The 59895-nt window shown below is 35.3% G+C and overlaps 5 protein-coding genes and 1 non-coding gene across 6 annotated transcripts; 4 read left to right on the top strand and 2 right to left on the bottom strand.

The window, feature by feature from the left end:
* Window positions 1-5506: 5506 nt before the first annotated feature.
* On the top strand, window positions 5507-5613 carry LOC149493735 (small nucleolar RNA R71). Its single transcript, XR_016322775.1, has one exon. It is a non-coding gene; the product is annotated as a small nucleolar RNA R71 (small nucleolar RNA).
* A 14675-nt stretch (window positions 5614-20288) lies between these two features.
* LOC149493734 (uncharacterized) lies at window positions 20289-20717 on the bottom strand. The gene has a single exon (XM_089726323.1). The coding sequence runs from the start codon at window positions 20715-20717 to the stop codon at window positions 20289-20291; it is 429 nt and encodes a 142-aa protein (XP_089582449.1).
* A 2039-nt stretch (window positions 20718-22756) lies between these two features.
* Window positions 22757-32428, top strand: LOC105632052 (uncharacterized). Its single transcript, XM_012214364.4, has 7 exons — window positions 22757-23248; window positions 23973-24779; window positions 27439-27791; window positions 29398-29609; window positions 30873-31129; window positions 31224-31402; window positions 31768-32428. Exons 1-7 carry the CDS (start codon window positions 23005-23007, stop codon window positions 31852-31854), a joined length of 2139 nt encoding a protein of 712 aa, XP_012069754.1. The 5' UTR covers window positions 22757-23004; the 3' UTR covers window positions 31855-32428.
* Window positions 32429-35473: 3045 nt separating this feature from the next.
* On the bottom strand, window positions 35474-35890 carry LOC149493733 (uncharacterized). Its single transcript, XM_089726322.1, has one exon. It carries the CDS (start codon window positions 35888-35890, stop codon window positions 35474-35476), a length of 417 nt encoding a protein of 138 aa, XP_089582448.1.
* A 4980-nt stretch (window positions 35891-40870) lies between these two features.
* Window positions 40871-44576, top strand: LOC105632993 (caffeic acid 3-O-methyltransferase). Its single transcript, XM_012215526.4, has 4 exons — window positions 40871-41337; window positions 41454-41764; window positions 43073-43137; window positions 44152-44576. Exons 1-4 carry the CDS (start codon window positions 40925-40927, stop codon window positions 44446-44448), a joined length of 1086 nt encoding a protein of 361 aa, XP_012070916.2. The 5' UTR covers window positions 40871-40924; the 3' UTR covers window positions 44449-44576.
* A 2495-nt stretch (window positions 44577-47071) lies between these two features.
* Window positions 47072-48076, top strand: LOC105633162 (uncharacterized). The gene has a single exon (XM_012215769.3). The coding sequence runs from the start codon at window positions 47072-47074 to the stop codon at window positions 48074-48076; it is 1005 nt and encodes a 334-aa protein (XP_012071159.3).
* Window positions 48077-59895: the final 11819 nt, after the last annotated feature.

The raw sequence follows: 59895 nt of genomic DNA, 5'->3' as shown, positions 1-59895 counted from the left end.
TCTAACACAATATCCCTAAGACCCACTTGTGCTAGAGCAGTCTCATCAACAAATCTATTCGGTAAAATAGGCCGAAGAGATAATTTTGTGTACCTTTCTTGTTGATCGGATGAGGCAAACTCGAATGGAAGTGCAGGAGGTGAAGGAGGTTGAGGAACCGTGGAGGATCGCGTAGTTGTACGCTTCCGAGCAGCAACGGAGGATGCGGGTCTGCTACGTTTGTATCTAGGAGGCATTGTTGGAGATGATTATGTGAAAATTTTGGGTGGAGAGTGTTTGATTTGAGAGAAAAGGGAGAAGAAAAGAGAAAGTTTAGGAGAAAAGAGGTGACGGCTAGGGCGTGCGGGATGGAAAAGAGAGAGTTTGGAAGCGTGCTCTTTAAATAGGGGCGCCAATTAATAAGTGGGTCTGATCGTGGCACGGCCGTGCTGATTAGCACGTCCTTGGCGTGCTCTGCACTGACCTGTAAAACAAAGAAAAGGCGTACCTGGCACGGGCGTGCTATGGAGCACGGCTAGGGCGTGCTCCTCTCTGACCCTTTGAGTGATGATTATTGCACAAGTAGCACGGGCGTGCTACTGAGCACGACTAGGGCGTGCTCTTCCCTGCCTCTTAGGTGATCTTTTCCTCTTTTCAGTAGCACGGGCATGCCACTTAGCACGCCTAGGGCGTGCGCTTCTCTGACCTTCAAGGGTATTTGTCCCTTTTCTATGGCACGGGCGTGCTTCGGGGCACGCCAGAGCGTGCTGGCTTCTCTCCTCATGGCACGGGCATGCCACCCAGCACGGCTAGGGCGTGCTCTGTTCTGGATTTCCATTTTTCCTACAAAAACTCTAACTAAAACAAAAGCACACTTATGGAGAAAATCTGGGGATTTGACGAATAAAATAGGAAATAAAAATAAATAAATGCACGAAATTTAAGCAAGAAAAAAATAGATGGGTTGTCTCCCATAAGCACTTTTGTTTAATGTCGTTAAGTTCGACGCACTTATCTTAGTTTAGGCTAAGCAAGACCAATTGTACTCTTGATGGGTTCAAAGTTTTCATTATGACAGCTTCTCAAACGTTGAGCATTTACCTTGAAACTTCGATTCGACTTACCATCCACTATTTCAATCACGCCATGAGGAAAGATTTCCTTGATTGTGAATGGTCCAGACCATCTAGAGCGCAACTTACCAGGGAATAACCGGAGCCTAGAGTTATAGAGCAACACCTGTTGGCCTACTTTTAGATCCCTCATGATAATGCGCTTATCGTGCCATTGTTTAGTGCGATCCTTGTATATTTTAGCATTTTCATAAGCATGGAGGCGCAATTCATCCATCATGTTTAGCTGTAACAAGCGTTTTTGTCCCACCTCTTTGGCATTAAAGTTGAGAAATTGAATGGCCCAAAATGCCTTATGTTCTAACTCTACAGGAAGATGACAAGCCTTACCATACACCATGCGATATGGAGACATACCTATAGGTGTTTTGAATGCCGTTCTGTAGGCCCATAGAGCATCGTCTAGCTTTTTGGACCAATCCTTTCTTGATTGTCCAACAGTGGTTTCGAGGATCTTTTTGATTTCTGTGTTAGTGACCTCTACTTGTCCACTTGTTTGAGGATGATATGGAGTACCTACACGATGAGTGACGCCATATTTTGCAAGAAGGGAATCTAAATACTTATTGCAAAAATGCTTACCTCCGTCCGTGATTATTGCTCTTGGAGTACCATGCCTTGTAAAAATGTTTTTCTTTATGAAGCTCATCACACTTTTGGCATCGTTATTTGGAAGAGCAACAGCCTCTGCCCATTTTGACACATAATCCACCGCTACTAGAATGTATTGATTGGAGTACGATGGCGGAAAAGGTCCCATGAAGTCCAGCCCCCATACGTCGAAGATTTCGACTTCAAGGATGCTATTTAGGGGCATCTCATATCTCTTCGAAATGTTACCTAACCTTTGACAACGATCACATAGACGAACATAGTTATAAGCATCTTTAAAGAGATTAGGCCAATACAAACCGCTTTCTAGTATACGCGCAGCTGTTTTGCTTGCTCCAAAGTGACCTCCACATTCCATTGAATGGCAGAATTTAAGGACACTTTCTATTTCAGTTTCCGGTATACATCTCCTGAAGAGCTGGTCACTGCAATACTTGAACAAAAATGGCTCCTCCCAATAGTAATATTTGATATCATGAAAAAAAATTTTTCTTTGTTGGTAAGAAAAATTGGGAGGAGGAATTTTGCAAACAAGATAATTAACTATGTCAGCGTACCAGGGGGTTTGAGCATTTGCTACTAGAAGAAGTTGCTCATGAGGAAATCTTTCATTGATTTGTAGCTCGATTGTGTCTTCTTTCCCCAATTCAAGCCTGGAAAGATGGTCAGCAATGAGGTTCTCGGTCCCCTTTTTGTCGCGAATTTCTAGGTCAAACTCTTGCAATAGAAGTACCCAACGAATGAGTCTCGGCTTTGCGTCTTTCTTTTCCAGCAAGTATTTGATGGCGGAGTGATCTGTGTAGACTATTGTTTTAGCTCCAATTAGATATGCCCTAAATTTGTCAAAAGCAAAAACAATAGCTAGCAATTCTTTTTCCGTAGTTGCATAGTTTAATTGCGCATCATTCAATGTGCGACTTGCATAATAAATAACATGCAACTTTTTGTCTTTTCTTTGTCCAAGAACAGCTCCTACAGCATGATCACTAGCATCACACATGAGTTCAAAGGGTAAAGTCCAATCTGGTGCAGTGATGATCGGGGCTGAGATTAACTCCTTCTTTAACCTGTTAAAAGCATCTAAACAATCTTTGTCAAAATCAAAAGGAACATCTTTAACTAGTAGATTGCAAAGAGGTTTAGTGATTTTTGAGAAATCCCTTATGAATCTCCTGTAAAATCCTACATGCCCAAGAAAACTTCTTATACCTTTCACTGTGTTAGGAGGAGGTAGTTTTTCAATTACCTCAATTTTTGCCTTGTCTACTTCAATCCCTTTTTGAGAGATTTTATGCCCTAAGACAATACCTTCACTCACCATGAAATGACATTTTTCCCAATTTAACACAAGGTTAGTATCTTCACATCGTTGCATTACTAAAGATAAATTATGAAGGCATGCATCGAAAGAAGAACCAAACACAGAAAAGTCATCCATGAATATCTCAATAAATTTTTCCACCATATCTGAAAAGATGGACATCATGCACCTTTGAAAGGTTGCAGGTGCATTGCATAGTCCAAAAGGCATTCTCCTATAGGCAAAAGTGCCATAAGGACAAGTGAAAGTAGTTTTCTCTTGGTCTTCAGGGGCTATAGGTATTTGGAAGTATCCTGAATAGCCATCTAAGAAACAATAAAACGGATAACCTGCAAGTCTTTCAAGCATTTGATCAATAAAGGGAAGGGGAAAGTGATCTTTGCGTGTTGCTTTGTTTAGTTTTCTGTAATCTATACACACACGCCAACCTGTGACTGTTCTTGTGGGGATTAATTCATTGTTTTCATTAGAAATAACAGTCATACCTCCCTTCTTTGGAACAACTTGGACAGGACTTACCCAATTACTGTCTAAAATTGGATAAATGATGCCGGCATCTAAGAGTTTAATAATTTCAGCCTTGACTACCTCCTTCATGTTCGGGTTTAATCGCCTTTGATGTTCGATTGAAGGTTTGTAGTCTTCTTCCATCAAGATTTTATGCATGCACACACTTGGGCTTATTCCTTGTAAATCCGAAATAGACCATCCTAATGTTTTCTTGTGCCTACGTAGAACCTGCAACAACCTTTCCTCTTGATCAAGTGTTAAGTGAGAAGAAATAATAACAGGAAAAGAGTGGTCTTCACCTAAGAATGCATGTTTTAGATGAGGTGGAAGTTGTTTCAGTTCATGCTTAGGTGATTCCTTTTCTTTTTCATTCAAGATGCTTGATTCATTAATGTTATTTTCAACATGCAAAGTGGTCTTCACACATTCATCAATAACATCAATTCTAAAACAGTCTCCATGATCCATAGGAAGTTTACAAGATTTAAGTACATCAAACACAATCTCTTCCTGTCCAACTCTTAGAGTCAACTTACCTTCATAGACATCTATTAATGCTCTTGCAGTTGCAAGAAAAGGTCGTCCCAGGATTAGAGATCCTTCCCTGTCTTCATCAATGTCAAGGATAACAAAATCAACAGGAAAGATGAATGTACCTACCTTTACAAGCACGTCTTCTACAATCCCTCTAGGATATTTAATTGACCGATCCGCTAATTGCAAAGACATCCTTATTGGTTTGAGCTCTCCCATACCTAGCATCTTAAAAACTTCATAAGACATAAGATTAATACTAGCACCTAAATCTGCCAAAGCCTTTTCAAAGTCAAGATTACCAATGTTACAAGGGATAGAAAAACTTCCTGGATCTTTTAACTTTGGAGGCAGTTTGTTTTGGATAATTGCACTGCACTCCTCGGTTAACATTACCGTTCCTTGATCATCAATTTTTCGTTTCTTGCTCAAGATATCTTTTAGAAATTTAGCATAACTAGGCATTTGAGCAAGAGCTTCAGCAAATGGAATATTGATTTGAAGCTTCTTAAACACATCCAGAAATTTGAGGAAGCTCTTGTCATCTTGTGCTTTCTTTAATCTTTGTGGAAAGGGAACAGGGGGAACATATGGTTTTACCTTTTCTTTCTCCTCTAAGTCAATGATAGGCACCTTTGGTTATTCTTTTACTTCCTTTTCTTTCTTTGGTGGTTCATCTAATTGTTTGCCACTTCTCAAGGTGATAGCCTGCACTTGTTCTTTTGGATTCTTTTCAGTATTGCTAGGTAACGCACCTTGAGGTCGAGATGCCATCATGTTTGCAAATTGCCCTAGCTGAATCTCCAAATTCCTGATTGCAGCCTGCTGGATTTTATGGTTCTCCCTGGTTTCATTCATGAATTCCATGTGTGATTTGGAGAGAGCAGTGAGGAGGTCATCATGAGATTTCTTTTCTGGAGGGTGGAAACCTGGGGGTGCATTCAAGGCATTGTTAGGATTACCATAAGATAGATTAGGATGATTCCTTAACCTATTATCATATGAATTTGAATAAGGGTAATTCTTTCTTCCTTGATTCATCACATAGTTCACTTGCTCCAAAGTTTGTGGATTTAAAGAGTCCATGATGCATTCCCCAATTCCATGTTGTCCATTGCACCTATCACATACTTGTATAACAGAATTTACAAAATTAGTAGTTAACATGTCCAATTTCCTTACCATGTTATCTACCTTGGCATTAAGTGTTGTAATGGCGTCTATTTCATAGACTCCTGCGGTTCTTCTTCTTTCGGTATTATTTTGATAGTGGCTGTTACTTGCCATCTCCTCTATCAACTCATATGCTTCATCAATTCCTTTCTTTTCAAAGGATCCACCTGCAGCTGCATCTAAAGTAATTTTGATGTTAGGAGATAATGCATTATAGAAGGTTTGTACCTGTAACCACTTGAGCAAGCTGTGATGTGGGCACTTTCTTAGCAAGTCCTTGAATCTTTCCCAAGCTTCATACAAGCTCTCTTGATCATGATGAGCAAATGTCATTATCTCATTGCGCAACTTGGTGGTTTTTGAGGATGGAAAGAATTTCGCTAGAAATTTTTGAGCTAATTCATCCCATGTTGTAAAACTTCCAGCGGGACACGATTGTAACCATGATCTAGCCTTATCCCTAAGAGTGAATGGAAAAAGTCTTAATTTGATTGCATCTTCAGAAACACCATTTTGTTTGAAAGTGTCACAAATTTCCAGAAAATTGGTGATGTGAGCATTAGGATCTTCACTAGGTAAACCCCCATATTGGATCGAGGTAGAAAGCATTTGGATAATTACGGGTTTAATCTCAAAATTATTAGCTTCTACCCTAGGTCTAGTAATACTTGAGGTTGTCCCATTCAAATTAGGTGTTGTGTAATCCCTTAAGGTACGGACCGGATGTTGAAGTGGTGGCCCGACTATGTTTTCGTTCTCGTTTTCGTTTTCGTTGGCCATGTCTGCTTGTTTTTCGAGTTTTATTTCTTGTGTTTTTCTTGCAGCGTTGAGCCTTCGAAGAGTTCGTTCAATTTCCGGATCAAAGATTAGAGGTTCAGTCTTCCTTGATCTTCTTTGCATAAAATACCTGGAACAGTACTTAAAAGAAAATTAAATAAAAGAGTGTCTAAATTAATAATAGGGTAATTCGTATTGATATTGATACGCCAATCCCCGGCAACGGCGCCAAAAACTTGACAGCTATTTTCGCAAGTATACGAAATCGCAACAAGTAATATAGAGTAAGAAAGTATCGTATCCACAGGGATTGTTTATCAATTACCAAAATTATGTTAACCTATTATTATTTAGACGATGATAAAAGGAGTTCGCTGTAAAGTAAATAAAATTTAAAGTAAAAAACAAAAGAGATCAAACTCAAAATTCAGGTGAAAAGAAATCAAAGGATTAAAATACTAGGGAATTTTGATTTCATTCAATTCTATCCAGCTTATTCTATTAGTTCATTAATCAAGTTTAATTGTTCAAGTAGGAGAAACAACCCTAAGGTTACTAACAAGCTCTCCCGATTTATTGTTAGCTATTCTAATCCAATTTAATTACCTATCTTAATAGTGAAATTAAACATAAATCAGATCATTAGGTTTTATGGTTGTTTTGTGAATTCACAACTTAATAATTTATTAACTTATGAAGACCCCCCTTGAGTCAAACCATATAGTTTCCACATCAAGTTATTATTCTCAAGTAAATTATTATCTTTTTCATATCAATAACCCTTCTCCCGAATGTGATTATTGAAATGAATCAATCCAGGGGAAATTTTCTGCCTGGAAGCCTTAAGCACAATAATAAGTTATAACAAGAATAAAGAAAAATAAATCTAATATTATAAGCTGGAATCGAATTAAATTACATCAAATCCCTAGTATAAAAGTTTAGCTAGACATAGTAATTAAATTAAACTCAATCATACTTGAATCATTCATCATATTTAAAGACAATAATAAAGAAAGAAACAAGATGAAGAGTTTAGAATAAAAACTGTATCACAACTATGTTGATGGCTTCCTTGAATCTTAGCACAATTATTTGAAGCTTGAAATCTTTGAGAAGAAGAGAATTATGTAAAGAATTGTACAAAAAATGAGATCCTTTGCTATGAGAAGTTCCTTTCTTTATATAGAGGTCCTGAAGGCAAGTCTGACTCCTTTTCGGAAATAGAATCTTTATTTAGTGCAGAATCCTTTATAGGAGATCATGACTGTTTAGGCTCTTGATTTCTTCTTGATTAGGACTCCTTTTTCTCCTAGAATAGGTCCAGGTCTTGTTTAGTGTGTTTAGGAAACTCCCTGAAGTCGGCCCATGTGAGAAAAGGCTTGATTTGCGTATTAAATTCTCGCTGGTTCCGCCTGGGCAGCACGGGCGTGCTTCATGACACGGGCTGGGTGTGCTTTAGACTGGAAGTCTTGGCTAGTGAGGCACGGGGTGTGCTAGATAGCACGGACTAGTGAAGCACTGAGGCACGGGCGTGCTAAAAAGCACAGGCAGGGCGTGCTATGCACTGGAAGTCTGCCTAGAGTTGCCATGGGCGTGCTATGCTTAACATGCCCTGGCCTCATTGTAGCACGGTCGTGCCTTTTGACACACCCTGGCCGTGCTCTCTTCTGTCTCTTCTTTGGTCTCTTTGGTTTCTAGCACGGTTGTGCCTTCTAGCACGGCCTGGGCGTGCTAGAAGCTGAGTGCCTTGTATTCTAAAGTTCTTTTTCGCTCCAAATTCCTACAATTTTCTCTTAGATGAAGCGGATTAAAGATCAAGGAAGGTTTTGAACACAATTATACTAAAAGTGATTTAAAATCAAATTAAAGTAATAAAAACTTACTAAAATTCTAACAAACACTATATTAAAAACACTATAAAATTTACACTTATCAAAATACTTGACAGCTATTTTCGCAAGTATACGAAATCGCAACAAGTAATATAGAGTAAGAAAGTATCGTATCCACAGGGATTGTTTATCAATTACCAAAATTATGTTAACCTATTATTATTTAGACGATGATAAAAGGAGTTCGCTGTAAAGTAAATAAAATTTAAAGTAAAAAACAAAAGAGATCAAACACAAAATTCAGGTGAAAGGAAATCAAAGGATTAAAATACTAGGGAATTTTGATTTCATTCAATTCTATCCAGCTTATTCTATTAGTTCATTAATCAAGTTTAATTGTTCAAGTAGGAGAAACAACCCTAAGGTTACTAACAAGCTCTCCCGATTTATTGTTAGCTATTCTAATCCAATTTAATTACCTATCTTAATAGTGAAATTAAACATAAATCAGATCATTAGGTTTTATGGTTGTTTTGTGAATTCACAACTTAATAATTTATTAACTTATGAAGACCCCCCTTGAGTCAAACCATATAGTTTCCACATCAAGTTATTATTCTCAAGTAAATTATTATCTTTTTCATATCAATAACCCTTCTCCCGAATGTGATTATTGAAATGAATCAATCCAGGGGAAATTTTCTGCCTGGAAGCCTTAAGCACAATAATAAGTTATAACAAGAACAAAGAAAAATAAATCTAATATTATAAGCTGGAATCGAATTAAATTACATCAAATCCCTAGTATAAAAGTTTAGCTAGACATAGTAATTAAATTAAACTCAATCATACTTGAATCATTCATCATATTTAAAGACAATAATAAAGAAAGAAACAAGATGAAGAGTTTAGAATAAAAACTGTATCACAACTATGTTGATGGCTTCCTTGAATCTTAGCACAATTATTTGAAGCTTGAAATCTTTGAGAAGAAGAGAATTATATAAAGAATTGTACAAAAAACGAGATCCTTTGCTATGAGAAGTTCCTTTCTTTATATAGAGGTCCTGAAGGCAAGTCTGACTCCTTTTCGGAAATAGAATCCTTATTTAGTGCAAAATCCTTTATAGAAGATCATGACTGTTTAGGCTCTTGATTTCTTCTTGATTAGGACTCCTTTTTCTCCTAGAATAGGTCCAGGTCTTGTTTAGTGTGTTTAGGAAACTCCCTGAAGTCGGCCCATGTGAAAAAAGGCTTGATTTGCGTATTAAATTCTCGTTGGTTCCGCCTGGGCAGCACGGGCGTGCTTCATGACACGGGCTGGGTGTGCTTTAGACTGGAAGTCTTGGCTAGTGAAGCACTGAGGCACGGGCGTGCTAAAAAACACAGGCAGGGCGTGCTATGCACTGGAAGTCTGCCTAGAGTTGCCATGGGCGTGCTATGCTTGACACGCCCTGGCCTCATTGTAGCACGGTCGTGCCTTTTGACACACCCTGGCCGTGCTCTCTTCTGTCTCTTCTTTGGTCTCTTTGGTTTCTAGCACGGTTGTGCCTTCTAGCACGGCCTGGGCGTGCTAGAAGCTGAGTGCCTTGTATTCTAAAGTTCTTTTCCGCGCCAAATTCCTACAATTTTCTCTTAGATCAAGCGGATTAAAGATCAAGGAAGCTTTTGAACAAAATTATACTAAAAGTGATTTAAAATCAAATTAAAGTAATAAAAACTTACTAAAATTCTAACAAAAACTATATTAAAAACACTATAAAATTTACACTTATCAACATGCACTTAGTTTAGAATTGAAACAATTTTCACCCATATAACATAATTGAAAAAAAAAAAAAAAAAAAAAAAAAAAAAAAAGAGATCAACACCTTGTTCTTACGTATTGTTACATAGTATCTAATGTAGTCCAAATCTCATTTGGAGATATCATAGAAGTAAAAATGACATGTCATTAAATTAAAAAGATGACATCAATACATAAAATCATCATCTTCTCATTTATTCCTTGTTTGATTTCTTTAATATCATCAGGTTTTGGTGCAGAAGGTTATATATATCAAATTTATTTAACTGTAGAAATTCTTAATTCATAATTTTAATTGCTATCTCTAAACCAGGCTGCATTATTACCATTACCTTAAAATTGATTTAATACTTAATTCATGATATGAGAATGCTTTCTTTTTTTTGGTAGAACTAGAGGCATAATCCCCTCGGACTGTGGCACTTTTCGAAAATCAAACTTATATTCTCATTCTTATTGAAATTGAAGTCGTTTATCAACACAACCAGCTCTTTGTTGATATGAAAAACCGCTTTCTTTAAAATTAAAATGTTTGCCCCATAATATTTTTTTGCAAGATTATGGCAAATCATTTCCAAGATACGCACAAAATTAGTTTGCAAGCAACAATTTTCTAGACTTTCCTTTAGAATATTTCTTATGAAAAAAATTACAGGAGTAATAGAAAGAAAAATAACTTAATAAATATACTTGGAAATAGAAAAAACATTTTGTAGTAGTTAGCATTCTGAATGGCTCTTCAAAAAACTAAGTATAAGAACTAACACTTAAAAAATGTAAAAGCTCTCTTTTATTTTTTTATAAGTGGCCACTAATGAAATCCACCAGTGTTCACTTCTTTTATTTTTTTGTTATTTTTTTCAAATAATCTTCATATTTATATCTTTTGATATAAATCTGAGTTATATTAGGATTTTGTTATTATTATCATATTTGAGTTATATTAAATACATTTCTCCATATGTTAGGATTTTGTTCTCATATCTAGTTTTGAGTTATTATTATCACAATTATAGTGATTTTTTCCATGGTATTTTATTATTGGGGCATTTATGCAGAAACAAGTGCATATCTCCTTTCTAATAGAAAGAATAAATTTGAAGGTAATCAGATGGAGAAGTGCATATTTCCTCTCTAATAAAAGGAATAAATTTGAAAGTAATCAGATGAGACTTGTAGAATAACTATGGAGTCGAACAATGGACATGAAAAGCCACCAAGTGGAGTAAGTGACAGCCTATGACATATATATTATGTTGTGTCAACTCAATCCGATACTTCAAATTAATTAAGATTGTGTTTTTATTCTTTGTATAAGTAGTTTATTATTAAACCGGTTGTACAAAAATATAAAAATATATTGATCTTTATCTCATATTTATATACAATTTTCTCTTAATAAAATTTCTAATTTGATTTCTTCTAAAATAAAAGAAACTAACAATTTCTAATTATAATTCTTATTTTATTTTCTTTGGTTAATCACATGCAATGTATACCTTATTAAATTCAAAATCAAATAAAATTCTACTAATTTAAACTATAAAGCTCCAACAATGATAATAACTCCATATTTTTAGTTTAAAATTTATACTAAATACTTTAAACATTCAGTTGTTACTTCAAAAAGATTCAGTATTGTTAAATAATATTAATTTACACTATTTATTTTTTATTTCTTATGAGTATTTCCACATCTTTTTTATTTTATTTTTACTAATATCTCACACACATTTTAAATGAGATTAATCTAATTTTGGAATATATAATTGCCCCTTTCTCATAAGTATCTTCTAGTACTTGTAATACTCATTAGTACTTAATTTTCAATTTATTAAATTTCTTGTCAATAAAAATTACAAAAAATAATTTTTTTTCCATCAACTTGTTTTGAATATTAATTCTCAAATGTGTGGTTTACAATAAGAAAAATTAAAATTACTACCAAATAGAGTTGTTCAAGCTTTTAAAATAAGAAATACAATTAATAATTATACCATATTATAAAAGAAAACGATATATATATATATATATATATATATATATATATATATATATATATATATATATATATATATATATCCAATGGCCAATATTTATTTGGTTTACTGTATTTTTTCCATATTTATAGGATTACATCATTATTATACAACTCAAGCACTTGATTTAGGCATTATATATACTCTCCCTGATATGATTGAATTAAAACAACATACCATTAATTAGGATATAAACCAATTGAGAAAATATGAGACACACAAATATCTCATTGTGTGTGTCATTGCTTTTCTCATCTCTTATGTTAGCTATGCAGATAATCAATCTTTCACTTTACTTTGATGGTTTGTCATTAGTAGAATGTGAAATTCTATAATATTACTATATTATATAATTTGGTCAGAAAACAAACTTCATGAATATGAAGTAGTGTTGACCATGATTTCAGCATCGAAATTCAGAAAATTCTGCCATGGTTCCAACGGCATGAGAATCAGCTCGATCGGACGTCATTTAGGCCTCGAACGAACTCCCGGAATCCCAAAAACCCTAAAAATAAGGTCAAGGGGTAGCAGCAGTAATTTGCCCTGATCAGCACCCACCTGCCCCTGCAGGGCATTGATCAGCCCTAGATTGCTACCAATCCAGCAACAACTGAGCACCTCAATCGTTACCAATTTGGAGCACATCAGTACCAATTTAGAGGACATTGGTACTGCCGTGTTTTTGGCCCAGCAGCCCCTTAGCCTATAAAAGGCACTCTCTCCCTTATTTTCAAGCACCTCTTGTTGCTTGATTGAGCGCTTCCCAAGCATCAATGACTCTACTTTCTCCCTCGTGAAAGATTCTAAGGCAATATAGTTCGACCTTGCTCTTCTTCCTTAGTTGAGTGAAGGCCCGACTTGGTTCTCAAAAGTTCTCAAAAGTCGATCATTTCGACTTTCAATCACACTTTGATCTTCCTTAGACTAAAGCTATTAATTAATGAATTAATTATTAATTAATTTAATAATTAATTAATAATCGTTTAATTAACACTATCATAAGACTATATTAGGGTCATTGTGCCCATCCTTAGCTTAATTTGGAGGAAGACTCGATCTCTTTGGTCTTTTTCACCGTGAAACTCTGAAGCCACCCCCTTGCAACTCCCAACCTCTTGACCCCTTATCCTAGGGTATAAATTACTAAACTCGATATTTGTCAATTAAGCCTGGTTTATCTGGCACCTGATAAACTGTCACGCACGGTCCGTCCGACACATTACATGCTTTAAGTCCGATCCATCTGGTACATTGCATGCTTTAAACTCGGTCCATCTGGCATGTAAAGCCCGATTCAGCTGACGAAAACCAACAAAACCAATTTTCAACCTAGCCCAATCTGCCTGGCAGCCCTTAAGCCCACTCTATAAGTGGCACCCTCAAAATCCTACCATCCTAATCAATGGCAGAACTTCGTGCGCTCTGATCCTCATACAAACGAGGTACGAAGGCATACCTACGGATTTCAGTCTAAGTAGCGAGCCTTCGACCAAACTGACTGGTCAAGATTTAGGGGAATGTATCACACGACCTAGAGTCCTCAATAAACGAGGCTAGAGTTGAGCTCCCTCTGAATCGCACATTTATTTACATTATTCATGCTTTTAATGTTTTGTCTATATTTCTGATATTGCCATGCATTATAAGTATGATCATGCATCGATAGTCTGACATTCATGCAAAACACTAATTTTGATTTCTCAATTAAATACCCAAACCATTGATTCATTCGAAAAGAAGCTGAAAATCTAGTCCCCGACCCAATAATTTGAGGCTAGTGCTTTTATCCTAAAAAAGGTAAATGAAGTCAAACACGGGGTTTTTTACCTTATATTTTCCCCGAAAACAAAAAAATTAAGGTGGCAACTCTAAACACACCACACTCAGTCAAAGCACTCCAAAGAGCCAACCCGACATCACTTAAGCGCTAAACCGAGCCATAATTTGATAAACAATCTAACCTAATTCAAATAAAAAAAAAGAACCGTAAGGAGTCCTACCAGTTTCCATGATGAACTGACCAATGGGCCAGTTTGGTTAGACTTTGTCCTTTGGATCTTTCCCATGGCGCTTGGGAGGGGGCTTACAGCTGGCAACTCCATTAGGGACGTTGACATTTTTTTATAAACTAAAAAATGTAGTAAGGACTACTGATTAGGCTTCAAATCTCCGATTTGGGTTTTATTGAGAAATCACCTTTGCATACATACAGATCGTCGTCGAATCATCGTCGTCATGCATGGTGGTGGCGGCGGCGGTCCAGCAATCGACCAGCGACAATCCGGCGGGCCCCAAGAGGCAGAATCCTTCTCACCTCGTGCGGATCATGGAAACGTCATTTGATTTTCGACCGGTACGCCCTAAGACCTATTTCCCCTTTTTTATTATAAATTCAAAATTTAAAACTATTAATTGATTAAATTGAATTCGAATAAATAATTAATCAAATATAATCCTTGCTAGGAATTAGTTAATTGGTATAATGTAGTTGCAAATTAATTTTGAACATTATCAAATAAACTACATGAATTATAATTATAATTATAATTATAATTAGGTGATTTGATGAGAAAGATAAATTAGAATTAGTTAGTTAGTTAATTAGATGATCATTAGTCTAAAACTAGTTGGTTGTGTATAAGAAAAGTAAGACGAGTTTTAGTCAGTTAATGGTTAGATGCGAAGTTTTGATTAACCAAGATTTGGAAGGCCTAACCACTTTCGATATTGACATAAGAATCGAATTTAAATAGGTAGTAGTTATAATTAGATATTGTTAAAGTAAGTTTTAACAGCTTAACAAATTAATTACCATAAAGCTATTAATTTAGTTAGCTTATGATTTATTAAATAACTTATATGAATATTATTGGAACCGATTTGTAAATTTATGGTTGAAGTTGAAGGAGGATGGGTACTAAATTTGATTGATTACCCAATGGATGGGCTGTGTGAATTGAGTAAATGAGTAGATGAATGAATAATGGTTATGGTGGACGGGGTTAGTTGTCTTGAATTTGTCCGAAGCATGGGCTTTGAAAACGTATTGTTGAATTTTGGTTTAGTCATGTTTTAGGGGAGGTTCTGCCGAAATCTCGATAGAATCTAGGCTACTTATAATTAATAATTAAGTTAATAGGTTTATTTAGATTAATTCTTTAACTTGATATAATCAAAATAAGGTTCTTATTTATTTTTATTATTATTGATTTATTTTCCAAGAATTAATTATTATATTATATTGTTAATTAATATTCCTATATTTTTTGTATTTGAATATGAATGTTTAATTGTGCATTTGCATTGTGATATTTAATTGTTTGATATACTTGTGATTAATTGCATTGTTTGATTATTTTTGTTGTGACACTGCTATGCTTTGTTTGTGTGGAGTTGGGATGAAGTGGGTCAACATGATTTTGTGAGGACGATCCTGGAAATGATGAAAATATGGGATTTGACCGTCGACCAGGTATGGCAAGATCGGTGCCCCTTGTGCACCTGATGATATGATATGGATAATATGATATGGATGATATAGAAAACCTCAGGGTGACGTCCTGTTGGTATGGAAAAGAAAAGAGAGAATGGAAACACAATGAGAGGGCTGGTAAGTAAGGATTAGACCGGTCGGCCATGTATGGGGATCGGCTCCCTAGTGCACACGTCATGAGAGGATGAGCCATATGGGAGGACGGCTCATTGGAGGTTTCGGTGACCCCACAGACCAATTTTCACGTGATGTGAATATGTGAAGATGTTAATAATTGTGAGTGTTTTTGTGATGCCATTTGTGTGACTGTCTGCGTGAGCATATAACTAGTCGGATGACTGGATTGAAATATTTGCACATTTGTGTGAATATGTGTGTTTTACATTAATTAGTATTCCTTATAAACTCACATAACTTATTCAATTTTTCAGGAAGTAGATTCCTCTAATCCCGGTAAAGCTCTGTTTCTTCACCGCAGAGCTAGAAAGAAATTTTTCTAGTTTAGTAATTATTTTGTCATGTAACTATATGCATAAGAATCTATTTGTATCTAACTATTAATGACTCCACAGTTGTGGGATTGTAAACAATGAACCTCTAGGGATATTTAATTATTCACTTATGTGATAGTATGAATTAACTAACCCTTATTATAAATCTAATGTTTTACAAAGTTGGCCCGGTTTATGAAATATTTAAGATGTTAAGTTCAGGGCCGAGATATAATATAAATTTGAGGTTTATTATGCATGGTATTATGGGCTAAGTGTTTGGAATTCATTTTGAGATAGTTGAATTTTAGTAGTTCAGGCTTACTACGGGCCTCGGGGGCCTTAAGCTTACCTGGGCCTTAGTGCCGTTCTGGCCGTGGTGATGGGTCGTGACAGAAATGCTCTTCTACAAAACAAACTAACGTAAGTATATCAATTAATAAGTTCCAGACACAAAAATGTACACGTGTTCTTCTTTGCAAGATAAAGAGAAATTTAAAAGAGACTCATCTGCCAACTAGTGGCGCCAGGCACTAGTACAGTGGCGCACACCATTAGCAATGTCTGTCATGCCATACCTAGTTGTTGATAAGTAGTGGCACATGCCTCAATAACAATAGCACATGCCACAGCGACACACCACAGTTGCAAATCGAGCCAAACAGGTAAAGGTCTAACTTAAATCTCAGTTCCTAACCTATTATTTTTGTGTTTCCAGTGTTCCTCATGCAGAAAAATGAAAAGAAAAAGTAAGGAGAGCTTAGGTTAACCTTGGTATTGCCCCAGCAGAGGTGCTTAGACAAATCCAGCCGAATGCTGATTGAATTGCCCGCGGTGGGCAAAATCTCCCACAATCGAAGGCTAATGCTCAGTTCCCAAGCCACAGGATCTATGACAATGCCCTTGGGAATCCAGTGCGCAACGTTTTTGGCAGCCACGTCGATTCGAAATAAGACGGAGATTCAGAGAATTTCCAAGAAAGTTTAAGCAGAAAGGATGAAAGTGGAACCTAAAAGGTTCTTTCCACCTTTATATAAGTTTTTGAGCTTCTTAGGCCCAACTATAGCGTCTAGCCCATCAGCTACAATCTAGCTCATATGCTTAGCTGACAACCCGACACAGCTCGCCACCTAAGCAAGGACATCACTGCTGGTCATAAGTAGGCTAACAGGTAATACATTCCTCATTTTGAGTGCCACAACATGGTTTTCAATAATTTCATAAATTTTTGTGCAAAGTCATGCAAATTCAAATTTTTGTGCACAGTCACGCATTTTCACACGAAAACATTTTTTCGGGCATAATAACGAAACTTGTGGTACTAACCATAATTGGCCAAAGGCCTTTATTTCCTTGTTAGCAAAGTTGCTTCATGCAGATATATTAAAAGTGATGCATCTTCAAATCAATTCATTCAAAAAATGCACTTGTCGAAAGTGACACCTGTCCAAACTGACGCATTTCAGACCAAGTCGTTTAAAGAACGCACCTGTCCAAAGTGGAGTGAGACACTCGTCCAAAGTGACGCATCCTAAATCAAAGCCGCCACAAGAGCGCATTCATTCATAAAAGACGTCAACCACCATCATGTGCAATTCTTTCATTGAGTTTTTGCCAAAATTGGCACATCTAACCAGCAAAGCTACCAAAATAGTGCACTTCTTCCATCTAAGTCATTCAAAGAATGAGATCTGGTCCAAAGGACACCCGCTTGTCTCACCAAGACATGGCAAATTCACAACCGTCAAGTAAGGATTTCTTACTTGCGCATCTAATTTAGACTTTAATGACATTTTGCTTAAAAAGCAAAATATCATCAAAGTGGGGGAAAATGATCGAGGATGGAGGGAAGGTGATCTCTAGCCATTTTGCAAATGACTAAAGGAAAAACGGCTTGGTTTATTTTAATTTATTAAATGGTTTTCTCTTATTAGACCATTTTAACATCCTCAGAAAAGTGAACTTATTTTTCAAAAAGAGGTTTTTGTAAAAATAGCTCATACTTTGGTAAGAACTTTATTTTTGGAGTCGCCACCCTCTTTAGGGAAAATTTAATGAAAGAAATGACTAATTCGATTTTAACCAGAAACTGGGTAGGGGAGTTAGCTATGATCATAGGAAGGTGTTAGGCACCAGACCTTACTTTTGAAGGATTGTTCCGCAGTCTAACTTGGGAAGATTGAGATTCACTTGCACCATTTGAGTTAGATGGGATGAGTTATTTTGTAACATTTCGGGTCCAACCCGGATTATTGCAATGATTAATAAACCATTTTGATCATTCAAATAACTTATTCCAATACAACAACTTCGAGATCTATTCAATATTTGAAGAGTTCAGTATCATTTCTGGTAGAATACCAGTAATTAAAGAGATTCCTGTGGTGCCTCGCTAGGAATTAACCCAGCTTCATTGATTCTTCCAATGTTTGGCTTTTTGGCTTATGAGATACTCTCTTATGAGCTTGGAGTTCATGTCGTGCCCCTGCCACCGCTAGTAGAGCGCGCTTTAGAGATGGACCGTACTAGTCTGTATTGGGCTCCACTAGTTTGTTTCTATATTCTGAGCTAGTATCTCCTGTTAAGTGGTATTGACGGTTATGGCAGCCTTCGGCTAGTACCTATAGTTGAAAATATGGCAAGTGATGCACGCCGTTTTTGCTTATTCTCACTGAAACATTGATTTGGGTAGGAGAATATGCTCGGGATTCAGACTCGGAGCTTGTCCTAATAGGAAGTCCGCTTCTACTATAGGTAAATGCATTTTATTTATTATTATTATTATTATTTTATGCTCTAATTTTTACTTAAGCCGCCCTTACAAGTTTTCGACTTAACGAGCCCTTTTTTTTTTCCTTTTCCTTTGTTTGTATGCATTTGCAGTTAAGGGGTTATAAGAAGCTTCAAGTGATGGACCCACCTTCAGATCACTTGATGTATGAGTACATGCCAAGAGTTTTTGTCCGGTGCCACCACCACTTGACTGGAGATACCGTCAAGGACTAGACAACAATTTTTTAGGATATTACTACTGAAGGCGTCAGATGGACTTGCCCTTGGTGTATATAGAGCGAGTCACAATCTCTTCATATATGCTCTGCGTACCCCTGTGTGGACTGACTACGGCGATTGCTTATTACCCTAGTCGCGTGGCTAGGCAGTATGGTCGTCATCAGGTTGTCTCTGATTATACTCGATTCGCAGGCGGGCTGATCACGCAGAGGTTTATATCCCATTTTATTGCCACCTAGCCCAGTCATACCACTGTCCCCATTTCTGATGCAGTCGACACTTCATCCTCTTCCTTATACCACTTGTGGCTGCAAACTTATTCTTAAGTCGGAGCTGATTCTGAGTCGGTTGATCTTCTGACATCTAGATTCTTATTAGGACCTGACAAATAGATGCCTTTATCCTGCTTTTTAATGATATGTACTAGACAATTATTAACAATGCAATTTATTTACAAATGCATACACTAATTATGAATGAATGCCTTTTGCTTGAAAATGTTTGAGATAGTTCCTTTTATTCCTTATCCACAATGCAAATTTGCATAATTTGCACAATGACAAACTTTTCATGATAAGCTTTAGAGTTAATAAAAGCACAAAAGGTGAGTTCAATTAATTGGGCTTTGCCATAAATGTTTCGTCTTATACATAAAATTTCTTCAACCTGTCTAAGTTGACTGGCTCTATAAACTCATTGCATTCTAGATTTGACAACTTCATTGCTCCTTTTGGAAACATCTTCTTCATCAAAAACAGACCTTCCCAATTAGGCTTGAATTTTCCCATTAGGTCATGAATGTTCGGCTTCATCTACTTCAGGACCAAATCTCCTACTCTGAGTAGCTTTGGATTGACTCTTTATTGAAGTGCTTAGTCATTCTCCTTTTGTATAGCTGATCCATAAATGTAGCATTAAGCCTTTTCTCATCTAAGAGAGTTAACTCTTAATAAAGGCTTTCGGTCTATTAACATTCTAGAATTCTGGATTCCATCATTATGCGTAAGGACTGCACTTTTGTCTCAGTTGGTAAAACAACTTCCATTATATAAATCAAAGAATAAGAAGTTGCCCCATTGACAGATTTGGTGGTGGTCTTTTAACTCCACAAAGCATACTTCAATTTTCCAGCCAAATCTTGATGATTCTCGGCCATTTTCTTTAATATTTTCTTGATAGTCTACTGCCACCATGATGAACTCGTGTCCATTGGATGTTGGTGGTGAGATTTTGCCAATAATATATATTCTCCAAGTTGCAAAAGGCCATGGCAAAATATATGGATGTAATTCTAATAGTGGAATATGACTCGGGTCTTCGTGAATTTGACATTCGAACACCTTTTCACGAAAGAAATATAATCCCTTTTTATTATCAACCAGAAGAACCCCTGTCTAAGAATCTTCTTTGCTAAAGCTTTTCTGTTCATATGAGTGTCGCAAACTTCTGCGTGAATCTATTCCATTATTTCCTCAGCTCTCTTCATCAATACACATCTTAACAATACACCATCTGGCATTCTCTTGTAAAGCTGACCATCTAATACTGCAAATTGTAGTGTCAAGCATTTTAAGGCTCGTTTGTCATCTCCAGTAGCTGAATCAAGATAACTCTCTCGGTCTTCCATTGTAGAATATTATGAAACCATGGCTGATCATCTTTCTCAATATCCATAATCCGTTCTCCTTTAGAGCACGGGATGTTACCCGAAGACATTACAAAAGGCTTCTTATGCATAGATGATATTTCTTCCCAAGCTGATGCTAAATTTGCCAAAGCATCTGGAACTCTGTTATTCATTCTGCCAGTGTGTGTGAAGGTTACTTTTATGAATTTTTGAATAACAACATGTAAATAATCAATATAAGGCTTTAGCCTGTCTTTTTTGACTTCCCAATTTCCTTTAGCATGCTCGATCACCAACTTCGAATCACCAATGACCTCGACTTCTTCGGCCTGGACGACAATCAGCCATGTTATTCTGCCATGTTCTGCCATGTTATTCAAGGCTTTAGCTTGCCATGTTATAAACAAGCTTCATATTCTGCCATGTTATTCATAACTGCAAATCGCAACCTTTTCAACATTGGGATAACTTCACCCTGTGGAGATTCTAGCAAGACGCCTACTCCTGCTCCCTTAATGTGAGCTGACCCATCAAAGTAGAGCTTTTATCCTTTCTTTTCCATTAAGTTCAAATGCTCATCAGGGAATCAATTTCCCACCGTTCATCGTCTTCAACTGGATATGCTGCGAGAAAATCTGCAACTGCTCATCCTTTGACGGTCTTCTTTATAGCATATTCAATGACAAATTCTTCTAATAGGATTAACCACCTTGCTAATTTCCCCACCAATGATGGTGTTCCATATAAGTACTTAACTGGATCTATTTTGGAAACCGCTATTACTTTATAAGACTGAAAATAATGATGAAGTTTTCTAGTGTTCCAAACCATAGCTAAGCAAGTTCTTTCGATCAAGTTATATTTCTGTTCATATGGAAGAAGCTTCTTGCTTAAGTAGTGAATTGCCTTCTCAACACTCGCTTCATCAGCTTGTGCTAACATGGCGCCAATTTTCGAATCTTCCACTGTCGATCGAGTATAATATTAATGGGTTCCCTGGTTTAGGTGGGCACAAAATCGGGAGACTTGACAAATAGTTCTTGATCTTATCAAAAGCTATCTGACAATGATCGTTCCACTTGACTGGCTGATCTTTCCTTAATAGCTTAAAAATTAGATCACATACGATGGACAACTTTGACATGAACCTACTAATATATTGAAGTTTTTCCAGAAAATTTCTCACTCGCTTCTCTGTATTAGGCGGTTCCATTTCCTAAATTGCCTTGATTTTGTCTAGATCAATCTCTATTCCCTTTGGACCAACAATAAACCACAACACTAACACTTTACCTGAGGTTACCTCAAATACACAGTTCTCATCCTCTCTTCTCTGCTGATCATTGCACATGATTTTCCCATGGCCTACTTCCCATAAGGAAACCCTCTATTGAACTCGAATAGACCAAATTCATTTTCACAATTTGAGAGGTAAAATGATTTAAACTATTTTCATAAGTAGAACTTACAGAAAAACATCTCATGGAAGAGAATTTCCAAGCAAACGAGTCCACCCCTCTAAGTCATCAAACAATATACAAGGCTGAATGAGGTGTATGATAAAAGTAGGAAGCAACTGATTGAGATATAATATTTCGTTCATTGTCTATTATATATTATCCATCATTCATTAGCAAAATTTATTGATTATCATCACTGAACTAAAAAATGATCCAAATTAAATGTCTACAATGTAATGAATTTTTCTCGAGGATTTGAGATACTACCTCTGATCCATAATATTTATCACATTTGAAAAAATAGTTTGTTTTAAAATACTTGTCACATTTGAAGTTTTAAGGAGTAATAAATCTTTTTTTTCATACTTACCCTTTATATATAATCAATAATTATTACTTCAATTTAATGATTTTATTAGAGAATTAGTATTAAATTAACAGTAATATAATCAATTTACTTAACAATTTATTGTAATTTAGATAAATTTAATAGTTTTGTTAAGGGACGTGAAATTTTAAATGTGATAAGTATTATAAAACACAGATAATAATAGCTTTCTACTCCATTTTTTGGGCAAAGATATTTAAATGAAACAAAGAAAAGATATTTAAAAGAAATTATTCCATACTCATTAGCTTCACAAAGCATATAGTCGCACATGAGAGACTATCGAATCATTCGAGAACAAATACATTTTGTTTCCGTTTCACACCTAAACGATCTCAAATAAAAGGCAACAAACGCGTGAACTTGAAACGATGCCAAAGACAACGTCCATATCATCAGTAAATAAAATTACTATTTAACCAAATAATCAGTCGCGATCATTAAATAAACTAATTATCCTAAGAAAGTCAAGTGTCAAATCGGGTACAACTGTATAGGGTTATTATTGGATTTTCACATTACTCAATCCCCACGTAGAAATTTGGAAATAATGATTAAACGAACCTCCACCACCGGCAACTTCATCGCCGGTCGAGCCCTTTCTCTCTCTTTTCCGATCTTTATATTAAAAAATAAACACAAAAATAATTAAAAAAATCAATCAAACATCAAATTCCAAGTCTATATCCTTCTCTTTCTCCTCTTGCAGACCAGACACCTAAAATCTCTCTCCCATTTCCTCTCTATATCTATACACAACCTCTACATAGACGATATACACATTTCTACAACAATGAATGTGTAGAAGAAATGGCGCAGTACAGGCAATCTGGACACCATTACTCAAACGGCACGTCGGATCATGTCGCCGTTGGGATTCGTGCTTCTCCTTCGCCGCCGCAGCAGCAGTATAAGCCGGTTCGGGTTCGCCGATCTGGTCGATCCGATAAAGGCAGAAATACTAGCTTCTCGATCGGTGCGGTCATTGTTTTTCTCTGTGTTGTGCTCGTTGTCACTGTTTTAGCGTACTATTACCTCTCCAAGGATAATAAAGGTTGGTTAGTTGATTTTTTTTTTCTCTTTTTTGTTGCTTTTGTTGTTTGGTTGTTGAGAAAGTGTAGGAAAATAAGATAGAGAGTGAAATTTGAAATTGGAGTTAGTTTTTGGTTTATTGAAGAAAAGGTAGCTTAATTTGAATCAGTGAATAGGCATTTTATGTCGTTTAGGTTTGTTAGCTACATTGACATTACGCGTTTGTTTTCTAGTTTCTTCCTTTTTTGTTAGATCGAATTTCTGTTAAGTTTTTTGGTTCTAAAATTTTGAGATTCTACTTCTCATTTTTGTTAATTCGAATGTCAAATACTAACAAACCTGTGATTAAAACCTGAGAAACACATAAGAGGGGGAAAAGAAGTAATAAAATGCATGATAATGAGACTGTTTAGTCCTTTCCTTGCTGCAGTATTTTTCAAAATGGAGCTTAATTGGAAAATTCATCTTAACCAACCAGTATAGTAGCCTGACGTGTGGGATATAAACTATAATCACTATTTCGAGCTGCTTTCATTTAGCAAGTGCATTGTGTTTAGTGCAATGAATTGTGCCGGCTTGGCCTTTTTACTTTGTTTGGAATTTTCAATTATAGACATGTATGGATTTTCCATATTGGTATAACTAGGTCATTTGTTCCTTTATTTATTTATTTATTTATTTTTTTTACCCCCCTATCAGTCTCTGTAACTCATACAAACATAATGATGATGCCTGTACTGGTGCAGAAATAAATGTTCATAGTGTTGATGATGATGAGATGAAGACTGACCTTGATTTTCTCACCAATGTTACACGGACCGATAACTTTAGAGTGCTTGGGTTTGGCCAAGGTTCTGTGGGGCATGGACGGGATTCTAGGTATTGGGACAAGGATGATAGAAGAAGGGATGTAGATTATAATATGGATGATGTGGATCATGATAGTAAGGAAGTTCAGGATGAATCTGTGGAAAAGGGTTATGTTCTAGCAAATGTGAAGAATGTACAGGAAAAGGCTTCTCAATATGATGCTTCTGACAGTTTAGATCGAAGAGGAGTTGGATTGTACAATGAAGATGGCCGTAAAGAATTGAAAAGGTATGAGGCAGAGTATGAGGCCTCTCTAAAGAATGCTGGCCAATCAAGAAAGGGAAATGACATTAAAAATCGGGCACTTGATGATGAGGATCATGGAGAGCAGAATGAGGCAATTGATACTGATAACGAGTATGATGATGGTATAGATTCCCATGATTTTCATGCAGAGGATTATGATGATTCTGAACATGACAGTGGGGGCCACACTGTTATAGGCATATCCCATGGTGAAGATGATAAAGAATTCTCTAATGTCCATGATGCTGAAACTAAGGTGCAAAATATTGACAAGGGAAATCGGGAAGTATCTGAGGATATGTTAGAGAAGCCTATGAAGTCCAGAACTTTGGGTAATGTTGACAATAATTCTCGACATGTTCGTTCTAGTGGCAGTCAGTATACAACTAAATCGCAGTCGGAATCAAAAAGAAAACCTAGGCGCCGGAAATTTTCTGGTAATTTTCGTCCCTCTCTCCACCCCTCCTCCTCCTCCTCCTCCTCCTTTTTTCATGGTACTACGGATATGCACATCTGATGCCTTAATCTCAATTGAAATCAGTTTTCCTTGGTTAAATATGGCTTTGTGCTTCTGGAAATGTTGATTTTCCCTGGAAAGAATAGTTATGAAGAAGCATCTGTTGCTACTTTGATCACATAGCAACTTTCTGGAAAAAATTTTAGTGGGTTTGAGCATATTTCCATTTTGTTAACTAATGTGTGCAGGTATTTATTTTTTTGTTGGCTTCATTTTGTATTTTATTTTGAACACAGTTTATCTATGCTACATGTCATTCATAATGGATGGAATACCTAGGACATGAGCCAAAAACATGAAGGAGTTTGAAGTACACTGGATGAAACTGCATCTTCCTTACTGCAGTTATAGGTTTATAAAAAGGAGTTTTCATTAAAGAAGTTTCACACTTAATATGGACTTAATGATGAAGAGCAAACCATAAGGATACCTCATTGTCTCATTGTCCTTGATGCAACAAATTTCTTAGTAAAAATTAATTTCTTATATTAAACAGGTGGAGCAGACTGAGATTTCTTGGTGTACTGCTCTTATTTAGTCTTTTTTTTCTTGTATGCCTGCATTTTCCTCTTGTTTAGGCTTAATTAGTTACTTGAGAGCTTTTCTGTAAACCTCAGTTGGGCAGTGAGAAGCAGTGGGGTTAGGTCTTGCTTTTTGGTATCTAAAACATATAAAACTTGATTTTGCATATAGTCATGCATATTGCTTTGGAAGGATGGGATGCATCACAGTTAAATTTATGCTGCAAATAGTCATCCCCTTGATTCACAACTTAGAGATGGTGAAGACAGCTGCTTCAGTTATGCAAGCTAACCTTAAAGAAAAATGCATTTATGACCCCTACATACATAAGCCTCCGCACAGAGAACTTATTTAAAGAATAAAGTTTAACCTTATGTCAATGACATGAATTCTTATAAACACTCAATAGCAGCCAAAATGACCTAGTCAACTAGCCTTAGCCATCCCCCACCCTACTTTCACATTTGCAGTACATATTTATACATTCTGTGTTGTTTTATTGGTGGTCCTCAGGTCAGGGACTTGAGTTGTTAAGACGAAACTGTTTTACCTGGTATTGTGGGATATTAAGGAGTTGTTTGTTTGGGTAAATTCTTTTGTATTAACAACTTATTGAGCTGAATGATTAAGAATTGGTATCAAAAGAATTGGTATCAAGAGCTGATTGCTGAATGATTAAGAAGGAGTATATGATATAATTTTATAATTATAGGGAGCAATTTTGTCTTTTCATCTACTAAGTTGTATAGCTTATTGAATTAGTTCTTAAAAGAAGATTTTTTCGTTTAGACAAAGTTTGGCTTGCAAATTCAGAGTAGTAGCTTACTAGTTTAGCTCAGACAAACAAGCTTATTTCATTGTTGTCTAAACGAGTACGATGAAGGTCCAAAAAGCTGTCGATAAGGCACAACAAACGACCCCTAAGTCTCTTAACACTTTTTGGAAATTTATATTATTATGTTGGTCCAATTAGATTGCTTACAATGCATGTTTGTAATTTTCCAATTTCAATATTGATGTAGTGTTTACCATAATGAAGTTTATATGAATCAGCTTGCACTTATGTAAAGTATATAAATTTTAGGCATGCTTGATGGTAAATTTTGATAACGCTTGAGGGTACTAGAATTCTACTCCCAAATTGTCAACTAATCTATTTGGGGTGACCTTCTCGTGATCCAGGAAGGAATTTGATTTCTGTTTTAACAGGGGGACCAGAGTATTGATATTGGTAATAGATTCATGGAAATATGTTTCTGGAATTTGATCAATAAGAACAATATGTAGACACACATGGAAATTTGTCCCAAAAAAAAAAAAATGAAGAAAGATGGCAACTCTTTGACATTCAAAATGGAAGATCAAAGGGAAAATAGACTTTCACTGAAAGGGAAAAGCTCTTATGATCCATGATTTGTATCCCTTGGAGTGATGTTTCTGGGAAGGAGATTAAAGGTGAATCGTCTATTGAAAAATTGAGAGCAAGACCCACTAGGATATCAAAGGCCAAAATTTTGTATCAAGAGATCATACTATGGCCTGAATTTATTGAGTGCTTTAATTAAGAAACCTCTAACAATACTGCTTTTGATTGACTTAAAGTGAGTGAGTTTGTGAGCTCATGCCCTGGTCCAAATGCAGAGTTGATTGTCTGATTTTAATAATAAAATCTGGAAGTCTCTTAGAGTAGACCATCTTTGGAAGAAACTGGTTGAGGAGTTTATTTGTGTTTCTAAATGCCTGGTTGATTGTTTTAGCTGTTCAACTAGCTGGTTCTGCAAGGAGAACCTGATCTCTGTCCCAATGGTCTCAACATGTGCTGTGCTCTCGCACACTTGCAACTCTGTCTCTGTGTTTTTAATTTTGTATTCTTATTGTGTGTACTATTCACTATTGATGTACTCGGATTATGTTTCTGCTTCTTTTGTTATGATATTTCATCATGGAAGGTTTTATCATACACGACTTGAAAAATTTTTGGTCTTCTAGTCTCTTTTATGTTTTAAATTGTTTTTCTATGCATATATTTTCACATTCTGACGTCTCTTGGTTGACAGGGGGGTGTGAAATGAAGTTTCTAAATTCTACCACACAACTTGTGGAGCCTTTTGAAAGTCGGAAATTTGCAAGATTTTCATTGCAGTATGTTGAAAGGGAGGACAAGCCAAATGAGGAGGAAGAATGGGAGCCCAGATTTGCTGGGCATCAGACCTGGCAAGAACGTGAAGATTCATTTTTGGTACATGATCAAAAAGTAAATTGTGGCTTTGTCAAAGGTCCTGAAGGGTCCCCAAGTACAGGATTTGATTTGGCTGAAGATGATGCTAATTATATCAGTAGATGCCACATTGCTGTAATCTCCTGTATCTTTGGAAATTCAGATCGCTTGAGGTCACCTGCTGGTAAAATGGTATGATTGACTTGTGTTGGTAAAATTGAGTACAAAAACCTTTGGTGTATTTTTTGCTTCAATAACTCTTGCTGCCATATCATTTTTATGCTTGATGATGCATTTGTTCACCATGGACAATCACTTGTATATGTAGGAAAAACATTTGAAGCACCTATTTTTTGTGAATAGAAATCTTCCTATCTCTAGCATTTTGAAAACCAGTATCTGGAATCTTGGCAGAATTTGCTTTAATGTCATCAGTTGAAACCTTGATCGAGGAACTGGCACTAATTATTGTGTAAAGTTGTTGGTGTTAGGGTGGGGGTGGGCAAAGGGCAGAAAAAGCATACTCCGTATCTGTATACTGATTTCTTTTTAATTTTGAAAATGGGTTTCTGCATAATGCTGCTGCGTTTCCATCCCAAGTAAATTGTCTTTCATGCGTGTAATATCTGCTATTTTCTTGATGCCTAAATATCGTTTTGAGATGAGGGGATTGACTTGTTGCATCATTTTTCTGCACATATGTCCACAATTCAATTCAAAAATTTAACATTTGGATAGAAGTTAATTTGTTTTAGAAGTTTTTTCTAGAATTTTAAGAGTTTATTACTCTTATCTCCTTGAATGGTTTGTTATACCCTTCTATGTTGCCATAGGCCTACTTCTCTGTTTACTTCTTTACTAGTTATTATTTCTTTTGTTTTTTTTTTTTCCTCTTGGCGGGGAATCAATTTTATGGGAAGGATTCTGGATTGATTCAAGTACTATTAAGGAATCTGGCACCTTAGGGCATAGGTCTGAAAACCGGTTCGGTCTCTTTTACAGCAGTTTGGATCCATGAATTAAGAACAGAAAGACGAGTACTGGATTGAAGATTGGAAATTGAAAGACTGCTAGAACAGAGTGATAACTAAGATTTGTGTCCTATAGAGTGCTTTATGAGATTCAGAATTGTGGTTTATGTGAGAATATAATGCATTGAAGAGGAAATGGCATTAATGGGAAATATCATACTTAGTATGCGGCAAACATTCCATATAAATGAGACTGCACATGTTCTCTCTTTGGCCATTTTCAATATTATTATATGCTGTATGTATAGTATATTCTACATAACCTTTTTTTTTTTTTTTTTTTAATTTCGAGGTTTTTATACTTTCTATTTTATAGCTGTAAATCTGTGATTGCATGTGTAATAAACAAATACTTCTGAGATATTGTAATTTTTTTGCTATCTCCCGAGCAAAGCTCCTGTAATATGTTGTGCTGATGTATGGTCGTCCAGCAGGTTGAAAAACTTCTCCTATTTTGTTTAGGATAACACTGATATCTTGTATGATATTTAGGTATCCTAAGAACAATTGAAGGTATAAATTAGGTGAAGATCATAGAATCTTGGACACTTAAGCTTTCTATTTGACAGCCTCCTATGTTGTATATCTTGTTTAACATGTGTCCTTGCATTTTCCTTCTCTTTTTGTTCCCCTTACTTTTCTTTACCATACAGTCACTTGATCTTGTATTATGTTTTCTATAATTCGTAAGGACAAATTTATCATATGATCCTGTGATATGTGCATGTTGTACTCCATATTAGTCATGAATTGTTCTCCCTTCTCAGGTCACTCGTGTATCAAAGAAAAATGTCTGCTTTGTTTTGTTCATGGATGAAGTTACTCTGCAAACAGTTTCTTCAGAAGGCCAAATGCCAGATAGAGCAGGTTTTATTGGTTTATGGAAGATTGTGGTAGTGAAGAATCTACCATATACTGATATGCGGAGGGTGGGCAAAATTCCAAAATTATTGCCACACCGGCTTTTCCCTTCTGCTAGGTGAGAATTAGACTTTGTCTTGTACACAATTTTGAAATGCCCTGTGTATTATAATTATTTTTTAGTGTTGTTTCTATTGCTGGCATACAATTTTAAGCTATATATTCACATGACAGCCTTAAAAAAATTGGAAAAAAAGAAAGTAACCAACAACAGCATTAAATTCTTGGAGATTTAGGAACAACTCGTGAGACTTTTTAGCAGATGTAGAATCACAAAGTGAATTGAGATTGCATCTAATTCTTAGGAATTTTTGCTGAATAGAGACTTATTGAGAGATTTGGAGAGTGATTGTGTATCAGACTCCTCTCTCTCTCTCTCTCTCTCTTTCTGTCTGGTGCCTTAAGGAAAAGTTGCACCTTTATCATTAATGGGGTTTCACCCTTTATAGACATTTATGAGGCGATACCTGAAATGAAGGAGTATGAGATAACATTGAATGTGCCTATTTTGGATGGGGCTGTGTTTGACTCTGTTAACTGAAACCATATTTTTGGGCTCTCTGTTGTGATTTCTGTAGAGTATGCTCTGACAGAAATCTAACTGGAGAATAGTGTAATTGGATACTCCATTTTGGTTTGTTCTGGGTATTTCCTGTATGTCCTTGGAGGTCAAACCTATTTATTCTATGCATTCAGAATCTAGGTAGTTAAAAGCGCAAGGCGCATTCAAAATGATGCCCCATTGTTAAAAGTGCAAAGTGCAAAAACAATGAGGGAAGCCCAAAATTATTAAAAAAGTTACCTACTAATATATTATGTAAAGGAAATAGTTCTCAATATAAAGTTCTAAACCTTGAGAAAATCTAATCGTGGAGAAAACTGGAAAAAGTTTCTGGCTGAAAACGATAGATGGGATGAAGAATTAGGAAGAAGGAAGTTTTAAAGGCTGAAAGTTATATAGTCATTAGGGAGAAAAATTCAGTATCTGAAAATAAAGTTTGAGAAGAAGAAGAAGAAGAAGAAAGACTAAAGAAAGATGAATTGCCTTTAAAAAAAATATATATATGTACATGTGTATCTGTTGTGGAATAGCATGTATCCCAGAAACATGCTCCTCCCACCACTGTTCTATTCCAGGGGCTCTTTCTGGTTCTTTTTGTATTGGTATAGTGCATAGACTCAAATGCACATTTCTATCTGACTTATATACAGAACACTTTTGTGGCATGCTCAGCGAAATCATTAACTTTCTGGATAAGCAGGATTCCATGCAAACAAGCTGCATCACTTGTATCTTAAACTTTTGCATATAAATATTCAGGTATTCGATCTGGTTGGATAGCAAATTGCGTCTTCAACTTGACCCTCTACTTGTTCTGGAGTATTTTCTATGGCGTAAAGGTCATGAATATGCCATTTCTAATCACTATGATCGCCATTGCGTATGGGAAGAGGTTGCACAGAACAAGAGGCTTAACAAGTATAATCATACTGTAATAGATGAGCAATTTACTTTCTACCAGGCTGATGGACTGAAAAAGTTCAATGCCTCTGACCCAAACAAACTTCTTCCGAGCAGTAAGATTTTCTCTCTTTATTTTCTTGTGCAATTCATGACATGGATTCACTTTCTCCACCTTTATTTAACAAGACGTTATTGTACTTTCTACAGATGTACCAGAAGGGTCCTTAATTGTGAGAGCACACACTCCAATGTCAAATCTTTTCTCTTGTCTTTGGTTCAATGAGGTTGATCGCTTTACTCCTCGTGATCAACTGAGTTTTGCATATACATACCAGAAATTGAAAAGGATGAATCCTGGGAAACCATTTTATCTTAACATGTTCAAGGTGAAAAATTCTACTGAATTTTATCTCCATAACAATGTTAGTAGCATATGTTACTAGTTGGCAGGGGTGAATCCATTATATGGCTAATGGGGTCACTTTACTCCACTGACATTATAAATTTACCTAGGATATTATAGGTATTTATGTATTTGCACCCACTGAATTTATAAGAGTACCCCTAATGGAAATACATTGATTGAATATATATAAAAATTTTCTGGATTTGTCACTGCCAGTTGGCCACAATTTTCTCTCTATTGCCTAAACGATAGCCCAAGGAAACCAAGTTGTAGTTTGTATTATTATTATTATTATTATTAATCTTTTAATTTTGTTTTTTTTCCTTTTAACTTTTTATGTTGCAGGATTGCGAGAGAAGAGCCATAGCGAAGTTGTTTCGTCATAGGTCTGATGAGAAGCGACATACTCTTCGTCAACAAGCAATAGAATGAATTGCGCAAGATAACATTTCTTTCGCTGATAGCCTATTTCTGTACATTATTCTTGGCTGCATGCAGAATTATCGATTGATGACGGTAAGTCCTCTAAAGCCCCCAGAATGTTACACGAGTGCTAGTTGTCGATTACCTCATCAAATTTTGAAATTTGAACGTTAAGGAAAAAGCACATACAGTGGATAGAAGACTTGTTTAACATTTTTTTTTTTTTTTTTTGGGGGACGATGAGGTAATATTTTCTGCAAAAGTCTCTCTTAAATACGTCTCTGTGTAGTAGTCGATGACGATCTTCTTTAAGCTTCTTCATAGTACTCATTCCATTCTATATTCTTTGTTCTATTTTGAGGCCAAGCTATACACCCAATACCTTTTCTACCATTATTTCAAATGTTTCTTTTACCTCTGTATTTTGGATCCTATTAATTCTTCCATAATAGTTGGATATCAAGATTGGTTTGTAACAAATTTTGATGGATAAGAAGCATGTATGATAAATTCTTGGTGTAGATTCTTCAAATTCACTTGTACCTCTTATTAATATTACTATTACTATTTTTCTATTTCTGTAGCCCGATTGGCATTGTGATTGGATTCTTTTTGGCAAATTGTCTTTTTAAATTTTATCTGAATTTGCATTGTTTGAGAGCTTTGAAATGTGTTTTGCCTGAAGTAACCAAGTTCAGGCAGAGAGTATTTAGGGGTGGGGTGGACATTCGCTGAATTTAATGAATCGAAATTTTTTGAACTAAAGAACCGAATCGAAGTGATGAGAATACAAAATGCAAGCGTTTGTAGGTGGCTTTTTAAACCGCCAGAAACTGAGCCGAACCAAATAGAATGTAATTGATTTGGTTTGTTTTACCTTTTAGCTTTTTGTTTTTTCTTTTGTAGAATTTAGCCTTATTTTTTAATGTAATAAAAATTAAATTGAACTGCATATATTTAAAAAAAATTAAATCAAAATGAACTAAATTGTTAAGGGACTGCAACATGCAGTGCTTAACGAGGGTTGATAACCGAGAAATTAGATGGGCACTGCGAAAAGTAAGGGAGAAGAAGAAGGAAAGGAAAGAGGAGAAGAATCGAGACAAAAGGGAAATTAGGAAAAAGAGTATATTTTCTCATTACTTGTGTAACACCCTTTCCCGGTCCACCCGTAAACCCGAATGAACCGAGTCGAGATGCTACAAACTGGTTGACTGTATGGTCTGACATGCTGAAAACATACTGTATATTGAATATAATAACATGCTGGTATTGTTTACAAAAATAATGTAATTTACAAAACATGATACAAGTTTACAAAATGAAATGGGCCCAACTGTGTGCCCTGTACATGCCATAAAAAGAAAAACAAAATGAGTTTCTACCCTGAAGACCGAGTCTTCTACAGATGAACTGCAGCAGTTGTACGCGGACTCTCTATGGACCAGTCTCAAAACCTGCGAGTTAAACAGGTAACTCGCTGAGCAAATAATGCTCAGTGGATATCTCAACAATAAAGAAACAATTAAACACATACATATATAGAACGAACCATGGAAACATATATGGCACATATAAGCTCACACATTATGATACTTTCATGATATCTTGATTATCTTTTGTACTGTTTATAATCCTGTATAATTCATGAAATGTTATGTCAAGATATCTGAATGGCTCCATAAGGTTATAGTGAAACCGAAGTGATAAGATAAACTGTATGAAACTGGATGAAACTGTATGCTATAGGCCCCGAACCGGATTCGCCTATGCCAATATTGTCCGTTTTGGTGCCCCTAACCGGATTTGCACCGCACGGTTTCATCATATCCACTCAACGGCCTGTAGCCGGAGTTCCAAACTGTATGGGGCGCAGATCTGCTATTCTATGTCGCGACATAGCCTTATCTACATGGTTTCTACCTAACCTCAATGGAGCTTAAGATTAGCATGTCAACAATGTAACACAATAGCACATAAATGGTTCCACAACGTCATAGGTCATCATATTGATTTGATTTCACACCATATAAATGCTTACATGTTGTTTTAATCCATGTTCTTATGTTGTATTTTTGTTGTAAAATGATTGGATGCATGCATGTTGAGCAAAGGAATGTGATTACATAGCAATTGAAAGGCAAAAGAGTGTCACAGCACAAGTCGCGACTGCGTATGTGAAAGTCGCGAGCGCGACTTGTGCATCCTGATAGTCAGTGTGTTTCTGGCTGAAGTCGCGACCGCGCAGCACAAGTCGCGAGCGCGAGATGAAGTCGCGAGCGCGCTTGTGTGATTCGCGAGCGCGAGATGCGCATACTGAGAGTCAGAGAGCTTCTGGCCAAAGTCGCGACCGCGCATGTGATCCTCGCGAGCGCGAATTGTGCAATTGAGAGTCAGAGAGCTACCTGACTCAAGTCGCGAGCGCGCAATAGGAAATCGCGAGCGCGAGTTGTGCAATTGAGAGTCAGAGAGCTACCTGACTCAAGTCGCGAGCGCGCAATAGGAAATCGCGAGCGCGACTTGCTTTCCAGTATGCGCGAGCGATCGACGTGATTCTGTGCAGTCTGTGTTCTTTTGGCCATAACTCTCAATAGCTAACTCCAAATTGAATGATTCAAAAGCCCATGTAAAGCTAACACAGAAAGGAACAAATAACTCTTCTATGACAATTCCTAATTCCATCATTATATGAGTTCAAAATCAAGATGAAGTTGCTGATAACATTTCCAGCAAACTCTGTTTCCGCTTCATATATTCATCCCCTGTTTTCACATCATTTCCAGTACTTCCACCCAACAACAAGCAACATATCATCTCATTGGCAACACACCACACAATTTACATGCAAAGAAAATAGTAGACAGCATGAGATATCAAACCTTGACGTCAAAAGGCTTGACCTCTGTTTTAGCTTCTCTTTTCTGCAACTTTTGAACTTTCTTCTCCTATACACAAGAATTCTCATAACTCAACTCCAATATAACTCAATTAAAGAGTGAATAACATATAACTTCAAGGAATTCTACTTACTTGGAGTGGACTTACTGCGTAACTTGCATGAAAAGTGCAAGGAAATGGAAGGGAAACGTAAGAAGAAAATGAAAAACGTGAAAATAGGAAAGTGAAAATGATAGGAACGGGTTGACTCTAGAAGAAGTGATTTGGCTGTGTAAACTCTCTAATTGGTACCTCAAGTATACAAAGGCTACAACTTACTACCCAAGCTATATGTTTGGAGGCAAACAAGTCCTAAACTTTCCATGCAAATAAGTCCACTTATCATCCATTCTACCCCAACCAGGTTTGGTTCAACCCGACTCAACTCAAGAGGATGTTACAACTTGTCTTTTTCCATAAATACAATTAGAAATATAATAGGCTGTATTTAAATGCCTACTCAGCTATTTAGACATCAGCAGCCATATAAACATTTAGCCACAAGTTTTAAGTAATTGAAATACTATGCAGGCTATTAATTCCTATTACAGCAATGTTTATCACAGTATAGTCCTTAATTCCTAACATTATCCCCTCCTTTGAGCTCAATCTTGTCCCCAAGATTGAATTCTGGGAATTGCTGCTGTAAGAAAGAAATATCTTCCCAAGTTGAATCCAATGGAGACATGTTCTACCACAAAACCAGCACCCGAGGAACAGAGGTGTTGTTCCTTGTAATAACCCTGTTGTCCATAACCTGCTGAGATGCAATTACTGGCGTACCAAAATCAGATTGAGTAGCAGTTTGATGAGCTGCCAAACATTTCTTTAGCTGAGAAATAAGTAGCACCGGCTGTATGTGACAATCAGCAGGCAATTGTAATCTATAAGCAGCAGCACCCACTTTCTCAAGTACCAAAAACGGACCATAGTATTTAGTTGATAGTTTGAGACTCTTTCTAAGTGCCACAGAAGTTTGCCTATATGGCTGTAGTTTCTGGTACACCCAGTCCCCAATGTCAAAGTGTCTTTCTATTCTATTTCTATCAGCAAACTGTTTCATCCTATTCTGAGCATTCAACAAATTCTCTCTCAGATCATGGGACATCGCTGTCTTTCTAACAACCATTCCTCCACAGTGGCAGCAGTGGTAAATCCAGGGGATAAGTGAGAAAGCTGAGGGGGATCAAACCCATAAAGAGCCTTAAATGGTGTCATTTTAAGGCTAGAATGGCAGGTAGTATTGTACCACCACTTTGCTAAGCTGAGCCATTTGCACCAAGCATGTGGTTTTGTAACTGTCATGCATCTCAAGTATGTCTCTAGACATCTATTAAGCCTCTCTGTTTGGCCATCAGATTGTGGGTGGTAAGCAGTGCTAAGGTTCAGTTTGGTTCCCAAGGATTTAAATAGTTCCTACCAGAATAAACATGTGAAAATTTTATCCCTATCAGATATAATGGATTGGGGAAAAAATTTTATCACTATCAGATATAATGGATTGGGGAAGGCTATGAAGTTTAAAAATATTATCTAGGAAGAGTTTGGCAATTTTAGGTGCCGTAAAAGGGTGAGATAGGGAAGGAAATGTCCATACTTGGAAAACCTGTCTATAACCACCAAAATGGTATCCTTGGACTCATAAATTGGTAATTTCTCGATGAAGTCCATGGAAATGTGAAGCCATGCCTGAGTTGGTACTGGCAGGGGCTATAAGAGTCCGGGATATGGAACTGTTTCAGTCTTACATGTTTGACAAGTAGGGCAGTGAGAAACCCAAGTATTGATATCATGCTTCATATTAGGCCAATAAAAATAGGACTTCTGTTTGTGAAGTGTCCCTTTAACCCCACAGTGCCCTCCCAATAGGTGAATTATGAAAGCAAAGGAAAAGCCGATGTTTCAATGGTGAATCCCCTATGTAAATCCTGGACTTATATTTCAAAAGTCCACCAGAAAATGACAGGTTAGGCTTAGTTGTGGGGGCTACAGTTAACTGTTGTATTAATGCAAAAGCAGTGGGGTCTACTGCATAGCTGTCAGAGATTTCTTGTAACCATAAAGATTGAACAGTATTGATGGCATTAAGGTCAGAAATAGGAAAAGAATGATGCTCAGAGGTAGGGAGAGCATATCTTAATAGGGCATCTGCCACTCTATTTTCACTGCCCTTCTTATACTGTATAGTGTATTGGGGAACTAGAAGCTTAGTTATGCCTTTTTGTTGGACATAATTATGGAGTCTTTGGTGAAGTAAATAGGTGAGGCTGGAGTGGTCTGTTTTGATGGTAAATGGTTTATGTTCTAGGTAGTGTTTTCATTAGGAAACAGCTTTAATAACTGCTAACAATTCTTTTTATAGGTAGTGTTTGTTGTTCAAAGGTTTACTAATAAATGCAATTGGTCTATCTTTCTGCATCAAAACTGCACCTATCCCAAGGTGACTAGCATCAGTCTCCAATACAAAAGGAATGCTAAAATCAGGAAGTGCCAATACAGGTGCTGAGGACATGGCTGTTTTAAGAAGTTTAAAAGCATGAGTGGCTTGGTCACTCCATATGAATGCATCTTTCTTAAAGAGGTCTGTGAGAGGTTCACTTATAGATCCATACCCTTTTATAAACTTCCTGTAACACTCAGTAAGACCCAAAAATCCCGTTAGTGACATAAGTGACTTAGGTGTAGGCCAGTTAACCATCGCCTCAATCTTCTTAGGGTCTGTAGCCCCACACCATTGGCACTAATAATATGTCCCATATACTCTATGGTTGGGGTACAAAAAACACATTTAGTCATTTTAGCATAAAGTTGTTCATAAGAGACTGAAAAGTAGCAAGGGCACTGGTGAGCCCAAAGGGTATCACCCTAAACTCAAAATGGCCATGGTAAGTTTTAAATGCAGTTTTTGGAATATCAGTCTCAAGCATTCTGATTTGGTGATAACTCGCCCTCAAGTCAACCTTAGAAAAGTAAGATGCAGAATGCAACTCATCTAATAAGTAATCAATGATTGGGATAGGCTATTTATCCTTAATGGTCAAGGAGTTTAGTTGTTTATAGTCAATGCAAAACCTCCAAGAGTTATCCTTTTTTTTGACAAAAAGAACTGGGGAGGCAAAGGGGCTATGGCTAGGTTGAATTAATTGAGAGGTGAGCATGTCCTGAACCTGTTTCTCTATTTCATTTTTTTAACGTGGTTGTATTTTTAGGGTCTGATGTTAATAGGGGTGGCGTGGGGTAGGAGAGGTATAGAATGGTCATGGGATCTAGGAGGAGGGAGGGAGGTGGGTTCTTGAAAAACATCCTCAAAAGAATCTAAAAGTTTTTGAAATTCCAATGGGAGGGAAATTTCAGTTGTAGGAGCAGTGGTGGCAATAGGAACAGCAGAAAGTGAAAACAATTGGGTTATCATACCACAACCTTCCAAAGTAATTTCTTGAGGGACTTAGGTGAAATAAGGTTCAAGGAACCAGATTCAGTCATACCTTTCAATTCTAAAGACACATTATCCTTTTGTATGATAAGAGCTGGGGTAATGAAGTCAAATAAAACTGTGTGATATGATATTCTACTAGCTCCAATATCCCAGGACTATATATGAATTTGTGCCCTTGCATCTCCCATTCTAGGTCAGGACATTGAAGTTTACTAACCAGGACTTGACCATTGGCTAACTTGACAGATAGGGGGAAAAGTCTTGACAAACTTCAAGTTGAGGGTTTTAACCAATTTAGCATCAATAAAACTGTGAGTACTCTCACTATCCACCAAAATGACAATGGACTGACTATGTAATGTGCCCTTAATCCTAATTGTATTAGGAGATAGATGACCCTCAATTGCACTAAGTGAAGTGACTTCCTGACCCAATTCTTCTACCCCTTCCTCATACTCAAGCAATTGGTCCTCTATTTCCTCCTCTAATGCATTCATAGAAAGTAGATGTTTGTTTTTACAAATGTGTCCAGGAAAGTACTTATCCCCACATTTGTAATAGGGTCTAGGGACTCAGCAGGTGGTGAAGGTAACACAGCTGGCTTAGGTACTTGGGTATTTGAGGCTTGGTCAGGTGGTTTAGTAGGTAAGTTTTAGACAGGGAGTTTTGGTAAAATGGTTTAGGTGGGATGAGGCGAAAGGATTGTTTCTGGTGTTTCATAAGGGCCTCAATAGACTGCTCTTGCAATTTGGCTTGTTCAAAAGCCTGAACCAACGTAATTGGGTGGAGGAGTTTGATTAAAGGTCTAAGATGGTCATTTAGTCCACTGATAAAACATGAGATAAAATACTCCTCTGGCAAGCCATCGTTATGCTTTTGCACGAGAGATTTGACGTATTCAAATCTCTATTGATAAGCCAGGACTGTAGGGGTAAGTTCCCCAAATCTAGCACACAATGCCTCCGAGAATTGAGTCCAATTAGCTACATGGTTACGTAGAGTCCAGCCTTGGAACCAGGCATCAGGGACATTAGAAAAAAATAATGAGGCCAGTTCAATCATGTTGGGTTCTTTTATGCCATAAATAAGAAAATATTTACGACATTTACGAAGCTAATGCTTAGGATTAGTACCATCAAATTGGGGCAAGTCCATTTTCAAGTTTAATGAACTGTTCCAAGGATTCCTTTGAAAATGGTTGGGTGAGGTAGTAAATAAAGCGTTGGTATGATCCCTAGGTGTTACAGGAGGAGGGGTTGTTTGGTTTGGATAAGTGCCAGTTAAATCCCCATTGTTCATAGGAGGAAGATTTCTATTAGGTATCTGAATTGGGGGTGCCAGTTAAATAAAGCGTTGGTCGTCCATCTTTTGATTCTGTGTTGATTGGGCCACGTCAATCTCAGATCGAGACTCAATCACCGCCGTAGATAGCCTTTCTTCCAGAGTTTCAAATTTTCCTTGCATTTCAGCCTGAATCGCCTCCAAGGAATGCTCAAGGGAGACAGCTCGCTCCTCAAGAGCCTGGAAACGAGATGTATTGGTCATCGTGGTTTTTTTGTCTAAGGAAATAATGGGTTCATCTAAATCACAAGTCTCTGATACCAGATTGTTAACGGACTGCAATATGCAGTGCTTAACAAGGGTGTTCAGTAACCCAGAAATTAGATGAGCACTGAGAAAAGTAAGGGAGAAGAAGAAGGAAAGGAAAGAGAGGAGAAGAATCGAGACAAAAGGGTATTTAGGAAAAAGAGTATATTTTCTCATTACTTGTCCTTTTCCATAAATGCCAACTCAGCTACTTACACATCAGCAGCAATATAAACATTTAGCCACAAGTTTTAAGTAATTGAAATACTATGCAGGCTATTAATTCCTATAACAGCACTGTTTATTACAATGTAGTCCTTAATTGCTAACACAAATCAATTCCATTAATTTTACCAAATTTTGCCTAACCCTAATGGAGATGGATTGAATAAAAGCCCACCAGAATGGGATTTTCGGAACAAACAATAATAATGGTGGATAGTATACAAAATAACAGAAATGTTTTGGTGCATTGGGACAACAGTTTTGGACCTTCTCCTCGTCAGACATGGTTAATTACAAACATTTCTTTGATTATCTTAATTTCAACTTCTAATAAACAGGGGGTGATATTGACCTCTATTTGCCTGATTGTTTGAATGCATTGTCATCTAAGGATGAGCACAAAACAGTTCTCATAAAAAAATCAAATTGATTTAGTTTGGTTTTTCTAATTTATTAGTTCCATGAAATTAAATTTAGAATTTTTGATTATTTTAATTCGGTTCAATTTTATTCTAAAAAAATTAATTTAATCAAACTGAATCAAAATCTAAGAACTTTCATTTTGAAGTTTTTACCTTTGATTATATGAGATTTCCCTTTCGTTTTATACTGATTGTAATAGTTGATACTTTTCAATTAATTAATTAACCGAACCGAATTAAAATAAAAATTTTTAATTTTATTCGGTTCGTTTTGTGTGTGCGCGTAGATATATATGTATATATGGCACAAGTGGGTAAATCATACAATATATTCCCATGTGTACCCATGGAATATGTTGTATTATTTGATGCAAAATGTACTTGACTTAATCTGGCTAGCTTTATATATATGTAAGTTTATAATAAACAAGCAACAAAACTGAAACAAAGCAATAGTCTTAAGAGTACAAAAATGGATTCCAATTCCATTAATGAAATCAATGAAGAAGATGAAGCACACCTTAATGCGATGCTATTCTCTGCCTCTCACATCTTTCCTATGGTGTTTAGGGCAGCTATCCAACTTAACATCTTCGGTATTATAGCCAAAGCAGGACCAAATGCTTATCTTTCTGCAACTGATATTGCTTTTCACCTTCCAACACAGAACCCTGAAGCTCCTTCTATGCTTGACCGGATGCTTCTTCTCTTTGCCAGCCACTCTCTTCTTTCTCAATCTAAGCGAACCCTAGAAGATGGTCAAGTTGAAACACTTTATGGGTTAACACCAACTTCCAAATTCTTTGTTCCTTGTAGTGAAGAAGAAGGAGGTTCTCTTGCTCCCTTATCTGCACTTTCTACTCACAAAGTCGCCATGGAGGTCTGGTATGGCTAAAAAAAAAAGTGAAAACACCTTTTTTCTTTTTATTATTTGTAGTCTATCATTAGTCTCTAAATATAAAACATTTACTCTTGTGTGTTGTGTAATTTTACTAAAATAGGTTAAATTTGAAGGATGCAATTCTTGAAGGTGGAAGTATGTTCAAAAGAGTTCATGGGATGTCTTTATTTGAGTACATGAATGAAGACCAAGCATTTAACAAGATTTTCAATGATGCAATGGCTGGTCTTTCTCCTCTCATTATGAATGCAATTTTTCAGAGATACAAAGGATTTGAAGGGCTCAATTCATTGGTTGATGTTGGTGGTGGTACTGGAAAGGTTCTCAATATGATTATCTCTAAGTATCCTTCCATCAAAGGCATTAACTATGATCTGCCTCATGTTACCCTAACTGCACCACCTTACCCTGGTATAGTACTCTCTCTCTTTCTCTCTAATTCTACTAATTAATTCAATTAAATTCTACTAATTAATTAATTCTATCAATTGAATTAATTTTTTCAAAAAAAAAAGAATTAATTTAAGATCACTTATAATTTTGATAACTTGATGCTAAAGAGGCATAAATATGCATTTCGGCCCTTTAAATTTTAAAAATTTGTATTTTGTAATCCAAAATAAATTTCTAATTTTACCATTGGCCTTAATTACGCTTAGGTATGACAAGTTTTGTAAGTGCGGATTTCGATTTCATCTTAATTTAAAATTGAAACTAAACAATTTTTTCAGAATCTCTTTTATTTTATATTATTTTTTAAAAAAATTTTGCCGCATCAATGAATAAAAATGATAAAATGGTAACTAATGGATAGTATTGAAAAGGAATTTAAAAGTTTAATAAAAAAATTTAAGATTTATAATAAAAATTTTAACAAAACAAAAAATTAGAATTTCTTTATTTTTTTATTATTTCATAATTTCTTTTTTTTTTTTAAGAAAAAAATGATTTAAAGCCGAAACCACGGGTTAGTGGATGATTAGTCTCCCTTCTGCAAGCCTTTCTATTGCTGAAGGCACCGCACATACTCATTAAAGAACTCTCTCTCTGCATTTAATCACATAACTTCGAGTACAATTTAAAAGTAGAAACTGTTGACCAGATTCCAATTTAAAACCAAACTCTGATTATGCCTAATCATGCTTAAAAAGAAAAAGAATTCCTAGCAATTTCAAAAATCAAAGGAGTACTTGTATTTTCTTTTCTCCCTATTAGGTTTATATTTCGGATTAGAATATTAATTATAAGTTTTGAAAATTACATCCAATACTTTATAATAACTTTTTTTTTTTTACCTTAAAAAAGTAATTTAAAACATATTATAAAATCTTTCATATGAAGGCTAGATTTGAATTATGAGATTCCTCTATCACTATATGAGTCCAACATAGGCATAATCATCGATCCAATTCGAATTGATATTAAATAAAAAAAAACCAGTTTTAAAAATTAGATTCAAATCGAAAATAATTCAAATTTTGGTTACCAAATGAAATTAATTTGTTTTTAATACAATGCCACCTAATAAACTTTAAATACAAAAAATAAAAAAGTCTTTGGATTTTTTGGATTGTAATGAATTTCTAATTGCATAAATATAGAATAACTTACACGGCGTTTACAATTAAATTACCAATAATTAATTGCTGACGCTAATTTTATAATTTTTCCTTTGATTTTTTGTGTAAAGATAACTTTATTTGCTTATTTTAAACTCAGGCATTCAACATATTGGAGGTAATATGCTAACGAGTGTTCCGCAAGGAGATGCAGTTATGATAAAGGTGACTCTTATTTTGTCTCTATACCTTGAGTATTATATACTATAAATAAATAACAATTTTTTTAATAATAATTTTATAAATTAATTATGATAAATATGACCCTTATTTTGTCTTTATATCTTGATATTATGTATCATAAAAAAATAACAGTTTTTTGGAACATTTCATTAAATTTAACAATTTTTGATTTTTTTTTCTTCTTAATTTAGATGACACTTTTAAAAAGTCAAAACATTATTAATTATTTTATTTCAGTTTTTTTCTTGTCTAGATATTTATATTAAATTTTATTTCAATTAAATTAATATTAAGAGTAATTAAATTTTTTTTTTTCTAAAATTTAGGTGATTCAATAATTTTCTCAATTCCTGTGAAAGATAAAGAAATGTCAAATTTAATAGAATGGAATAAGTAATTTAATACTTAAGTTGTAATATTAAACTTACTCTAAAGCCTTATTTTGTAATACTCTCTTCGTCCTAAAAAGGTAATCCATCTTTCCTTTTTAATTTTGATTTGTCCTAAATATAGTCCACTTTTCTTTTTTGCATTATAGTTAATTCTTAAATTGTCTCTTCTACCCTTATTAAAATTTTATCTTATTTTCAATAACGCCCATTAATTCTTATTTATTATTTTAATATAATAATTGCTCATATGTTATTTAAGATGACATAATAGGAAAGTTATATGAATAAAATTATACTTTAGCCATAATAATTGCTATTTTTTTATTATGTGTATAAATAGAAAGTGGACTATCGATCTCTTTGAAATGAAGGGAGTAACTTTTAAGATAACTTGTGTTTTTACATTTTGTAATGTTCCATAAAAAAAAAAAATATCGCTTAACAAATAGAATTTAATAAAGACATAACATATAATATTTTCATTACTATGATTGTAGCTATCGTGGTTGACCCCTTTTTTTTTTTTTTTTTAAAGGGATTATTGTATACTACATAAATATTAATTATTGACATATTAGATAATATTCATACATATACTCTGCAGGATACATGTCACAATTGGAGTGATGAAAATGTGATAAAAGTGTTGAAGAATGTATATGAAGTGCTGCCCAAAAATGGGAAACTTATAATTATAAATGCAATATTGCCAGAAGAACCAGACACAACGAAAGCCTCTCAGTATGTTTTAAGCCTTAACAACACAATGTTAATGCAGCCTGGAGGCAAAGAAAGAACTGCAAAACAATTTGAGAGCTTCACCAAGGCTGCTGGTTTCTCCAATTTTAATGTTGCTTGTGTTGCTCGAGGTATATGGGCTGTCATGGAATCCTGTAAGTAATTAATTATTTAATTATATCATCATTAAGCCTTCAACCATAATTATATATGTTTTAAGGTTGATTTATGATTTTTTCTTGTGGGTTTGTTGTGATGTTTCAAGTATAAATTTCAATTATGTTTGGAAGGAATAATTGTACACTTAAATTTATTTATAAATAAATTTTATTATATGAATTTTTATATTTGGTATTTAGACTTTGTTCGGTAAAGACTTTTTAAGTAGTTGATCAAAACGCTACACGCTATTGTTTATAGTGTTTGGCAACATAGCGTTTGGACTAGATTTTAGAGGTTAAGATAATGTTTTATCAAAAGTTAAATCATGTAACGCTTAGTTGGCTTTTAGCATTTTATGAAAAGTTACTCAAACAGCTAAACGCTACTTAAACAGTCAATAGCTATCAAAAACAATTAATATTGCCTTTAGGCTATATTCAATAATAGTTTTTTAAATATCTTTTAGCGTGTTGATTGGCAAAAATGCTACAAGCTATTTTTTGTACTATTCGGTAACATAGTATTTGAACTAGCTTTTATAGGTTAAGGTAGCGTTTTATAAAAAATTAACCCACATAACATGTAACTTTTAGCATTTCATGAAAAGCTACTCAAATAGCTAACAACTAAGAACATCCCCAATGCAACCATGGATTGTGGCTGATGTGCCTTAATAAATAGAAGTTGTGAACGATAATGTGACTGAATGTGTATTTATAGACGTTAGATTTTAAAAATAGTTCTTCAATGCTTTTTGATTATATTAGAATTTCCTGATGATGAGTATTTAATGTTTTAAAATTATATGTAATTAAAATTAAACCTATAACTAAATACAGTGACCTAAAAACAAACCGCTGGAGAGAAGATGTAGAAGAGAAATAAAAAATTAAGAAAAAATGAATGAATAGGAAAAAAAGAATAAATAGTTAAGTCATATTGTCTAACAGACCTTTTGAAAATAGAGAACATGATGGACAATGTATTTTTTTCTTGATACATCAAACTCACAGACTAAATAGACAATAACATTAGGTAAGATTTTTGTTTTTAACTTTCAATTTTTTCAGATGTGGCAAATAAATAAGAACAATCCATAGTTGTATTGAAAATGCTCTAAAGGCTACTAAAATAAATAACAACTACCAAACCAGTTAATTTTGCTATAGTCTCCCAATTATACTCAAATACACTAATCAGAAATTTTATTTTCAGAATTTAATTATATAGTTCCATTATTTTATTTCCTTTAGACTACTTAAGTCTTCTATTGAATTCAGCATAAGTTAAACAGATTAAATAGTATAACAAGAACAAAATCGAGAAACTACATAATTAATTTAAAAAATAAGGAGCCCTAATTATTCAACTTTTTAGAAGCTTTAACGCCACACATGTATCTTTTAGGAAGAATAATAATGTCTTTATATTTAAATAGCAGTTAACCGATAATTACATATTCCAAATGTAGGTAAGTATTTCACACAAATATAAATATTAAGTAGTGTAACTAAGATAAAATTGAAGAATATAAGATTAAATTCTAAAAATAAAAGTCTTAAGTTCTGACTAGTATATTTAAATATAATGAAACAACTAGATAATAATATTACTATTACATATATTTTAAAGAGGCCCGCAATCATATTGAGTATGTCCAACTTCATCCCGAAGAAGAACCATAAGAAACATTTTTATGATTAACTTTTTAATCAATGATGGAGTTTCTAGTAAATTACCAATTAGATAAGATTGCAATGATAGTTTGAGCAGCCTCGGTTTTCTTTCCTCCAAATATTTATCAATAGCTACTACAGCTTCACTTTGCAGCCTATTATTTTTTACATCAAAAGATTTTGTTGACACATTTTGTGCTAAACTTCTAGCAAGAACAACCGCATCTTCAAACTGGCTGCCTCACCTTGGCCGAGGAATGGACCCATGGCGTGCAACGCGTCTTCGGCTACTATCTCGATTCCTTTTCAAAAATCTTTGAATAATATATCCCATGATGCTCGATAATTAAAATGTGTAAAAATTAACGAGTTTTCCTTGGTATGCTTTATCATTTCTACAAGTTATGATGGGAAGTGTAACTCACCGTAAGTTGGTGATTCATGCCTGAGTCTTCATAAAATTTATCAAATTCTTGTAAAGTATACTCGCTCTCGTTGTCAGATCTCAAAGTTTTGATTTTACAGCCACTTTGAGTTCCTACGAGAGCTTTAAACTTCTTGAAAGTAGAAACAACTTGTGATTTGCTGTTGAGAAAATTGTTAAGAAGTTGACTTAGCTGCTGCACTTCCAATTTAGTTGCTGCATTTTTTCTTTTTCTGTTATGTTTTGACTTGTTCTACTGCATTTCAGTCATTATTTCCATTTTTCTAGCTGAGTTGTTAAACATGGAGGCATGTTCCATGGTTGAGCTGAAATATAGGAATTTCTTTTTTTTTTTTTTTTTTTTTTTTTTTTGTATTTAAGCACATTTGCAGTTAATAAAAAATGTAGTACACTGCAATATTCTTTTTTTTTTCCTCTGTTATTTCTTAGTTTGCTCCAACAAACTGGTATCAGAGCCCTCTTCTTAAGGGACTTGTGAGGAATTTGAGTGTATATTCACCAAAATGAAGGCTTCGAGTGCAGAAACTTCTTTCAATGCCATTGCACCTCCTGTGTTCAATGGAGAAAATTATCAAGTTTGGGCAATCAAAATGGAGGCTTACCTGGATGCAAATGATCTTTGGGAGGCTGTTGAGGAAGACTACAAAGTGCTTCCACTACCTGACAATCCTACAGTGGCTCAAATGAAGAATTTCAAAGAAAGGAAGGCAAGGAAGTCCAAGGCCAAAAGCTGTTTGTTTGCTGCAGTTTCATCTTCAATTTTCACTAGAATCATGACCTTGAAAATAGCCTTTGATATATGGAACTATCTCAAGAAGGAGTACGAGGGAAATGAGAAGATCAAAGGAATGCAAGTGCTGAATCTGGTTAGAGAATTTGAGATGCAGAAAATGAAGGAATCTGAAACTATTAAAGAGTATTCAGATAGACTTCTCAATTTCGTAAACAAGGTACGATTATTTGGTTTTGAATTTGCTGATACAAGAATAGTTCAAAAAATTCTAGTTACTGTCCCGGAAAGATTTGAAGCTACCATCTCTTCTTTGGAAAATACTAAGGATCTGTCAAAGATTGGCTTGGCAGAATTGATACATGCTTTGCAGGCTCAAGAACAGAGAAGGCTTATGAGAAGTGAAGGTTCTGTTGAAGGAGCATTGGCTGCAAAGGTGCAAAAAAATCAAGGAGGGAAAGGGAAGTACAAAGAAAACAAGAAGGAAGGTTCAGATTCATCAAAGTCTGACTTTCCTCCTTGTAAGCACTGTAACAAAAAGGGTCATCCACCATCGAAATGTTGGAGGAGACCTGATGTGAAATGTGAGCAGTGCCAGAAAATGGGACATCATCAGAAAATATGCAAGAGCAAGGTTGTAGCTCAAGATGATCTACAGCAGAAAAATATTGCTCAAGTAGCTAATTATGAAGAGGAGCAGCTATTTGTAGCTACTTGTCTTGCAGCAAGTCATTCAAGTGACAAATGGCTCATTGACGTGCTTGCACCAACCACATGACCTTTGACAGGGATCTATTCAAGGAGCTAGATTCATCATTCATTTCCAAAGTAAAGATTGGTAATGGAGAATATATCGCAGCGAAAGGGATAGGCACAGTTGCAGTAGATACTTCAACATGTACAAAGTTTATTCAAGAAGTGTTATTTGTACCTAACATTAATCAAAATTTGCTGAGTGTTGGTCAGCTTCTTGAAAATGGTTTTAAAGTGTTTTTTGAGAGCAATCATTGCTTAATCAAAAACTCAAAAGATGAAGATATGTTCAAAGTGAGCATGAAAGGGAAGAGTTTTGCACTAGATTTTCTACAGGCAAAGCAATCAGTCTACTCAGCAACAACAGTGAGCAGAAGTGTGGCATAAAAGGCTGGGTCATTTTCATCATAGAGTAGTGGTGAATATGCAAAAGAATGAACTTGTTCGAGGTTTGCCTAATCTTGAAGTTGAACTGCCAAAATGCAAGGCTTGCCAATATGGAAAGCAATCAAGGCTTCCTTTCAAGAAAGCTACCTGGAGAGCATAAAAAAAGCTTCAATTGATTCATATTGATGTGGCTAGTCCTCATAGAACTCCTTCACTTAATGGGAGTAAGTATTATCTGCTTTTCATTAATGATTATAGTAGAATGTGCTGGATATATTTTCTCAGATTCAAATCAGAAGTGGCTGGTGTGTTCTGGAAATTCAAGAACTGGATTGAAACACAAAGTGGCTACAAAATTCAGATGTTGAGGTCTGATAATGGGAAGGAGTACACGTCTACAACTTTCAGTGAGTTCTGTGAAGAGGCTGGAATTGAACATCAACTCACTGCTCCATATACTCCTCAGCAAAATGGACTCAGTGAACGTAAAAATCGTACAGTGATAGAGATGGTCAGGTGCTTGCTTCATGAAAAGGAGTTGCCAAAAGAATACTGGGTAGAGGCTGCTAACACTTCTGTGTTTCTGCTGAACCGACTTCCTACAAAGGCAGTTGATGGGAAGACACCTTTTGAGGCTTGGTATGGTTACAAACCCTTTTTAAAAAATTTAAGAGTGTTTGGCTGCTTGTGTTTCACTTATGTGCCTCAGATTAAAAGAGACAAGCTCAACAGAAAAGCTGAAGCTGGAATCTTTGTAGGATATAGTTCAGTTTCAAAGGCTTATAGAGTTTTTCAACCTGATACAAGAAAAATTCTAATAAGCAGAGATGTTCATTTTATGGAAAATGCTAAATGGAATTGGAAAGGAGATCAGGCTGGTACAATTCCAAGTCAAGATTTAAAGTTGCTAGAGCTGTCCGAAACTGATTTGATTGATGATGCACCTATCAGAAGCACAAGATCACTTTCTAAAATCTATCAGAAGTGCAATATTGCAGTCCTGGACCTAGAAAATTTTCAGGAGGCAAAAAGAGATAAAAAAAATGGGTAGCTGCAATGGAGGAGGAGTTGAGTATGATTGAAAAAAATAAAACGTGGCAACTGGTAAAAAGACCTGATGACAGAAAGTTGATTGGAGTAAAGTGGGTATTCATAACAAAGCTGAATGGAGATGGCTTTATAAACAAGCATAAAGCAAGGCTTGTTGTGAAAGGTTATGCTCAAATCCCTGGTGTTGATTTTTCTGACACATTTGCTCCTGTTGCCAGAATTGAAACAATCAGGTTGCTGTTGGCTATTGCTGCTCAAAAGGGTTGGAAAGTGTACCAGTTAGATGTCAAGTCAACATTTCTAAATGGTCTTCTCGAGGAGGAGATCTATGTTGAACAACCTGAGGGGTTTGTTGTGAAAGAGCAAGAAGATGATGTGTATTTGCTCAAAAAAGCACTATACGGCCTGAAACAGGCACCAAGGGCCTGGTATAGCAGAATTAATGAGCATTTGATGCAGCTGGGATTCAAAAAAAGTCTAAATGAGGCTACCCTCTACATCAAAGGTGATGAGATCAATTTTGTTGTTGTTTCACTGTATGTGGATGACTTACTTGTTACAGAAAGCAATTTGGAACTTGTGAATAAATTCAAGAAAGATATGCAACAGACCTTTGAGATGACTGACTTGGGGGAAATGGCATATTTTCTTGGAATGGAGGTTCAACAAAAGGAGAAAGAGGTGTTCATTTGCCAAACCAAATATGCTAAAGAAATTCTGAAGAAATTCAGAATGGATGAGTGCAAGATTGCTACAACTCCTTTGGGTAAAAATGTAAAGCTCAGCAAGGAAGATGTAGCGGAAAAGGTTGATGAAGCTCTTTACAGAAGTCTAGTGGGTTGTTTGATGTATTTAACTGCCACAAGACCTGACATTTTACATTCTGTGAGTCTGCTATCTCGATTTACGAATTATGCTACTGAAACTCATTTTTCTGCTGCTAAAAGAGTTCTAAGATATGTGAAAGGAACATTGAAGCATGGAATCAAGTTCGGTGCTAGTCAGTTTCATGTTCTGCAGGGCTATTTTGATAGTGATCATGGTGGTTCTGATGATATGAAGAGTACTTTAGGTTATTGTTTTAATCTGGGGTTAGGAATGTTCTCTTGGTGCTGTAAAAAATAAGAAGTTGTTGCACAATCAACTGCGGAGGCAGAGTTTATTGCTGCTACACTACTGCAAATCAAGCTTTATGGCTTAGAAAGGTGTTATTTGATTTGAACCTGAAGCAAAATGAAGGCACAGATGTGTTTGTGGATAACCAAATAGTAATAACTATCTCAAACAATCCTGTTTTTCATGGAAAAACGACACACTTTAATATCAAATTGTTTTTCCTTAGAGACGTGCAGAAAGAAGGTTTTGTTGTTCTGAAATATTGCAAACCTGATGACAATGTTGCAAACATCTTTACCAAATCTTTGGAAAGAAGCAAATTTGAGTTTCTAAGGGAAAAACTTGGAGTTTGCAGCATCAAAGCCAAGGAGGAGTGTTAAGAAGTTGACTTAGCTGCTGTACTTCCAATTTAGTTGCTGCATTTTTTCTTTTTCTGTTATGTTTGACTTGTTCTACTGCATTTCAGTCATTATTTCCATTTTTCTAGTTGAATTGTTAAACATGAAGGCATGTTCCATGGTTGAGTTGAAATATAGGAATTTTTATTATCCTTTTTTTGTTGTATTTAAGCACATTTGCAGTTAATAAAAAATGTAGTACACTGCAATATTCTTTTTTTTCCTCTGTTATTTCTTAGTTTGCTCCAACAAAAATAAACCAAGCACATTCTTGTAAAATCATCAATGCACAAAATAAAATATTTGCATTGATTGAGGGACATTCATGGGCCTATAAACATCAGTATGAATCAGCTCTAATTTTTCAGTTGCTATATAAGACTAATTTTTAGGAAAAGAATCTCTATGCGTCTTTCCTAGTTGACAAGCATCACACACCTCACTTCTCAAGCTAACTTCATGAATCTCTCTAAATTTTGCATGCTGGTTCCGTTGTTGATGTTGTTTTTGTCTACAATATTTATCAATATGCCCAATTTTGCCACAATTACTGCATTTGGCCTTCTTCCAACAATTTTTCTCTAAGTGAGATGTTTTTTGGCAAGTTGAACAATTTTGCCTCTTTTTTTCACTTTCTTTGTTGTCACCTTCTCTTCTTTTTTATCCCTTTTATCATGAAAAATTTTGTCCTCTACTACTTTTAGAAGCTTTCTTTCCTTTATTTTTATATTTGGCATAAAAATCACCTTCAATGACATCTTCTTGTCTAATAGCTCTTCTTTGCTCCAAAGCTTGAAAAGCATTAACAAGTTCTAAAATAGTGAGTTGAGTGTGGTCCTTGGAGTCTTCAAGAGAGGAGATTTTGGCTTCAAACCTCTCGGGTAGACTCACAAGAACTTTCTCAATAATTCTGCTGTTGATGAGGTCTACTCCAACCAATCGAATCTAATTTACAACCTCCATAAGTCTGTCAGTATACTCTTTCACAGTTTCAGATTCTTTCATTCTTAAAATCTCAAACTCTCTTCTCAAGTTTAGGACTTGCATTTGCCTAGTTCTATTACTTCCTTGAAACTCTTCTTTGATCTTATCCCATGCTTCCTTTGCTATATCACAAGCCATGATTCTTGCAAAGATGGTTTCTGAAACACTCGAATGAATACAAGAGAGAGCCTTGTATTTTTTTGCAAGTTCTTCACTATGATTTTGCATTTAAGCAAGTATTGGATTGTTGGGTAAAGGAGGAGGATCTACCTGTCTCAACAACTTTCCAAAGATCATATGCCCTTAAGATGAGCCTTCATTTTTACAGGCCAAATTGGATAATTCTCACCTGAAAATACAGGTGGTAATTGAGCTGAAAAATTGCTAGAAGCCATTAAGAAAATATGAGGTGTTTAAGGGGTGATGTTTTCTTACTTGTTTGGTCTCACTTTATCAGACTCTCATAGCCCCTCAGAGGATTGAATGCTTTAATATCAATTGTAGAAGGCAATGGCAGAGTAAGCAATAAGAAAGGAAGATATAAATTTGAAAGATAAGAGGAGAAATCTCTGCATATTTCATTTAGAATTCAGGTTTATATAATAGCTGAATGATACAAAATTATATGATTGAGTTTTACAAACTTCCAGTAAGACCATACTCTTAAAGACTAAACTTACAAGTAATAATTTACCATCTAAAAGAAGTTAACAACTGATTAAACTAATATTTTAATAAACCCAAAACTACAAGCAATATATCAAAAGATAATTATTAGATTTCCAAGATAAATTTCAGTAGGTCTAACAATTTTGTTCATATAATTTTCTAATAAATTTGCACTTTTGTACCAAGTCATATAATAGCAATTAACCTCTATATGCCAGGCCGAAGCTCCCTCAGAGTCTAAGGGAGCGTAGCCCCTAAAAAATTTTTTTTTTTTAATTTTCTTATAAAAATCATTTTTTTCAAAATGTAAAAAAAAATTTCATTTGGTCCTCCTCAGATAATTACCCTAGCTCCATCCTTGTCTATATGTAAGCCTCTTTGTCTTTTATTTCTATTAGTTTTTTTTGTAAAATATAAAAGCTAATATTGTATTTATTCTTTTTAAAAACCTTTAAGAAATAAATTGCAGACAAACTCTCTTTTTTCAAAGCATATGGATTCGTCAGATTTAAGATTCTCTCCAATGTTACTATGTTAATTGTTATATATATATATAGGTTAATTTAATAAGATATATATTAAATATGGTAAAAAATGTAATATCTTTAAAATTTTAGTTTGAATGGTTGAAAAATGAAGATAATTTAATTTTAATTGTTTATATCAATTTTATATATAAATATAAATTCTATGAGATAAAATAAGAAATTATATTATATATTTAAATTTGATTGATTATATTGATTTCTTACTTAAATCGAAATACTATTGACTAAAAAATAAAATAAATAGTAACAAATCAATAGTTATTATTGTTAATAATTTTAATATTCTAAATAATATTTTCATTCCTAATTCACTTTGTATTTTTTTTAAAAAAAAAAAATCTTAAAATCTATTTTGTATTGATTTTATACTTAATTCAAATTTTATTCTATTAAAAATATAATTTTATATCAAGAATTTTGATTGTTTTCTACTTAAATTTAAATTTTATTTTATTAAAAAAATATAATTCTTTATCTATAATAAATTATAAGAGTGGCAATGGGTACAATTTACAAGCTATGAAGAAACTATAATATTGGATCATCACTCTTTAAAATTGGTATGTTTATTAGTTATTATCAATTCGAAATAAGCTAAAAAAAATATCTCTGAGACGTACACCAAGACATAACCTAGTGGTAAGTATATATACAGGCCCGATAATAGATGCAGGTTCGAATCCTCCACTCCGTCAATCTCAAAAAAAAAAAAATCTCGAGACTATATACTGTATCGTAGTGTAACTTACCATGCAAAATAAGCTAAAAAATATCTCTAAACTAAATTATCTAAATAAAAGGAGAAATTTTATATTAAAAAAGACAAATAGAGGTGTAACTTGGATCAGAATATACCAAACCAAATGTTAATTTGGAATGAAATTTTGAAATATGAAATTTAAAATGGAATGTATTCTTTGAAATATTGATATATGGAATGTGGAATGGAAAAAAAAAAATTCATTGAGAGATGAATGAAATTAATTTTAGTTGATTGCATGATGGATGGACTGTGTGAATGTGTTGTTTTTCACAGGCAAATACTCCAATTTTTAGGGGAGAGCATGAAGGAACAATTATTGAAGAAGGTGGTGGTGATCATTCAGAAGAGTTCATGGAATGCCAATTTTCCAATATATGAAGATGGATCCAACATTGAACAAGGAGCTTTAATCAAGGGTTGACTGGTATCTCAACCTTGGTTATGAGAAAAATTCTTGACACATACAAAGAATTTGAAGGAATCACCTCTTTGACTGATGTTGGTAGTGGAACTCGTAGAACCCTTAATATCATTGTTTCCAAGTACCCTTCCATCAAGGGCATTAACTTTGACTTGCCTCGTGTGCTCAAAAACTGAGCCTTCTTATCCTGGCATGCATTTTTCTAATTCAGTGAGATTATGTTCGGCAATAACTTTTTATATAGCTTTTATCGTTTATGTTAAATGATATTTTTTTACGGTATTTGGTAATATAACATTTAAACTAGCTTTTAGAGAATAAGATAACATTTTATAACAAAGGTTAACCCTATAATGTCTAGTTTTTAGCGTTTTATGAAAATCTACTAAAAAGCTAAATGCTATTAGAATAGCTAATAGCTACCATAACAACTAATTTTACCCTTCTAATCTACAAATTTTAATTTCAAAAAAATTAGTGAAATTATTAGATAATTTGAAATTTTAAGAAAGGAGACAGATTATTTGCTTCAGGTTATTAGCCCAAAATAATTCTATTCTTTTTTTTTTTTCTGTCAAAAGAGTAATTAAAAACTGTTGTTTAGCTATTTTGAAACTCTTAACATTAAAACAAAACTATTGTTTAGCTATTTTGAAACTCTTAACATTAAAACATTCACCTTAAAATAGTTTAACCTTAATTGAAACAGAACTTTGTAACAGAATGAACTGGTACTGGTGCATACAGTTGTATAGCATATTGGAGGAGATATGTTTGAAAGCATTCCTAAAGCAGATGCCATTTTGATAAAGGTAAGTTTTGGACAAACATTAATTGAAAGCATGTAATTACTATGTGAAACTTGAAGAGGTCATTTGAATTGATAGAAGGTGAAATCAATGAATTTTATAAAATCTCTTTGCAAAATTTATAAAGTTTAAATTTTATAGATTTTAAATATATGAAATTTTTATATTTTATCTTGAGGTTAGAAAATAAAATCCAGACAATTGGAAAATATTTTGAAATAAAATTAAGTGATTTGAATTCTGCTCTTCCAAAATGGTGAAAATTGAAACTACGAAAGAACTAATCAATTCCATGAATTGTAGCCTGTTTTTTTCTCAACAAAACAAAGATATCTAGTAAAAATCTGTAGACTGTTTAAATTCAACCACTCAAATTCCATCATTAATAAAATAAAAAAAAAAAGAATTTTAAATTCCAGCAGAGCCACACACTCAAAACCAAAAAAAAAAAAAAAAAAAAAAAGATAATTAAAACAAATTTTATTAATAGAAATTATAATTCTGAATGGGGAAATTAATGTATATGCATTTTAATTATTAACAGGATACTCTTCATAACTGGAGTGATGAACACTGCATAAAGCTACTAAAGAATTGTCATCAAGTGCTACCAGAAAATGGAAAAGTGATAATTATATCAATGGTGATACCAGAAGTGTTGTGCGGTACCCACTCAGTGGGACCCATATTTGAAATTAAAAACAAAAGAAGAAAGGAAAACGTGGTAGGTCCCTCCGACATGTGGGACCCACATACAGTTGAAAATAATTTGGAGTGTTTTTTTGGGAAACAATTTTTTGAGTGCCACTATTTTTATATTACTCTCTTTGTAAGCCTACTATTTTTAATGGAAGAAATATTTGGAATTGGTCCCGTGGACGTAGCCCTAAACAGTTAAAGGGTGAACCACGTAAATATCTGTGTGTCATATTTCTATTTTTCCACTGTGTTATTATTTTCGTAAATTTATTGTCGGGGCCCTAACAAGTGGTATCAGAGTTTCGGTAGGTTCAGCTGATCAGATAGCGGTACCGGATCCGTGGATATATTTTGAAAATAAATATACCACGACGATGAGAAAATTACGACGAGTCCATTGGTACAGTCATTTCGAAAAAACGTTGCAGAATCGACCTAGTGATGAATAGTAAAATAGTAACTCAAAATTGATAGTGAACAATACTCGTTACTGTTGTTGAGTCCGTTTCAAGTAAGCCCAGCACTATTCACATGTAGTACTATTCACGTGTACAGTTACTATTCACGCATACAGATACTGTTTACGTATACTATTACTATTCAGGCATACGGTTACTATTCACGTATACTACTATTTACGTATACGGTTTCTATTGGTGATAATATTTTGCATAAGTAAAAAATGGATGACAGAACAACAAGCACAATGGTTAGACTCAACTCATCAAACTATGCAGTATGGAAGATATTAATGGAAGATCTTCTATGCTGTAAAGATCTCTTTGAAACGATTGAGTTGAAAGGAGTCAGGCCAACTTCAATAAATGAGACTGATTGGAAGTCAATTAACAGAAAAGCAGTCGCAACTATTAGGTAGTCTGTTGAAATGAGCGTCATAAATCATATCGCTCATGAGAAAGATGCCTATTCAATCTGGAAGAAGTTGGAGGACATGTACGAGCGGAAGAACGCCCAGAACAAAGCTTTTTTAATCAGAAAGCTTGTAAACCTAAAGTACAGAGATGGCGAAAGTGCTTCAGATCACTTGGGCAAATTCCAAGAAATTTTGAACCAACTGACAACGTCAAAAATAGTGTTTGACGGCCAGGTGCAAGCACTATTCTTGTTGAGTTCCTTGCCGGACAGTTGGGAGACGCTGACTGTTACGCTCAGTAATGTGTCAGAGGGGAATCTAACCTTAACCACAGTTAAGGAAAGTATTCTGAATGAAGATATCAGACGTAAGGAGACTAGTACGAGTAGCAACTCAGATGCACTCGTTACAGTTGCAGAAAGGAGGGGGAGAAGCAAAACCAGATACCCCCAAAATCCAGACAAACGTGACAGTTCACGAAGAAGATCCAAGTCAAGAAAAGGTGTCACTTGTTATCATTGTGGCAAGCCCGGTCACATCCAAAGGCACTGCAGAAAGTGGAAGAAGGAACGAGCCAAAGAAAATGATGAGGAAAAAGACGATACGGAGGTAGCTTCAGTAACTATTGATTTTGACGCACTTGGTGATGGTAGTGCGCTGATTTCTCATGCTGGTCTCAGTGAGTGTTCCACAAGTCAACAATCTCTTTGGATTATTGACTCTGCATGTTCTTATCATATTTCTTCAAAGAAGGAATATTTTTCATCACTTACACTCAGAGATTACGGCCATGTCAAGACTTTGAATGGCATATATGTGAAAAATTGCGGCATTGGAACAGTATGCATCAAAACCAATGCTGGTTATGATCTCTGGCTGGAAGATGTGAGATACACTCCTACGGCAAACTTCAATCTGATCTCAGTTCATTGTCTTGATGAATTGGGTTATGCAAATCTGTTTGTCAATAGAAATTGGAAGCTTTCCAAAGGTAACTTGGTGTTCGGTAGAGGAAGAAAGTTCAACACCCTCTACTACACCCAGGCCAAAGTTTGCACAGGAGTGGTGAATGCAGTTGAAGATTTATCTGCTGAGTTGTGGCACCAACGACTTGGTCATTTGAGTGAGAAAGGAATGGAGACTCTCACTAAGAAGAAAATGCTATCTCTAAAAGGTTTGCCTCTAAAAATATGCACTGATTGTTTGTCTGGTAAACAACATAGAGTTTCCTTTCATAGATCCCCTTCTCCATCTAGAAAACCTGGTATTCTAGAATTGGTACACACTGATGTTTGCTCAATGGGTGACAAATCCTTGAGTGGTTGTTCATATTAGGTCAGCTTTGTTGATGACCATTCTAGAAAGGTGTGGGCTTTACCAATAAAGTCAAAAGACCAGGTGCGGGATATGTTTAAAATCTTTCATATCAGTGTTGAAAGACAAACAGGAAGAAAGCTAAAATGTGTTAGAGCTGATAATGGTGGTGAGTACAGAGGACCATTTGAGAAGTATTGCTCAGAACACGGCATCAGACTTCAGAAGACAGTTCCCAAAACTCCACAACAAAATAGAGTTGCAAAGAGAATGAACAGGACTATTGTTGAAAGGGTTAGATGTATGCTCTTTCATGCTAAACTTCCGAAAACCTATTGGGCTGAAGCAATGAATACTGCAGTTTACTTGATCAACCTTTCACCTTCAACCTCCCTCAACGGAGATGTACCAGAAAAGGTGTGGTCAGGGAAAAATATTTCTTACGATCATCTTAGAATATTTGGCTGCAGGGCTTTTGTTCATATGCTAAAAGATGAAAGATCCAAGCTTGATTCGAAGTCAAAACAATGTATCTTCTTGGGTTATGGAAATGATGATTTTGGGTACAAATTATGAGATCCAGTTGAAAAGAAGCTCATCAGAAGCAGAGATGTCGTATTCCTGGAAGACCAAACCATTGAAGACTTTGGAAAAATGAAAAGCCAAAGTCTATCATGAGTTTCCTGTTAGTCTTGATGCAGAACCTCATGTAGAACCACAAAACGATGAAAAAGATGATGGTGAACCTGTTCAGAATGATGCTGAACCAGCTCCAATAGAAGAACTGCCTCAATTGAGAAGATCTGCGAGAGGCAGGATACCTTCCCAGAGATATTCTCCTGATGAGTATGACTTGTTGGCTCAAGGGGGAGAACCAGAGAACTACCAGGAGGCAATGGAAGATTGTAAAAGGAATGAGTGGTGGAAAGCCATGCAAGATGAGATGGAGTCCTTGCATGAGAACCGGACTTATGAGTTGGTGAAACTGCCTCAAGGTAAGAAGGCACTGAAAAACAAATGGGTGTTCAGGTTGAAGACTGAACAGAACAACTCACAGCCAAGGTACAAGGCAAGACTGGTTGTGAAGGGATTCGGTCAGAAGAAAGGAGTTGATTTTGAAGAAATTTTCTCACCCGTAGTCAAGATGTCTTCTATCAGAGTTGTGCTCGGTTTAGCAGCTAGCTTGAATTTGGAGATCGAGCAACTTGATGTAAAGACCGCTTTCCTCCATGGTGACTTAGAGAAGGAAATTTATATGGAGCAGCCAGAAGGGTTCAAATTGCAGAAGAGCTTGTATGGCCTCAAACAAGCTCCCAGACAATGGTACAAAAAGTTTGACTCTTTCATGGTAAATCACGGGTATGAGAAAACTACTTCTAACCATTGTGTGTTTGTAAAAAGGTTCGAAGATGGTGACTTTATCATTCTCTTGTTATATGTGGATGATATGCTAATTGTGGGACATGATGCTAAGAAAATTGAGAGCTTGAAAAAGGAGCTTGGAAAATCCTTTGCTATGAAGGATTTAGGATCGGCAAAACAGATTCTCAGAATGAAGATGTCTAGAGACAGGAAACAAAGAAAGTTGTGGCTATCTCAAGAGAAGTACATAGAGAAAATTCTCAGCAGATTCAACATGAGCAATGCGAAACCAGTTTGAACTCCACTTGCAAGTCATTTCAAATTAAGTCTCAGTCAATGTCCTTCAAGTGAGAAAGAAAAAGAAGAATTGAAGAATATTCCTTATGCATCCGCCTTTGGCAGCTTGATGTACGCCATGGTATGCACAAAACCGGATATTGCTCATGCTGT

The sequence above is a fragment of the Jatropha curcas genome, chromosome 9, assembly GCF_041381405.1.
Source record: "Jatropha curcas cultivar XTBG-Jc1 chromosome 9, XTBG_Jcur_1.0, whole genome shotgun sequence".
Taxonomy (NCBI): domain Eukaryota; kingdom Viridiplantae; phylum Streptophyta; class Magnoliopsida; order Malpighiales; family Euphorbiaceae; genus Jatropha; species Jatropha curcas.
Note: the sequence above shows the minus strand (reverse complement) of the source record. Positions and strands in the feature narration are given on the sequence as shown.

Bases quoted from the DNA above. Each gene is read 5' to 3' on its own strand.
- LOC105633162 (XM_012215769.3), top strand. From the start codon at position 47,072: ATGAAGGCTTCGAGTGCAGAAACTTCTTTCAATGCCATTGCACCTCCT.
- LOC105632993 (XM_012215526.4), top strand. From the start codon at position 40,925: ATGGATTCCAATTCCATTAATGAAATCAATGAAGAAGATGAAGCACAC. The intron at 41,765-43,072 runs GTATAGTACTCT...TTTTAAACTCAG, and splicing joins AACTGCACCACCTTACCCTG to GCATTCAACATATTGGAGGT. The intron at 43,138-44,151 runs GTGACTCTTATT...TATACTCTGCAG, and splicing joins GAGATGCAGTTATGATAAAG to GATACATGTCACAATTGGAG.
- LOC149493733 (XM_089726322.1), bottom strand. From the start codon at position 35,890: ATGTCCCATGATCTGAGAGAGAATTTGTTGAATGCTCAGAATAGGATG.
- LOC149493734 (XM_089726323.1), bottom strand. From the start codon at position 20,717: ATGGCAGAACATGGCAGAATAACATGGCTGATTGTCGTCCAGGCCGAA.
- LOC105632052 (XM_012214364.4), top strand. From the start codon at position 23,005: ATGGCGCAGTACAGGCAATCTGGACACCATTACTCAAACGGCACGTCG. The intron at 23,249-23,972 runs GTTGGTTAGTTG...GTACTGGTGCAG, and splicing joins CCTCTCCAAGGATAATAAAG to AAATAAATGTTCATAGTGTT. The intron at 27,792-29,397 runs GTATGATTGACT...CTCCCTTCTCAG, and splicing joins GGTCACCTGCTGGTAAAATG to GTCACTCGTGTATCAAAGAA.